The sequence below is a fragment of the Mercenaria mercenaria genome, chromosome 2 (assembly GCF_021730395.1).
Source record: "Mercenaria mercenaria strain notata chromosome 2, MADL_Memer_1, whole genome shotgun sequence".
Classification (NCBI taxonomy): domain Eukaryota; kingdom Metazoa; phylum Mollusca; class Bivalvia; order Venerida; family Veneridae; genus Mercenaria; species Mercenaria mercenaria.
The window spans coordinates 68,335,638-68,407,726 of NC_069362.1; the positions used below are offsets into that span (position 1 = coordinate 68,335,638).

At 35.6% G+C, this 72,089-nt stretch overlaps 2 protein-coding genes across 4 annotated transcripts; both read left to right on the forward strand.

Moving 5' to 3' along the window:
* Positions 1–14,845: 14,845 nt before the first annotated feature.
* Positions 14,846–15,814, forward strand: LOC123562813 (uncharacterized). Its single transcript, XM_045355413.2, has 3 exons — positions 14,846–14,989; positions 15,199–15,304; positions 15,609–15,814. Exons 1-3 carry the CDS (start codon positions 14,964–14,966, stop codon positions 15,798–15,800), a joined length of 324 nt encoding a protein of 107 aa, XP_045211348.2. The 5' UTR covers positions 14,846–14,963; the 3' UTR covers positions 15,801–15,814.
* A 7,679-nt stretch (positions 15,815–23,493) lies between these two features.
* Positions 23,494–59,226, forward strand: LOC123564194 (uncharacterized). 3 transcript variants are annotated; one of them, XM_045357566.2, is made up of 7 exons: positions 23,494–23,558; positions 32,708–32,805; positions 36,016–36,287; positions 40,728–40,866; positions 41,609–41,782; positions 52,426–52,629; positions 58,193–59,226. In XM_045357566.2, exons 2-7 carry the CDS (start codon positions 32,730–32,732, stop codon positions 58,249–58,251), a joined length of 924 nt encoding a protein of 307 aa, XP_045213501.2. In that variant the 5' UTR covers positions 23,494–23,558; positions 32,708–32,729; the 3' UTR covers positions 58,252–59,226. The 3 variants fall into 3 exon arrangements, with proteins under 3 accessions (XP_045213501.2, XP_045213503.2, XP_053392814.1); XM_045357568.2 differs by having other exon boundaries at positions 23,517–23,538; XM_053536839.1 differs by lacking the exon at positions 23,494–23,558 and adding an exon at positions 23,658–25,555.
* The last annotated feature ends 12,863 nt before the right edge of the window (positions 59,227–72,089 follow it).

Below are 72,089 nucleotides of genomic sequence, written 5' to 3' on the forward strand. Positions count from 1 at the left end.
ATATGTCAGAGGCTGCATGATAATGAATATTTTCTTTATTTTAAGAAAGATTTTTGGCAGACGACATTATTTTACTCCTTTGAAATACAGTATGAACGAAACACAGTGGATTTCGTCTTTACATGGCCGCATAATTGCAAACACTTATTTTAACAACGGAACTAATTAGCACTAATTATAACATCTGAGAAATAATACCCAGTATTCAAAATAATTTTGCTTTTGCCAAGATTATCAAAAATTAACAAGTACATGTCACAATTAGCATGATCTCGGTGCCACGACTATACTCGTCAATCGCCGTCCTGGGCAGTCCTGATAACGCGCGTACAGTCGGATATCGACGCTATGGGGGTAGAAAATATAACGCCTATAGTCGCATTTCGGCCCCAGGAGTTAATATCGCTGTGAGTCCGTGTGGCAGTTGAGGAAAGGGATATCCGCCACAGCAAAAATATGCGGCTGTCAATATGGGAACGCTCTTAAGGGGAACCGGTGACGAGTAGTCAGGCTTGGGTAAGGCAGGGTAGGCCTAAAGGCCTTACATCAGTAGATAGGAGGAGGGCCCTACGATGGGGTCCTATGTTTTTGTTGGAACCGATTGATCGTTGTAGAAAGTGAAAGGACAACATATGTAAGGCTATCCCAGGGAAATTCTTGTTTACTAGTGAGCAGGTTCTAAAGTTGTTCTGTGGATGTACTTGGAATTGTTCACTTCTTTCAGCTTAGGCGCCTCCAACTCCACCCTCGGGATGGGAACGGATGACCGTTTTAGAGAGAATTGTCCACCGACAGGCACGGGTAACCATCATTCCTGCAGAATAGTTTAAGAGGACCCGAAGCGATGTGTAAAAGGTTTATGAGGCGGGGCCGGGGTAGCGTAAAGTCCTTACAGCAGTATACTGGGTGGTGCTACGGGATCCCGAGTTTGTGGTTGGTTGACGGTCTGTAAGCTGCCAGCATATCCCGAGAAAACTCTTGAGCACTCGTGAGCGTGTCAAAAGAATGTTATAAGGCTGTTTTAAGAATGAATTTTGTGGTATCATAATTATATAAGCACTTGAGTAAACGGCTATTTTAAAAATCTGGCCTGAACATACATAGAAGCCTAATGAAACTGCGGATAAGATAAAAAGTGGAAAGTCACAGGTCGCTCAACACGACATAAACGAAAATGTTGCAAGTTCAGGTCATGGATAGTAGTGGAAGTGCAAGCTACCGTTCACGCACTCTAGCCCCGGGTTGAGCAGACCTCAACATCTACACATGTTATAAGAGCCAGAATGTAATTTATAGACATCCGCAAATGTATCATACGGCGGTGTACATGGAACATTCAATGATGCACAGTGTGCATTTGCATGAAAAGTGGAGTATGGTCCCGAGATAAAATAATGGATGTGCCCTAAACGAGGAAACAATGGGCAGAACTAAATTAACTGTAATTTAGAGATGAGATCTGTGGTTGTGGAGCTTGCGTATCACAGAAATTGTCAAAAGACAAAATTAAAAAGCATATTAAAATTTTTAAATTTATTTACTGCTGCAAATATATATATATATATATATATATATATATATATATGTCGCAGGTAACACTGTTATTAGAAACGCCATTTCACTGCTGGCATTAACAAGCAAAGAAAACAGAAAATACTGGGATAGGAAACGTAACATAACTGCTAGATGTAACATATTAGACGTTGATAAAACTGCTAAAAAATCACTGCTATTAACGACCTCATGTTACTGCTTGTATTAGAGACAACTGATAGAAATGCTTTTTGTACTGCAGATAATAATATAAATTTATAAAACAGGTTTACAGGCCAAGATCTTTGCAGCGTGTTAAGGGATTTCTGCCTTCTTTAGCACAATTGTCGGCTAATGTCTTTCGCAGGGGTCAAATAAACAAGGGACATGTTGAAAAGTCAGTATGTATAAAAATGAGAAGAGGCAACAGTGTATTTTATTATCATACTTTTATTTAATAAGATTTGATTACTTTAAAATGATATATTTATTTAGATGTCACCTTTTTATTAAACGAAAAATGTTTGTTGTCCAAACAAAAAAAATAAGTAAGAAACTTATTTAAGAATATCTTCTAAATTTTACCATTTTAGGAAGAGAGACATGTTTTAATTTTTTCAAGTAATGCCTGGCTTATGTTAACAATTTTACACACATAAATATAAAAAATAAATTAATTCCATTCTTGTAAGCTTTATTCAGATTGAATTTCGATCATAATCAGATGAACATTTGTTTGAGATGTGCACAAATTCAAATTTGATTTGTAACAAAAATGCGACACTCATACATGTACATGTCAATGTTATAAATTAAAGCATGAAAAAGTCAATTTTTTACAACTTATTGTAGTTTCAAGCTTATGACAAAACCACTGCACCCGTTTTTGTAATTATTGTATATATACTTCTGTAAGTTAATGTAAGATTATTTTCATGTTATAATCTTTTTTCATTGCTACGATATTGTCAATAAATCAAACTGATCGAGTTTTCAATCTACCTGTGCTGTTATAAATTATCATATTATTATTATTATTATTCTACATTCACAGAATGAAAATATTTATTACTTTCAACTTCGTTGCATTCAATGTACATGTTCATGGTCAAGTGGGAACTGCTGTTTTAATTGCTCTCCAACTTATCATTTCATAAACGTGCAATCATTGTTATTGGAATAGATCTGGATAAAACTGGATAAAATTACATCATGTTGAAATTTCAATTTTCAACTTCTTTAATATTTTCGGTGGGTTTATTAGATTTAAATTCTAGTTATAAAAATAGGTTTTCGGGATATAAAATAATTTAATTTCTTTCAGTATTTTCAAGTAGAATTATTAAGTTAAAATTCTTAAAAGGGTCGAGTGTACTTCCGATGGGCAAAGCAATAAGACGCCATTTCGTCACTGAGAAATTGAAAATTAAACTTTGGCTGAAACGTTTGTTATTAAGAACTGTAAGTCATAATGAGTATTACAGGAGATAGGGGACAGGGTGCTGAATCATTTGAAAGGTTTGGTTCGAGATTCACCCCGCTACAGGATGGATTCAGGAGGTGAGATACGACAAAAAGAGGCCACGTCATCATACAGGTACCCCACCCAGAGTTCGACCTCCGCCCAATGACAAATATTATAAACTTTGGCCGTCTTTAGAAGACTTCAAAGACATGTCTAATGACGATAAACTCTCTTCAATATATGAAATTATGTCTACAAATCTCGCCCCTCTGAAACTGAGAGTGGACAATATTGAATCGCACGTATACATGGATATGGCTAGGTTAGACGTAACGGAAAAATAGCTACGCCTATTGGAGTACAAGTCAATAGAGCAAGAAGTCCGTGCTCTTTCTAATAACCTAGTTTTTGCCGGCGTATATGAACAGGTGGGAGAAAAGTGTATTGACACGGTGTACAAATTACTGGCTGAGAAACTTGATATTGACAATGAACTTATTTCAATAAAACAAGCCTTCAGAATTGGTAGGAGAAAATACTTTCGGGGAAAAGAAATCCCAACACAAATAATAGCGTGTTTCAGTGATCAAAATGACATTGACAATATATTATCATCAGCACCAAAACTAAAAAATCATAAACCAAATATAAGTATAAACAGAGACTATCCACCAGAAATTGCCCAAGCCAGAAAAGACCTCTGGCCGTTATTTAAAGAAGAAAGGGCAAAGAATGACCCTAGAAGTGTAAAATTCAAATTTCCGGCAGCAATTGAGGTAAAAGGCGTGGTTAAATATGATCGCTTCCCCGATTGGTACGATGTGCTTAGAGGAAGCAGACATTTAAACGTACAAAACGAAGTTTCTTCAACACTTAAAGCCAATGTTGAAATGCAAAACCAAAACTGGTCCAATCAGGTAAATTCCACCAGCGTGACTGAACCCATGGATCTCACACAATTATCAGAAGAACCTCAAGTAAATTCGTACGACATAGACTCGGAATCAGCCGCTCATGCGCGTGACGACTTACCCATTCGCACGAATCCGAATAATAAGTCGGATACAATAACAGAGAACAATGTTGCTGCAAGTGATAGTGATGACTCTGCTTCAGGCGCAACACATACTTCAAACATCAGTAAAAACAGCAGTGGGATAGAAAACCCAAGAAATGTAATACTTGGGACTGAAAACCCCGGTGAAAACACTTAGGACAGAAGGGGGAAACATCCCCAGATAAATGTCAATTCTAGGAGAACAGGAACCATACATTTCGGAGCACTTAACGTTTGTGGACTAAAATCAAGGTTATTATACCCAGAATTTACAGATCGTCTGCAAAAATTTGACTTTTTTAATCTAAGTGAAACCAAACTGGATATAACAGATGTTATTTGTGTATCTGATTATTTGTTTTTTTTCAAAACCAAGAGAGCAATGTCATATCCGCAAATCAGGCGGAATAGGTGTATTTGTAAACAAACAATACGAACGCTATGTTGAACTGTTAAATAACGACTTCGAATATGTATTATGGCTGAAAATAGATAAGTCGATACTATCAATAGACGATGATCTAATTTTAGCATCAATATATGTTCCGCCCGAGCAGTCACCTTACTATAATGATGATTTATTCGCTTTGTTGGAGAACGAGATTACTTATTTTTGTAGTAAATATAAACATGTACTTTACTGTGGCGATTTGAATGAACATACTTCTGATGCTCAGGATTATTTAGAATTTGATCCATTTTTGACAGAATACTTCAATTTTGACAATGAATTTTTGAATTTATTTAATGCACATCTTAAAATAATTGATCAGAATATCCCCTTAGACAGAAAATCAATGGATAAAAAAAGAAATAAAATTGGTAATAAATTACTGGATATCTGCAAAAATAACAATATTTTTATATGTAATGGCCGAGTCGGAGGAGATAAATATATTGGGAAAACAACGTTTCGAAACACATCTGTAATTGATTACATTATTGCAACTGTTGATCTTCTCCCATATTTTAATCATTTTGAAATTATAGAGCTTGACCATTTATTTTCCGACGGTCACTCCCTTCTTTCGGCAAACCTAACTGTAGGAAATTTTGAAAAAGAAACTTACAAACATAGTGACATTTCCTATAAAAAAAGAAAAACAGATTAAATGGGACGATAAGAAAAAAGAAACTTTCATATTAAATCTAGACATACAAGGGATAAACGAAATTTTGGAAGTGCTTGAACACGATATAGATGAAACTGCACCTAACATTTTAGACTCAGTAGCCGAAAAAATATCTAAACTATTTCATGAGTCTGCCGTTAATACATTTAATACTAATACAACTCTAAATAACCAAACAAAAGATACAGACACTAGTAGTAAATTCAATAAACAAAGGCCATGGTTCGGCCCAGTATGTAAAAATGCACGAGTTAAGTACCACCAGGCAAGAAAACGATATAAAATAAACAAATCAGAAATAAATAGAATTAGGCTTAACGCAGTTAGTAAATCATATAAATCAACTATGAGAAAATACATCGATCTCCAAAAACATAAAAATGAAAATAGATTAAGAAATATGCATTTAAAAAGACCAAAAGATTACTGGAAAATATTGAATAAATTTAAACCCAGATCGAAAAATAGGTACCCGGCGATGAATGACTTGTTCGATTTCTTTAAAAATGTAAACTCAGATCGACAAAACAGTGACTCAGATGAACCCCCTTATTTAATAAATGATGATGATAGTACACTAAACTCAAAAATAAGCGCTGAAGAAATTAAGAAAGCTATTTCGAACACAAACAATGGGAAAACCCCCTCGGCAGATCTAATTCTAAATAAGTACATTAAAACAACCTGTGAAATTATGTTACCAGTTTATGTGGCCTACTTTAATAAAATTATGGACACGGGCTCTATACCGAAATTGTGGCTTGAAGGAATAATAAGGCCTATTTATAAAAATAAGGGTAGTCATAACGCCACTGCTAATTACCGTCCTATCACTAGTTTGAGTTGTCTTGGAAAGGTATTTAGTGCAGTACTTAATAATAGACTTACAAAATATATTAACGAAAATGAAATATTAAATGAAAATCAGGCGGGATTTAGGGCAGAGTATTCGACTACAGACCATATGCTTTCCTTATATTATTTAATTGAACTAATGAAAAACAGAAAACAGAAGCTTTTTATTACATATGTAGATTTTTCTCAGGCATTTGACTCCCTCTGGCGTACAGGTTTATGGAAAAATCTTTTAGAAAATGAAATTAACGGTAATTTTTTTAGAATCATATACAATATGTATAACCATATTAAATCATGTGTAGCTGTAAACAACGAACAATCAGCCTTTTTCAAAAGCGAGCGTGGGGTGCGTCAGAGGGACCATTTATCGCCCTTGCTCTTTAGTTTATATCTAAATGACCTTGAACTTTTCCTGTCAAACAGAGACAACAATGGCGTAGAAGTCCATATAAGATCAGACGAAGTAAATGCCCTATTCAAAATTCTAGTTATACTGTACGCCGATGATACCGTTTTAATAGCAGATAACGAACACTCTCTACAGAAATGTCTAAATGATTTTTACGAATATTGTGAAACATGGAAACTCAACGTAAATACAGAAAAAACAAAAGTAATGGTATTTGGAGCAAGAAAATATAACAAGTCTAATTTTTATCTTGGAAATAATAAGTTAGACATAGCGAAAAGTTACAAATACTTAGGGCTGTACTTTTCAAGTAATGGAAGTTTTTCATTTGTTAGACAACATATTGTCAATCAAGCTAACAAAGCCATGCATTTACTGATGATGAGAATTAATAACCTAGATATCCCGATAGATTTGCAACAAAAACTTTTCGATAACACCATACTACCAATACTTACATACGGATGCGAAATATTTGGTTATGAAAACTTTAACGCCCTTGAGCGAGTACATAATAACTTTCTACGTAAAATAACAAAAACCCAAAATAGTACACCCATGTATATGTTATATGCAGAGTTAGGACAATATCCCATCGAAATAATAGTTAAATCACGAATAATCGCATTTTGGAATAGATTGATTCTCTCTAAAAACACGTAACTGTCCTATCTATGTTACGAAGCAATGTTATTTTCTAACGATTTCAGAAATTTTAGATGGTTAAATAACATTCATGATATCTTGAACAATACTGGATACTCCTACTTATGGATGAATCAAAGAAGTTTGAATTTTAGGAACAGCAGTAAGTTAATAAAGGAAACTCTAATTAATCAATTCTTCCAAAAATGGTCCGCCGATTTAGAAAAATCGTCAAAAGGAAAAATGTATAAACTATTTAAAGATAACATAAACTTTGAAAAATACTTAAAAATTCTACCTCGGCACGAAAGTCTCAAATTATTGAAATTCAGAACAGCAAATCACAAACTTCCAGTAGAAACTGGACGATGGAAAAATAGTTATAAAGAATATGGAAATAGGAAGTGTACGTACTGTCCGACAGACTTAGGAGATGAGTTCCATGCCCTTTTATGTTGCAAAAGATTTAAGAAAACTCGAGAAAAAATGCTTCCCGGTAATATTGTTAAACATCCAAACATATTATCATTTAAGCAAATATTAAACACTGACGATATTCAAACTTTAAAACAGCTGCAACGATTTGTTGCATACATACTGAAAGTTACAAAATAAGTTTGTAAACTATTAAAACGTTAACAAAAACCTAAGACTTACTAACTAATAGATAAATCCATTTCGAATGACCCAAATCAACAATATTATTGTCACATGTTTGTAAGGTCGATATTCCCCGCACTATGCGTGCCTTGTTTTTCAAAGAATGAATATATAGGTCAATTTTACTACGATTGTAAATACCTGCTAAACTCACGCTTTTTACGTGCAGAAGGTTGAACTAATTCCCACGATTACTTTAGCATACATCTAGAAAATTGAAAGCTACTCCTTTATTATTATTATTATTATTGTTGTTGTTGTTGTTCAGCTCTGTTTCCCCGTAGATCGTAAATCTTAAAGTGAAACCTTACAGTGAATTTACTGGTACTTTTTGAACATTATTATTGATTAGTATCACCATATTTATGTTTTAGCCCACCATTTATATGATGTATTCTTGTACTTTTATTTTGATCATGTTGTTATACCATGTAATTGTAATGCCATGCGTATAACCTGATATAGAAAATAAAGAATGTCTGTCTGTCTGTCTGTCTACTTGTCAAACATGTCATTGAATCAAATGCCACAGGTCTTATCTGTTTATTATTCGATTTATTTGCGGAAATAGATTTAAAATATACTAGACTACATCGGAAGTTTACGAGATATTAAGGTAATATTGCACAGGCCTGTCTAGCATTTCTCCTCTTTATAAACGTATATATTGAGATTAAAATCAGTTAGAGTAAGGTTAGGGACGGAGAAATAGCTAGACATAGGCTAAGGTGATCTTATCATAAAAGTACTCTGTCAGTTTTATACACGGTTAAATTGATGTTATAATGAACTTTTGATTACCTATGAAAATAAATTGATATTGAAACTTTAAAGAATTGTTGTTGCGTTACTCTACAACGTAAGGCCTAAATAAATTCTTTGTTTCCGGTAACATGCTCAAAAAAATTAAGGTAGGTAGGTCGGATTTTTTTTTTCTTTTTTTTTTTTTGTAATTTATTTTATTAAGTGAGACTTTTCGGAAATTATTTTTTTACGTCAAAAAATGAATAGAAATAAGGGGATCATGCCTTCAGAGCATCAGTAAGTTGATTTCTGACATCACTGACCATGTTTAAAGCATAAAAAGTAAAGATTTGCAACTTTTTTTTGAAAAGTTGAAAAAAAATTCTCCAAGGCCATAAAACATTTAGGGTAGGTCGGGATTACGGAAACAAACAATTTTTTACGCTTAATTTGTATTGACATAAAGTGCACAAATAGAATTGTTAGTCAGCTAAATCTTGTTATTATTACAGTCTGTTATTACGCTATATTGCTGTAATTCGGTCGAAAATTTGCCTCCGTGATGTAGTGGAAAGAAGTCCGTAATAAATAGATCCTATTTTTCCATTTCTGGCGCATTTGCGCGTACATCGTAGTCCGAATGGGCATTGCTTCACAATTTTACATAAAATAGGACACTTTTCATGCTAATATTCGCATGTTTTCGAGTTGTTACTTGAAAACGATAGTAGGGTGTTTCTTCTGCGGACTGCTTTCTGAAATGCAGCAATATGGGGGTACCTGACTTCAGTTGATTGCTTTTCACTGCGTACTATTCAAGAATTACAGTGGTTTCGTCAAATCACCGGTTCGTCATAATAAAATTATTCGCGTTTCGAAATTACTTTTCTTGGTAGTTTATCCCAGTACTAGTTTGGTCTGAAGTTTATGCTAGTATATTTGGGCGCTCTTAGTCACGTGAATTTCGTGAAATATTTCGGCGTATATAAGTGTGAACTGATATTGTTCTCACCACTCGAGGTTTATGATTGGCAGCAAACAGTCTGTACCCGCCCTCCCTCCCATGATGTATTTCAGTTATAGCTTGCTTCAGTGAAACAAACTGGCCTGAAAATTTCTTGTCTAGAATATTAAGTTTATTTTATTATAAAATAAATGTTGTTTTTGGTTTATATTTCCTATTCTACACAGGTTATGTTAAGTTTTGAATATATATAATGTGTGTTTGTTTTTTCTAAGTAAATCACTCCAATTGTTAGTTGTAAAGCTACAATTTTGGTTGTATCTGTTTGGTTCTGGTGATGTTTTTCTAATAAAATCTTAAACACCAGATAAAATTAGAGATTTTATTAATTATTCACGCCTGTGTTTTACTCAAACTTGAAACATTTATCTTAACAACATGATTAAATTTACTTTTAGTCTCGTTTCAGTTCAGATTTACCCGGATACTAGATCGCTTGGAACCAATTGAAGAACATTAAATCGATTGTTGAAATATGAATTTACTTCGCGAACAATTGTACACTTTTATGCTGCCAATTATATACCTTATTCCTACTTTTATTGTTTCTTTTTTGTCTTGCTGAAGGTAATTGAGATTAGAGAATAATTGATTTACTCACAGCTTTAGCGTGAGTAACTTAATTTATATAGTAAGTGAGAAGTGGTTTCGTCATAAAGACTTTATATAGTTAATAGGTCAATACAATGGAAGATGATCGCACCTATTTAATGGCAGTTAATCTCGATGATTGCGTTAAAGTAATTCGCACATACTTAATCGATAATGTTACTCAAATTGCAAATGAGTTATTACAAATTATTGTGTATTAAAAACGAGTTCTTGATGAATATTTTTATTTTTGAAACATAGTTTAAGAAAAAAAATCTACTACGTTTCTGAAATAGACGGCTTGATCTATACTTCATTTCATGAAAAACAAATGAATGATTAGCGAACAATAAGCTGATCTTGATCTGCACTGGTCGCGAATGCAGGTACACACTTGCGATTAGGATGTTGATAATTAAAGGATGCTATAAGAAAAATGTACAATTTTGGTAATATGAATTATCGGACTTGTATTACATTACAATTTTGGCGAACAGTTAGACTAGATATATTTACACATCTAAAATATGAATGTTATAAATGTACCAATGGAAATAAATTTTGTCTATCATCACATTTACTCTTATAATTTTGTATTTGTAGAGTAAGTATTTGTTTGCCATAATACTTATTTTGTCTAATTTTAATTAGAAGAAGGACGGTTTTACACAACTTCAATTACGGCCTTTAATTAACGCAAACTATACGTTGTTTTTAGCTTATGAACATCGTTAACTTGTATGTTTAATTGACCTTACGCCAGATAGCCTGTAGCCACGCCTACCAGTTTTCAAGGGGAACAATTCATGCTAGGTCCGACAAACAAAGGAATCAAATGGCGACGGCAGGAATATTTTGCCGGACATTCTAGTTGATTTCGGCGTACGCTAGCTCAATTCACACGTATTTCTAAAGTGAAAAGACAATACACAATCGTTAATAAGTGGATGTTCTGTAGCGAAACATAAATTCTACAAAAAAACAACGATACGTTGTTGTTAAAAGCCGGGAACTGCACCCGAGTATGAGGAAAACTAAACAAGGCAGGGGGCCGAGCGGAAAACACGTAAAAAAGACGGAAATCTCTGAAACCATTATAGCTGACTTTGTGGTGTTTTTTTTTTAATTGTCCGTGTCTTTTTCATTATAGAAACGTCAAATTTCAATCTCCCGGAGATCATGTAGGGTATGACTATATTAAGCAAACTGGAACATTTATTTTTATTAATTAAGGTTGAAATCAGACTGTGGATTCTGAATCCTATTTCAAAATAATTAGATAAATTAAATAAGGTAATTTACATGTAAAAATTGTCACTTGTGTCATTTAAGAAACGTCGGATTTCGAAATACCGGAACTCATTTAAGATGCTCATATCATTGTTCAACATTATTCAGATACATAGCATTTAATGTCTAATACTTAGACATGATGTGTTTTAAGTATAAGTAAAGAAAGTTCTCTTATTAGAAGTAAAACGTGTAAATGATAAATAAATAAGATATAGTCCAAGGCGATGATATAGTCCATACTCATATTTCAAGACATATACCGGCGCATCGCAGCTTAAAACAATTGAGCGCTTGGAAAATTATTGATTAGACTCATTAAAAATAATCTTATATTAATCATAGTTTTTTTATCATGTTTATTATTTGTTGTATTATCACCCAGGTATGACTTAACATACACCAGTGGGAAATTGATGTAAACCTTAAAAAATGCATAAATCATGTTTCGGGTACATTAAGGCATAATATTTACACGTTATCATTCAAATAATATAGAACATCAAATACTTGTGTTTTATCAGTACATACCAGTTACTCTGGTAACTGATGGAATATTTTTACTATTGAATAAAGAATACTAGGCACTTTTGTTAAATAAGAAAGTTAATATTCATAGAATTTTACACTGATTTAAATGAAATAATTAAAACGTTATAACACAATGAGTGCTAAGTCGAATTGCTTTGCTTTTAAACACTCTTATAAGATTTTTAAGATCAACTATTCTTGAGGACGTCCACAGAGCCTGATACATCGTTGACAATATTCGAGGTCTGAGAGTGGATTTGGAAAAGGGAAGCGCTCAAGTATTACACTCTCTTCCCTGTGTCTGATGTAAAGGTGTCGTAACGTCACCTTTTTACCATTTTGGACGATTTTTCGGTGGTATTTATATTCTTTGACTGGCGAGTCCGGCACTAAGTTTGACGGACAAAATTGTGGCTAACAACAAGGCTTATCAGTTCTGTTATCTGATTGGTCAGTTGGAACCTGTCAATCAACACTGGCGTAAGGTCAATTATCCCCGCGTAAGTTTGTGAACATCGTTAGCTTGTATTTGGTTATTGTTTGTCATCAGTTTGGTTATGAAAGCGATTAATGTCAACTCTCAAACATGGTGATGAATTTGTGAACCTTAGCAAGGTGTATAGAGCTGGAGGTTCGTCAGGGGAGTCGTCATCAGATAGTACTAACAAAACTGTAAGTGAACTTTTGGGCGAATCAAACAGTGTGTTGTATAATCTTTCAAATAACGTTTTCGATGATACACATTTAGAAAATACAGAGGTTTGTTCACCACCTAGCCACGTCACCCACGTAAACAAAGTTAGTCACAAGATGGCGTCTTCGTCAGCATGTACGTCTTCATCTTTGTCGTCGTCAAGAGGTGAGACTCAGAATATTACACCATCAAACAGTGATATTATGAATGTTTTGAAGTGTTTAGAAGTTAAATTGACTAATGTTGAATCGAGATTGAATAAGTTGGATCTACTTGAGGAAAAGGTGTCCTCATTTGAGAAATACCTTAAACGTTTGCATGTTCAGATCCATGATCAAAACAAAACAACTGATCAAACGTTTTCTAATATGGACGAAAGAGTAAATAGAGTGGAATTTATTTCTGTGGACTACCAGTCGCGTATTGATGAACTTGAAAAGGGAAAACACAAACTTAAAAGGTAAAATTACTTACTTAGAATCACAGAGCATGCGCAACAACCTAGTAATTGCTGGTTTTAAGGAGGAGCCTGGTGAAAATTTAGATCTCAGATTTCGTACATTCAGGACTGATAAACTTAAAATAGCAAAATCTATAGTGGATTCAATGAAACTGGAACGTGTACATCGTATGGGAGCTCCTAGCTCCGAGCCGAACCGTCGACATCGTAACGTAGTTGTTAAGTTTGCGTATTTCTCTGATAGAGAGCTTGTTCGTCGGCAGAAACATTTACTTAAAGATCGGATTATTATTTACACGAACAATTCCCACCGGAAATTGCAGCCCGACGAAGGACGTTAGTACCCCAGCTACAAGATGCAATCAAGGCTAACAAAAAAAAGCTTGGCTTGTTTATGACACACTTTATATAGATGGGAAACCCATCAAGTGCAACTAGGACTGGTCGGAGAATTCGACCAGTGTTCTTGTGTGGAACTGTAATGGTCTTACGGACGGCAAATTAGCGGACTCTGAATTTGTTTCATTAATTTCTAATTATGACATTATTGTGTTAAGTGAATCGTGGACAGGTAAGACTCTAATATCGATATTGAAAATTTCACAGCTCACAACTTTTTTAGAAAATTCAAACATAAAAAAGCTAAGCGTAATAGTGGAGGAATTACAATATATTTAAGAAACACATGTAAAAATGGTATAACTGTAGTAAGAAACCACGTTGACACGACAATCTGGTTGAAACTTGATGCCCAATTTTTTAATTTTGTAAAAGATGTATATTTATGTGGCCTATATTTATGGTCCGATGAGTCACCTGCCGCAAACATAATTGATGCTAACTTGTTTGAGATTGCAAGATTTTAGTCATTTCGAAAAATATGGTTTTGTTGTTTTAGCAGGTGACTGGAACTGCAGGGTATGAAATAGGGCAGATTATGTACTATGTGACAAATCTGTAAATTTTACTGATGATTTGAATTATATTCCCGACGAAACCCTTCCCCGAACCTCACTTGATAACGTGTGCAATAACCGTGGAATTAAAATGTTAGATTTTTGCAAAGCGACAGGTATGCGAATTGCTAACGGGCGTTTTAAAAACACGGATTCATTTACCTTTTACAATCGCAGTTCGAGCAGTGTTATAGATTACATGTTGTTGAAACCGTTAGATTTTCATGTAATCAATGCTTTTGAAATATTGCCTTTTAATACTTTTAGCGACCATGCAGCTTTGTCATTCAGTATAAGCGGCCTTGAACCGAGTCGCCTAGTTGAAAACCTGCAGGATACCGATACCTGTACTTTTTATAAATGGGAAACCGATAAACGGGATTTGTTCAGAAATAATATTATTGGAAGATTAAATGATTTAAATATGACTATTTTGATGAATCCTTGGACACTGATATTTCGGTAAATCGGTTTTCGCAGATAATACTTGAGACGACAGACCCGCTGTTCAAAAAGGTATTCAATCGGAACAAGTCAAATCGAGGGCACACGTCACGTAACTGCACTCCATGGTTCGATGCGGATTGTTTAAGGTTAAAAACTGTTTATGTAAATGCGTTGCGGGCATTCAATACATATAAAAGCGATCATAATAGGACTCAGTTGTGTGATGCAAAAAAGCGATTCAAACATATCGTACGACAAAGGAAACGTTCATATAGTGTAGCAAGGTGGATGAAGTTATTCAGAAGTTGCTTCCCTTTGACCAGTTCTTAGTAGCAACCAGTCAAACATTGCAATAAGTTCCCGCTGTTTATGAATTCTAGTCACATGACCCCGCTTTTTCTTCAGTTGTCCGACATGTTATCAAGTGGACAGGTGGAACTGTTCCATCATTATATAGTTTGTGTTAATGGAGGAGTTTTGGATTCTTTTGAGGTTAGGAAATGTTTTTGTTGCCTTGCAATTTATTTCTTAGACAAGTTGCAAATGAGCTGTGTTTAATTGCATTGTGTTTTTAATACTTAATTCATGTACATGCATTGCTGACATGATTGATGAATTCTAAGATGGCGGCATATTATTAACTTGTTACAGTAATTCTAAGACATCACTGTTTCTATTCTATTGTACACCTTGTTTTGCAGTCTTATAGTAACACATGGTGGCGGTGTCAGTAACCAGCTCACTGAGAAAGTACATTTTTGGTGTGTGTGTGTCTGTGAATTCAGCAAAGAGCCCAATCCACAATTGGTATGTATTTTAACATGTAAACTATGTGATATTGTTATCTTTTTGTTATTTTATAGGTTCTACTTATTTTATGTTAATTAAATAACCATTGAGCAGGCCACTAGACAGGAAATAGCAGCACCTATTTGTGCGACATTGCTTGATGATTATTATATGTATTGAAGTTGTAATGTGTAATGATGAATGTATAATTATCATGATGAATGTATAATTATGATTATGGTATAGTTTAAATGTATGTTGTATACTTGTATGTTAATGATCTCTTTGCAAAAGTATTGAGTGCATTTGTACTTATTTTCAGAGCTTGAGATCTGGGAGATTTGAGAGATCAGGGGGATCAGTGAGATCCAGATTACAGTACATATTCAGTTGGATTATAAATGAGAAACTGTACGAGATTATGTATATGATCAAGCTGATTTTGATAGAACTTTACCGCAAGTGTTACTTTCTAAATATACAAGCACTGAGATCATTTAGTTATGAACATTAAACCGGATAGTCGAACCCACGTCGTCTTATCTTTTTCCTTTAATTTATTTAACAAAAGGGCATAAAGAAGGCCAGGTAACAATAGGTTGAAAAAATCGCGCGAACTTGCTGAGTTAAAAAACAAGAAACCTAGAGACTTTTGGCGACATTTTAAGGCGAAAACTGATAATGCGGGTAACTCTATTTCGGTTGCACAGTTTAAATCGTATTTCTCAGAATTGTTCAGCGATATTAGAACAACTGTTATCGATGACGCCGAATCATTTTGCGAGACCAGTGATTTTAACTTGGATAATCCAACATTTCAAGAGTTAAATGTCCCAATATCGCTGCAAGAAGTTATTGCAGCCGTTAAAAATCTTAAAAGGCACAAATCGCCATGTCCAAGCGATCATTTACTTAATGATTTTTTTATAGAAACTATCGATATACTTGGTAGTCATCTTACATCTTTATTTAACAAAGTTTTCAACTCAGGACATTTTCCAGAGGTTTGGTAATAAGGCTTTATAGTACCCATCCATAAAAGGGGGACAAATCTTCGCCTAATAATTATCGAGGGGTTACCCTGCTTAGTAACTTAGGTAAACGTTTCACAAGTATACTTACAGCTAGGGTCGAGAAATGGTTCGAGGATAATAATTTCATTTCCGACTCTCAGTTTGGGTTTCGAAAGGGTAAGAGCACGGTAGACGCAACTTTTGTACTGCACAACTTAATAGAACATGTTCTTTCACAGAATTTAAGGATGCCTTGTGCATTTATTGACCTACAGAAAGCCTTCGACTCTGTATACCGTAATGCACTCTGGTTAAAACTTTACAACATGGGTTTAGATGGGAAAATACTAAAAATGTTCAAGGCTATGTATGCTGTGGTCAAATCTTGCGTTAAAAATTGTAATACATGTTCAGACATTTTTTAAATATCCATTGGCCTTAGACAAGGCCTAAACAACTCCCCGGCGTTATTTGCTCTTTTCTTAGAAGATTTTGAATTATTTTTGCAAGACACAAACACATCCGGTTTATCAATTTATGATATATGTGTAATAATCTTATTGTTTGCAGACGACATGGTTTTAGTTGGTAATTCAGTGCAGGACTTACAAAATAGTTTAAACAAGTTGTACGATTATTGTCAGCTCTGGGGCCTACAGGTCAATATTGCTAAGACAAAGGTAGTTGTATTCCGCAAAAGGGGCCCCGTAAAACATAATGAGTGTTGGTATTATAATAACCAGCTCTTGGAAGTCGTAAACGACTTCAACTATTTGGGTGTCGTGTTTAATTATACTGGTTCTTTTGTTCTTCATAACCAGTACGTCACTGGAAAGGCGCTGAAAGTGAGAAATGCATTACTAAGCAATGTTAACAAATATGAGCTCAGTCCATTCTTATCTATGCAATTATTCGATGCTTTTGTCGGATCTATCTTAAATTATGCGTGTCCGGTTTGGGGGTTTTCAAAGGCGATGGATCTAGAACGTGTACATCTAAGCTTCTGCAAAACAGTTTTGGGAGTCAGACAAAGCACTAGTAGCGCTGCCGTTTACGGTGAGCTAGCTCGTTACCCATTATTTATTACAAGATACTTTCATATTATCAAATATTGGTTTCAAATTTTATCGTCGGATAACATTATTCTTAAGTATATTTATAACGTGTCATTAAATAAATGCATAAACGGCAATACTACAACGTGGGCCAGCAAGGTAAAGTCTTTACTCAGCCAGTACGGTTTCGCGGACATTTGGAATTACCAATCCAGCGTAGATCCTAAACTTTTCCTACCTTTATTCAAACAAAGACTCATAGATTGTTATGTACAGCAGTGGCGCGCTAGTCTACAATCCAATAGTGTTTTGAACTGTTTATATGTGTATATCAAAGACGATTTTGTCCCGTGTCAATATCTTAGTTTCATAAAGTCAAAATCTTTCCGCCAATCACTGACGAGACTTCGTGTTTCAGCGCACAAGTTACGTATTGAGACTGGAAGACATGGTAGAAATAGAATTGAAAGAACTGATAGACTTTGTCAGCTTTGTGGGTCACGTGACATCGAGGATGAATATCATTTCGTTCTAAAATGTAAAAAAAATGTTTATGTTCAGTTACGCCACCAGTTTATCAAGCCTTATTTTTACAGACGCCCTAGTATGCATAAGTTCATACAATTACTTAATACAGGACATAATGCTAATACTAGGAATCTCGCAAGATATGTTTTCTATGCCAATCAGAAACGTAACCTGATACTATAACGCACGATTTGCACAATTGGGGGAGGGTAATAGGATGATCTTGATTTGAATGTTAGAGTTATACTATAGCATGTGTCCGTGAACTTTGATTCCATTTTGTTTCTTTTAGTGCCCAAGAGAAAAATTTTACCTATTTTACAGCAACTTCCGAAACTTAAAAATTTCTCGTTCATTCTCCGAAGATTTTTACCCAATTTTGCTTTCTATAGATTTTCGTAAACTATTAGCAATTCCTAATTAAGTATGTGACTGTAATATTTTATTTCTGAATTACTAGTGATGTTAGTATAAGTATAATAACGTGTTTACCACCTCTTTATTTTCATATGGTATCATAGCATTTCCAACCACGTTGACCATGTATATTGTATATTGTATGTATGTTGTACAACGAGGTACCTTGTGTACAAGTTGAAATAAAACTTCTGTTCTGTTCTGTTCTGTTCTATAAAACTACATGCCCTGGTTTTCAAAATCAGTCTCAACCATGGCTACTATATACAACTGTATTAGTTGCAATGGCATTGTATCACAGCGTATGCACGCTATTAGCTGCGACGGTTGTGAGAGATGGCATCACAGAAAATGCAAAACTGGTAAAGATATTGATTTTCACAAGTTCTTGAAGTACAGATTCTTTTTAAAAAAACTTCCGTTTACGCGACGCCGTCGCTTCCGTATAATTAAAGTATGTTATTTGCTTTTCTAATATTATATGATTGTTTATTCATAAGTGTTTTCTTTTTTTCCAGGTGCCACTACGGGTATTACGGCCGACCACGTGACGCAGTATGTCCAGGGTACGTGGATAGAAGGAAGTATGTGGCAGCCGAACCACTGGAGTGTGTTCAGGGAGACCATCAGGACAAACAACGACGTTGAAGGTAACCAAACTTTTCAGACTTCTGTAAATTGATGATTCCATGAGATGGACATAAATTAACATAAAGCTGTTTTGTCTTAATAAATTAATAAATTTACTGGCACTTACCTTTAGTTGTGTTGTGGTACTGCCATGTGTTTTGCTTGATCTGTTTGATCATAAATTGTTTGTATGCAAGTTTATGTTGAATGTTATCTTATGTATTAAATAACGATAAATGTAACATTAGTATTTCTGTTTACTTTCAGGGTGGCACAGATGAATCAACACCCGGGCTGATTCGGGGTTCTACCTGCTTGTGCCTTTGCTTCGCAGAGAGGCCGAGACGGTAGATCTCCAAATCAGGCTTATATCAGCCCATCTACTGACGAGGCTACACAGAGCACGATACGCCAGACTCCATGGGGCATTATTTGAGGCTTGTGACCAATACGAAGACGGTGAACTGACGACGACACAGCGTCTACGTAGATGCAGCAACATCGCGGGGCTCGGACCTTCCGCGGTACAAGAAGATGATTATGAATAAATTAAAATCAAAGAAAGTGACATTGGAAATGTGTACATGAAGTGTATTGTATTGTATTGTATTGTATATTGAATGCGTATGTTCTATCGCTTGCTTCTTTTTCTTTTTCAGGGTTGACATGACATGTGTATTATAATGTATAAAATTATATTGTATTGATATTGAATGTGCTATTGTATAATGTATAAAATTATATTGTATTAATATTGAATGTGCTATTGTATAATGTATAAAATTATATTGTATTGATATTGAATGTACTATTGTTTCTTTTTCTTTTCAGGGTTGACATGACATGTATAAAATTGCATTGTGTATTGACTGTGATATTAATTGCTTCTTTTGCTTTTTTCAGAGTTGACATGGCATGTGTATGATAATGTATACAATTGTATTGACTGTGCTTTTCAGGGTTGACATGTGTATTATAATGTATAAAATTGTATTGTGAATTGAATGTGCCATTGATTGCTTCTTTTTTCTTTTTCAGAGTTGACATGTGTATTATAATGTATAAAATTGTATAGTGTATTAAATGTGATATTGATTGCTTCTTATTTTCAGTGTTGAATGTGTAGATCGTATGTAAGTATTATTTGTGTCTTTTGTGATGATGTAAATAAATGTAAAAATATAAAACGCTTTGTTTTTCTTCTGCAAATACATTTTGATGATAGTACAGACTAATTAGAAACATCTTTGAAATGTCGGGAATTTTATGAGCAGAATGTGCCACAATTATCACCTCACTGACATTCAAGTCAAGTCAAGTCAAGTTTATTTGCAAATCGGCAGTTATCTGCCTTTGGCAATATACAATTATGAATATGGCAAACATACAATTCGTACAATATAAAGTAGTTTTAAAGCGTTAACAAAAAAGAAATTCATACGTTACATCATGTAGTTAACATATCAAGCGTTTTGTAACAACTCAGCTCTACGGCTAAAAGCAAATTTCAAGAATTTACATAGATTGTATACTTACTTTTTCTTAGAGTTTGATATAACTCGAACAAATTTGTCAACAGTTGGAAAAGCTGATGGTATCTTATGAAGAATTCTTAAATCTCTATATACTGGACAACATAACAAGATATGAAATTCATTTTCAACAAAATTCTGTGAACATAATTTGCAAAGTCTATCTTGTCTATCCAAACCACTATATCTACCAACTTCAATTTCTAACGAATACGAACACAATCTAAAACGAGATAACTCTTTACGTAACTTATTGTTTCCTACATTATCTAAATATTTCTCGAAACAAAAAAACATCTTTGTATTTTCTGTATAAATCAAGTTTCGACATATTATTAATAGATTCGTGCCATTTCTGTACGAACTGGTCACGCAGACGTTGCTTAAATAGTGCTGTGTAGTTAATATTATTGTCGAAATGCTCCATAACATCTGCATATCCTTGAGTTATTAATAAGGTTATGAATATTAGTAGCCCAGCAATTACCTCTTACATTCTAGAAATGCAAGGAATTTAGCACATTTTAAGTATAATAATCATCGATCATCAGTTAAGCTTTGGGGACCGTTACGCTAACTTCTAAAGATAAGAATTTTAATTCTTTTACTTTAAATATATATCTAAATTTTACTTTTTATAGTATTTGTTTTTTTTTTCTTATCAAATTCATATTTTCAAAATAAATTTAAAACGTTTTAATTTTCAATAGAATTTCTTAAATTTTTATTAATTCAATTTTAACATTTTGAAAAATAAATTGTCTTGCGTCGAATTTAACATTTGTATTTACAAATTGTAAACCAGTAATAAATACATAAGTTTCGTACATAAGAATTAGATTAACAAAAACTAAATCTCTATTTATCTTAAATATTGATCGGCAATTACCCTGTAAACATGAAGTCATTGGGCCAACGACGGAAAACCGTCAAAGGATAATCGTTGTCAACAATGATTAATAAGTATTGTAAATACAGCTGTTGGGCCAACGTTGAACCAACTTTAAATTTCAGTCACAGATATCTCTGCATTGACCCGATATTGATTTTCAGTGAAAGACTTATACAGAGAAAACATCGTTGGCCCAACGTTGGTCCATTAGAAGTAATAATACATGTATATATATATATTTTACGGGTCACTGTTTTATCACAAGCCCCCACAGGTATACACAGGTTGTGTAGGTGTAACATGCGATATTTAATTAATTATTAAACACTTTTCTGCACCAATTCGTAATCAGTTAAATTTGGGCTAATATAACTAAAAACTTATCTGCAGCCGTAATGATATTTTAAACTATTTCAAATCTACTACCTTGAAAAAATTGTGAAAAAAGTATTGAAAAAAACCCTTACTAACTCTATTACAAATATCTAATTTTAAACAATCATAAAATGTTTACAATAAATCTGTTGAATATTCCAGAACATGAACTCTCGGTAACCCGAGTTATGTAAGAAATCCCAGAAAATGTGGTTAATTTTACTCTCTAGGCCAGATTTCTAGCTTTATAGACATGTGAAGTAAAGGAAACTATTATACATGTGATAGGTCTAGATTTAATAAAAACCCGGTCTTCCAGCTATAAACTGTAAGTAGAAGTTTTTTTTTTTTTTTTTAAAAATATTTTTTGATAAAGTTGTGGAATCTTATACAGAATTTCTTTTTATATCCTGTATGCATGTTATATCCATATGACTCGAACATATGTTAATCTAAAGCTGGCGGATGGCACTTGTGTTGAGTATTAAATTTCTATAAATAAAATAACTCATTTTCTTGTTAATTCTAACATATTTTTCTCGGTTAAATACAGACAAAAATTAATTTCATACATTTTACGCAAGTTTATGTCCAGAGGTTTATGTGCATTTCTTTAGTTATTGTTATCAATTTGACGTAGATGGTTTAATCAACATTATGATTTTGTTTTTTACAGGATGCTGTTCAAGGGAGTAATAATGGAGTGCCTAGCATAAAAATATAAAAAGCTGCAACTTCAGTGAGAAAAGAAAACAAACAAACAGAACTTGGATATATAATGAGTTAATACACAGACAGTAATTCACTTTAGTAGGATTTAATTAGTGACTGAAATAAGAAAAATATTTAGATTTATAAAAGACTGGAATCAATATTTTACATGTTGTAGTGATGAAATATTCCGTTATATTTCTTCAGGAAAATTGAAAACAAACTTTAAATAAATGTTAGATTTCTTTTTGTTAAATGTTAACAAAATCACAACTATTTGAAAATAAAACATGTATTAAACAATACTAGTTTTAGTCCTTTTTCAATTTCGTAATCGTTGGGATAGCGTTGGCATCTATCTTTGGCCAACAAAGAAACAGAGTTGGCCCAAATTTGGACCAACCGTGATAGACGAAAAAATGCTGTTGGCCCAATAGAGGGCCAACGATGAGTGTAGGATATCAGTTGTTGGCCCAATGGAGGGCCAACGATGAGTGTAGGATACCAGTCGTTGGGCCAACAGTGTACCAACCGTTGGGCCAACGTTGCGCCAATTAGCGAAATGGCATTGGGCCAACGTCGGAAATCTTCGTTGGGCCAACGAAGAGTCTGCCGTTGGCCCAACGTTGGGCCAACGCATGTCTGCTATCTGGGTATATCATTTATTTTTCTTTTCATTTTCATTCCATTTTTGTAGAAATAATTAGCTTTGAAATTGTCTTTTCAAAATTAACAACTAATTAACTTGTTTGCCACACAAAGTACATCAACAATAAAACGACCAACAAACAATTATTACACTATAACAATAAGTATGACGAAACCACTTCTCAACACCCACTTTTCTTTTCGTTTCCTTGTTCAAAGCAAACATATGGATATTTTGTGGAAAATAGGTCTGCGACGGAGTGAAAATCTAGAAACTGTAACACAATTGTTCTGAAATAGCTGAATTTTGTATGAAACAAAGAACAATTTCTTTTATAGCCTACTAATATTTGCATAGTTACTTCCCTTTATAGTCGGCACTGATACTTTGTATAATAGACATCTCACAGTTACTCCCCTTTATGCAAGTTTGCCACTTGTAACCTAAAAGGTATCGATTATTAATTTATTGTAAGTAATCATTGATACTTGTTACTATATTGACTGCATTTTTACGGGACACATTATTGTTCATTAATGTACTGTCCCAATTATTCTTTTATCTCGTTTCCAGTGATGATTATATGTGACAGAAGCAGGAAAATGTGTAGATAGCAACAACCACTGATTTTAAAGATGCTGTGCCTTATTCCTATCGATTTCGTGGTTACAGAAACATCGCTCGTGCGAGCAATCCGCGTCTCCGAAGTCCATGCAAGTTTTCCGGAAACGCGCATACAGTAACTACGAACGCAAAATATGCGAGAAAAACGGGTAATTTAACGTATACTCAACATCACTAATCTCGCGTCATCACTAATTTCGCGGTATTTGAGTTGCGCCACCTACGTGGTGTTTACCGGGGAAGTTTGTGACCTATTTTACTCATGCTGGCGAAAAATGTTCCTACCTGCTGTTACATTGCTAAATATCTGTCAATATTTATTAAAATTGTATTTTTCACGTATCTATTGCAAAAATCCATGAATTAAGCAAATATTGGCAATGTTTATAAGTTCGTCTACCAGCTGATCGGCATTTGTCCTCATTAATTAATTGATAAGCAAATTAAGTCCCGCCTATAGGTTAGAGGACACAAAATTTTACGTAACATCCCCAATTACACAAAAATGAATGAAATATCGGTATCAGGCGAAACATCAAAACGTCTTAACTCGATGGATTTGAAGGGGGAGGAAGGGATGGGGGCCCCTGACCATCTCCTCAAAATACACCCATGATACTGAGCAGTGAATTTTAACATGTTAGATAACTATCAAATAGAAAATATTAAGTAATAGTACGATTCTTAGGCTCCGCTACATTATGACCACGCCCGTGACCTTGTGATTTAATTGCAAGATATCTGGTGTGTCTGCTGCCCAGAGGAGAATATTTTCGATAGTGCCAATGTAAACAGATAATATAAAACGTTTAAATTGGCGTTTAATGACTTTTGAGTGTTCCAGTTAGTCTGACTTGGATAGCTTTTCAATGTTTGAATCATATTTAGTGTTTTTTAACCTATGATAGTTTGATTGACACAATTGTTGACCTATACCGCGACATTAGTGATGTGACGTCACACGATAACAATGGCTGACTGTTGTTGTTCGAAGTACACATGGATGTTTCTTGAATGATATCTTATTCATTTTCACACAGTTATTGATACATATGACATGAAATATTGTGGTAAAGACAAGAAATACACTGTTGTGTTGTTTCTTGTTTAATGTTACGTTGAATGTCAAGTACCGCGACATTACAGATGAACGGTATATTTATTATTTAATACATGTATGTATAGTTACTGATAACTTTCCATTTTCATTGAAATACAGTGAAAAATACGCCCAATAATAAGTAATATCTTCAATATTTGCCAATATGTTTGACAGAAATCCTACACAGCATCCATCTTATGACATCACGTAAGGTATTTGCCCGCTATCATCTATAACTCACGAAAAAAGTTGAGCGACACTTAAAATATGGAAACCATTTAAAACTCTATTAGCTCAAATGTGGTCATTTGGTTGCATCTGACTCTGTGCACTGACGTGCATGTTGTGAGGAGACACAGCACTTTTCAGTGCCTTTATTGTGTAGAATAAATGAGTATATATACAATAAAGTACTACAGTGTAAATGTGTTGGTTTCATACTTTTTGAAACTGTTAAAGCTTGTTTAGAATCTATAAACGTTTAAAGCAACTTTAAAAATAGTTTTCCTTCTGCTTAAGGAAATGACAATACCTATTTGAATAAATCATTTATCTGAAAGAAACAAACCTGGAATTTACCAAATTTGCACCATTAATAGTAGGGACCACAAACTTTTTATTGCGCAGTATATTTTTGGTTGGAGAAATCAGTGATGCTATTTATAGACGAGCCAATCGCAGCCACGAAATCGATAGGAAAGCATCTGTGTGATTCTGATAATGGAGGTCACGGTGTAAAAGGTCAGTAACCTTGATAAAAACTATGTTTTTGTTTGTTTTCGATGTTCAACGGTCTGAGTTAATTGTTTTGCTTCACTATTACAAAAAAGTAATTTTGACTGATGAGATGTGCAATGCGCATGCGCGAATTAAACAGTTAAGAGCCACGAATTCGTAGGAATAGGGCATACAAGCTACCTAAAACGTTAGATTTTCTGGTAGATGTAATCAAAGCATTGACAGAAATGTATACTTTCTATATGTTATGTGTCAAAAAATTAACAGTTGAACAGCATACAAACATCAACAGATGTCAATAAATTAGTTTTGATTTTTCATTATCCAAAAAGTTGACCTCATTTTATTTTTCCATAATATAAATGTTTTCAGACCATAAGTCACTATAGACTGGTACTACAAACACCACTGACCTATTCAGTACCTAGATGTTGAACTTCCAGTTGGTTGTTCCCTCACAATAGGGACTCTTTAACCAGCCGCCTCAAAACAAAAAGGAAGTGTATAGGGTACGGATCCGTACCTCTAGAATCTGATTCTAGAGGTATGGATCCGTACCGCTAGACAAGTCTGTTAGGGGTTTTCTAGGGTTACAGACCTACTTTTTCTAGAGATTTAGGGTTATTTATATCTAAAATTTGTTGAAAATGAAATGAAAAATAAGTGTAAACCAGTCTTCACTTAAAACTTGGATCTTACTGGTTTACAGACACCAGCGTTCACCCAATTGTTTACCTTCTCTTTCAAAACCTAAATAACTGAGGAACGCCAAATGAATATACTGTTCCGTGCCGATTAGTTTGTTGTCAAATACACAGTTAATAACAGCTAGATTAATGAATAAATCTATCCCTTAAATGAATTCGACTTGAAATTCAGCAAAAATAAATAAATAAATAAATAAATTAGGCATAATAATATGCACCAATTTATTTTGTTATTTAACAAGGTATAATGATAATCGGCACAGAACTGATAGTTTAATAACCAATTAAGCGACATTAAGTAAAAGAAACTGTTTGTGAAAACGTCCCATGTATCTCATAACGGCTACCAAATGTGTGAAAAAATAAAAACACTAAGGATTAATTATCAATTAAAAATAGTTTTTTTTTCCCCAACATATTTAACATTATTTTGTTTAATCTTTATATCTTTTTTTCTGACAGTTTGAATTCTCATGATTTATTTGGTATATTTCTCGGTTATTTACGTTCCGAAAGAAAATGTAACAAACGGATGAACGTTGTTATCTGTAAACCATTTAGATCCAAGTTTAAGGTAATATGTGCCACTCGATTTTCAACGGACTGTTATGAAATTTTGCCAAATTAAAGTTGACTATATTTCCGATTGACTGGTAGTGTTTTCAGTTTTGCGTGTTTTGTGTTCACAAATAGTTTGCACTATGCTGAAAAAATGATGTATATGGTCATGTTTGAAAATATACAGCTGCAAAATAGATAATAACAGAAAACTGGAAAACTACCAGTAAATCGGAAATATCGTCAACTTTAATTTGGCAAAATTTCATAACAGTCCGTTGAAAATCCTTAGGTGGCACATATTACCCAAAATTTGAAATGTAAATGACCCTTAATCTCTTGAAAAATGGAGGACCATACCCTAGAAAAACCCCTAACAGGCTTGTCTAGAGGCACGAATCTGTACCTCTAGAATCAGATTTTAGAGGTACGGATCCGTACCACTAGACACTTCCAAACAAAAATACCCAAGATAGGCAAGAAAAACTGAATTAAGCTTGTTTCACTGCGTTAAGTAAGCTCATATGATACATATATTATTGTTTGTTATGTTTGTTGATTTAAATAACATTGTCTATTTCAATTTTTAGGTTATTTGATATACATCTGTATTTAAAACTATCAATTTCATAATATAAGAAATACATTAAACTCTATGAAAACTGTAATTCGTCATATCAATGAACCTAGCGAAGGTAAAAGGTAAAGGTTACAAGGTAAAATACGTATATGTACACGCAATTATAACAATATTTAGCACACTCTTTATGTTAAACGATCATTTTCCTACAGATCAGCGTACATGGCGTTTTTAATCTAAAAATCTGGGAATAAATTTTTTCTTCGGTCTTTTTTTCAAGGATTTCCCGAACATTATATGCAAAACAAGTCATATATACGTAATGTTCTATCTTAAGACTAATGATTCGGGTACCTGTTCACTCTGGGAAATGCCGTAGTTTTCCAGAATAACCGCGTTTCTATTGGCTGTATAGTGAGGTCAGATTTCTGGAAAAAGTAAGAAATGGTGGTTGCTACTCGAACCTGCAACTTCTGCTTGCAAGTCAGTCTAGATGCTCTGCCAACTGAGCTTGTCGGACAATCGATATCAGACCTATTAGTCCAACTAATTTGACGTGATCCTAGGAAATATTGAGATAAATTTTTCAATGTCCCCATTCGCGTCAAACACTCAAAAGACCAAAATAGTTGAAGCAATTTCCAATGTTGGCAATGAAATTTTCATCGCTGCCCGATGTTTTACATGCTATAGGTTTAAATGCTGATTATATAAAGAATTGGCCATAAATTCTAATAAAACTTACATGCATCAAATGGGGATTGAATTCCTCATTGATTTATGTAAAAATTATCAAATATTACTACTGAGATTCATCCTTTATTATTTTGGTCCTTCAAAGTTTTGATGTTTAGATTTCCAGTCACAAGTATAAAACAATCTGAACGTCGAATTATTTTGACTAACAGACCTATATATTATATACATTTTATACACACTGCTACATATTTTTATCATTGGAACAGCATATTTGGTAGCCTTACTGAACTTACTCATTTGGCATATCGGGATGACTTATTAGCTCATCTGATTTTTTGAAAAAAAATGATGAGTTATTGTCATCACTTGAGCGGTTGTCGGCGTCGGCGTCGGCGTCGGTGTCGGCGTCTGCGTCGGCGTCGGCGTTGCTTGGTTAAGTTTTATGTTTAGGTCAGCTTTTCTCCTAAACTATCAAAGCTATTGCTTTGAAACTTGGAATACTTGTTCACCATCATAAGCTGACCCTGTATAGCAAGAAACATAACTCCATCTTGCATTTTGCAAGATTTATGGCCCCTTTTGTACTTAGAAAATATCAGATTTCTTGGTTAAGTTTTATGTTTAGGTCAACTTTTCTCCTAAACTATCAAAGCTATTGCTTTGAAACTTGGAATACTTGTTCACCATCATAAGCAGACCCTGTACATCAAGAAACATAACTCCATCTTGCTTTTTGCAAGAATTATTGCCCCTTTTGGACTTAGAAAATCAGTTTTCTTGGTTAAATTTTATGTTTAGGTCAACTTTTATCCTAAACTATCAAAGCTATTGCTTTAAAACTTGCAACAGATTTTCCCATCATAAGTGGGCCCTGTACAGCAAGAAACATAACTCCATCCTGCTTTTGCAAGAATGATGGCCCTTTTGGACTTAGAAAATATCAGATTTCTTGGTTAAGTTTATGTTAGGTCAACTTTTTCTCTTAAACCATCAAAGCTATTGCTTTAAACTTGCAACTGTTGTTCACCATCATAAGCTGACCTGTAAGCAAGCAACATAACTCCATCCTGCTTTTTGCAATAATTATTGCCCCTTTTGGACTTAGAAAAATCATTTTCTTGGTTGAAGATTATGTTTAAGTCAACTTTTCTCATAAACTATCAAAGTTATTGCTTTAAAACTTGCAACAGTTTTTCACCATCATAAGTGGACACTGTACATCAAGAAACATAACTCTATCCTGCTTTTTGCAAGAATGATGGCCCTTTTTAGACTTAGAAAATCATGGGTAGGACAATATTTCTATTATACAAAAAAAATCAGATGAGCGTCAGCACCCGCAAGGCGGTGCTCTTGTTTTATGATCTGATATCCCTCTAAGCCTTACCCGTATCTGCATTTTACTGTTTGGAAAACGAAGACATTAAAGAATCCAAAAAAGTCATAATATTTTTCTGGTGAAAGTTTGTGGATACAAGACACAACCATTTCATATTTGAATAAAATAAGCAAACAGCAACAACTTTATTTCTGGATTTTCTGTTGGCAAGTGCACAGGTTTGCCAGAACTGGAGTGTGATGTCGTATGTGATGGGGGTTCCACATACTTACACTATCCACAAACTTAGGCTAGATAACAATAATATACTGGTCAGACTTACTTGCTTTAATAAATTAAACATTAATACAGTTCATGTAGAAACTTTGAATGGGTTGAATTTAATTCATTATTTTAAATAAGAGACATAGATCTTTGAAAATATGATGTGACTGGTGCGAGTAGATATATACTCTGACACCGGTTTTAATAAACAGTAGACTGCCGATAACACTAAATTGCAGAAACAAAACACAAAAAACATATTTATAAAATGTAAGCGAGGCAAGTTTATGCTTTAATGTCAACATAAATTCATTATCAGAGATGTAATCAATACAAATACTTAATTGTACATATACCAGAAAACATTCACAACGGATTTCATTTCCAAACAGAAATATGCAGATTTAGTTTGAATGTGACAGAGACAGTGACAGACAAAAGTTATCATGCTTTTCTGAAACGTCCTATCATTGGACTTAAAGGTCCAGTACTAAGGAAAGTGAACATTTTAATTTCATTTAAAAAGCAGAGAAACTATTTCATTTTATTGGAAAATGAAAGTTGGTATGTAGAAATTCGAAATAAATCGCAGTATATGTACAGTAATTTTTCTATGAATTATGAAGAAAGTTAAAAAGACCTGGGGGGTCATTCTGTCAATTCATTGAAATTTCAACATAATACACATACATTTCTTTGAGTTCCAAAGACCTTCTGTAAATTTTGACCTGCCAATCTTCATTATTTAGTGTCTTGCAGAAGTCTATGCACTGGCTATGAAAAAAATTGCCAACTCACTTTCCCTTAGTAATGGACCTTTAAAGAGTCATAAGGCGTGGTAGTGTTTTTTGTTGTTTTTTAGCTCACATGTCACAAAGTGACAGTGTGAGCTTTTGTGATCGTGCAGCGTCCGTCGTCCGTCCGTGCGTCCGTGCGTAAACTTTTGCTTGTGACCTCTCTAGAGGTCACATTTTTCATGGGATCTTTATGAAAGTTGGTCAGAATGTTCATCTTGATGATATCTAGGTCAAGTTCGAAACTGGGTCACGTGCGGTCAAAAACTAGGTCAGTAGGTCTAAAAATAGAAAAACCTTGTGACCTCTCTAGAGGCCATATTTTTCACATGATCTTCATGAAAATTGGTCAGAATGTTCATCTTGATGATATCTAGGTCAAGTTCGAAACTGGGTCACGTGCCTTCAAAAACTAGGTCAGTAGGTCAAATAATAGAAAAACCTTGTGACCTCTCTAGAGGCCATAATTTTCATGGGATCTGTATGAAAGTTGGTCTGAATGTTCATCTTAATGATATCTAGATCAAGTTCGAAACTGGGTCAGCTGCGGGCAAAAACTAGGTCATTAGGTCTAAAAATAGAAAAACCTTGTGACCTCTGTAGAGGTCATACTTTTGAATGGATCTTCATGAAAATTGGTCAGAATGTTCACCTTGATGATATCTAGGTCAGGTTTGAAACTGGGTCACGTGCCATCAATAACTAGGTCAGTAGGTCAAATAATAAAAAAACCTTGTGACCTCTCTAGAAGCCATATTTTTGATGGGATCTTTATGAAAGTTGGTCAGAATGTTCATCTTGATGATATCTAGGTCAGATTCGAAACTGGGTCACGTGCGGTCAAAAACTAGGTCAGTAGGTCTAAAAATAGAAAAACCTTGTGACCTCTCTAGAGGCCATATTTTTCACATGATCTTCATGAAAATTGGTCAGAATGTTCATCTTGATGATATCTAGGTCAAGTTCGAAACTGGGTCACGTGCCTTCAAAAACTAGGTCAGTAGGTCAAATAATAGAAAAACGTTGTGACCTCTCTAGAGGCCATACTTTTGAATGGATCTTCATGAAAATTGGTCAGAATGTTCATCTTGATGATGTCTAGGTCAGGTTCTAAACTGGGTCACGTGCCATCAATAACTAGGTCAGTAGGTCAAATAATGAAAAAACATTGTGACCTCTCTAGAGGCCATATTTTTCATGGGATCTGTATGAAAGTTGGTCTGAATGTTCATCTTGATGATATCTAGATCAATTTCGAAACTGGGTCAGCTGCGGTCAAAAACTAGGTCATAAGGTCTAAAAATAGAAAAAGCTTGTGACCTCTCTAGAGGCCATACTTTTGAGTGGATCTTCATGAAAATTGGTCAGAATGTTCATCTTGATGATATCTAGGTCAAGTTTGAAACTGGGTCACGTGCCATCAATAACTAGGTCAGTAGGTCAAATAATGAAAAAACATTGTGACCTCTCTAGAGGCCATATTTTTCATGGGATCTGTATGAAAGTTGGTCTGAATGTTCATCTTGATGATATCTAGGTCAGATTCAAAACTGGGTCACATGAGCTCAAAAACTAGGTCACTATGTCAAATAATAGAAAAAAAACGACGTCATACTCAGTTCAAAACTGGGTCATGTTGGGACAGGTGAGCGATTCAGGACCATCATGGTCCTCTTGTTTAAGTTTTGGGGGAATGGTGGCAGGGTACAGTTTACATTATCATATACATCTAGAAAGGGTTTTATTGATTGGGATATGTAAAAAAAAAATTATATTTTTATTTCGAGGGGCTTTTTTTTAGAAATAGGGGGGAAAAAATAATTTTTTGGGCCGGGGAATGGAGCCAAATTTCAGCCCCAATAATGGACCAAAAATCACTGCATGGTAGACTGAAAACTGTCCTACATGCTTTAAAGATATATGTTTTTGTGTATTTCACATGTGATGTATTCCATGAATCTTTTATAGCCACAAAATCACCTGTCATCGTAAGTGTGTAAAATGCTAGCGAATATTTCTAGGGTTACAGTTACTATAGGTGATAGATATGTATTGTCATTTTGAGAAATATGCCCAGTTTCTGCAGCAGAAATACAGTGCCATACTAGAAGCATAAGAAGTATAATTCTTTGGTAGTGTGAAATCCAGAATGATTATGTAATAATGTATTTAATATTTTAGATGATAATATTACCGTATGTCTCTGTTTTACAGATTTAGATGCCACTCATTTAGGATGGGATATCTACATGACCGCATTGTGATAATCAGCAGTTTTGTATTGATTTCTTACACATTTTTGGCAAAAGCAGGTATGTAATTTAACCCTTTTTTATACGCCCGTTTGAAAAACGGGACGTATTATGGGAAGCCCCTGGTGGGTGGGCGGGCAGGCGGCGTCCACAGACTTTGTCCGGACCATATCTTCTACATGCATGGAGGGATTTTGATGAAACTTGGCACAGTTGTTCACCATCATGAGACGGGGTGTCATGCACAAAATCCAGGTCCCTAGGTCTAAGGTCAAGGTCACACTTGGAGGTCAAAGGTCAAATTCAGGAGTGACTTTGTCCGGAGCATATCTTCTTCATGCATGGAGGGATTTTGATGAAAGTTGGCACAATTGTTCATCATCATCATGAGACAGAGTGTCATGCACAAGAACCAGGTCCCTAGGTCTAAGGTCAAGGTCACACTTAGAGGTCAAAGGATACAAGAAAGAAAACTTTGTCCGGAGCATATCTTCTTCATGCATGGAGGGATTTTGATATAACTTGGCACAAATGTTCACCACCACGAGGCGGAGTGTCATGCGCAAGAACCAGGTCCCTAGGTCTAAGGTCAAGGTCACACTTAGAGGTCAAAGGATACAAGAATGAAAACTTTGTCCGGACCATATCTTCTTCATGCATAGAGGGATTTTGATATAACTTGGCACAAATGTTCACCACCACGAGGCGGAGTGTCATGCGCAAGAACCAGGTCCCTAGGTCTAAGGTCAAGGTCACACTTAGAGGTCAAAGGATTCAAGAATGAAAACCTTGTCCGGAGCATTTCTTCTTCATGCATGGAGGGATTTTGATATAACTTGGCACAAATGTTCACCACCACGAGACAGAGTGTCATGCGCAAGAACCAGGTCCCTAGGTCTAAGGTCAAGGTCACACTTAGAGGTCAAAGGATTCAAGAATGAAAACCTTGTCCGGAGCATTTCTTCTTCATGCATAGAGGGATTTTGATATAACTTGGCACAAATGTTCACCACCACGAGACGGAGTGTCATGCGCAAGAACCAGGTCCCTAGGTCTAAAGTCAAGGTCACACTTAGAGGCCAAAGGTCAGATACAAGAATGACTTTGTCCGGAGCATTTCTTCTTCATGCATGGAGGGATTTTGATGTTACTTGGCACAATTATACACCATCATGAGACGAAGTGTCATACACAGTTCCCTTGTTTTGAATTACTTCCTTTTGTTGTTACTGTAAATAGCTTATATTGTAACTTTTTCATTACTAGTCGTAGGGAAAAATCGAGACCACTTTTCTGCAGTACAACATGCATGCTAATAACATCCAATTTTGAGGTGTATTTTGACCAATCTCTACCTGGTAAAGATTTTTATTTTTGTGTGGACATACAATTTTTTTTTTTTTTTTAAGATTAACTTCCCTTAGTTGTTACTATAAATAACTGATATTGTAACTTTTTTATAATTGACCGTAGGGAAAAAACAAGACCACTTTTCTTTGGTACAACATAGATGTTATTTCCAATTTTAGGTGTATTTTAAGGTATCTCTACCTGGTAAGGATTTTTTTTGTGGACTTAGAAAAACAAAAGACCTACAATGATTACTAAATAAACACAAAATTAAAATTCCATTTGCAAATACTGGTGCTAGAGTAAAGAAATTTGCTGTGACGGGCGTATATTGTGACATTCTGGCACTCTTGTTATAAATAACACGCCAGTCTTTCAGATTGGACGTATTATGGAACATCCTAGGCGGGCGGGTTGCTTCCACAAACTTTGTCCGGAGCATTTCTTCTTCACGCATGAAAGGATTTTGATGTAACTTGGCGCATTTGTTCACCATCATGAGAGGGAGTATCATGCGCAAGAACCAGGTCCCTAGATCTAAGGTCAAGGTCACGTTTAGAGGTCAGAGGCCAAATTTAAGAATGACTGTTCAGAGCATTTCTTCTTCATGTATGGAGGGGTTTTGATGTAACTTGGCACACTTGTTGACCATCATTAGACAGAGTGTCTTGCACAAGAGCCTGGTCCCAAGGTATAAGGTCACCCTCACACTTAGAGGTCAAAAGTCAGATACAGGAATGACAACTTTGTCTGGACCATTTCTTTTTCTTGCATGGAGGGATTTTGATTTAACCTTGCATAAATATCCACCACCATGAGACAGAGTGTAATGTGCAAAAACCAGATCCCTAGGCCTAAGGTCAAGGTCACATTTAGGCAACTTTTGCTGAAAACTCACTTACTCTTTGACCTAGGACCTTAACATTTGATGTGTGTGTAACTGGCATAGAGACCTACCAGCTGCTTGGGTTTGGATCACTTGGGTGAATGTCAAGGTCATAATTATTAAAAAAAACGATTTTTCAACTTTTCCTCAAAACTCGCCTATGCTTTGACCTTTGTTCTCAAGACTTGTTGTGTGGGTACCTGGACTTGAGACCTACTTCGACTAAAATCTTTAGCAATACATCCACTGACAAATATGTATTTCAGGCAGAATCCATCATTTTTAAGATAGCCCTTGTTTTCCTATTTTTTGAGCTACTGTCATGATATAAATTTGAATTATATGTGCAGTTCTGTAACAAAAAACTTTTCTTCTAAAAAGCTCTTGATAGCGTATTTTCTGACTATGGCACACTTGTTAAATATTTCATGCTTGTTGAAGTCTGAAAGTGTGTAGCAGCTGTATGCATAAGATATGGTGAAAGATGTATATCTTTTTGTATCACACATGAAGATAAAATATTTTCATGTTACATGCGTGTTATATTTAGTGATTCAGCGATAGAAAACATTTCGCTTACAAAAGGTTATAGTTGTCTATATCATTCTCTTTGAGAGACTTGTGCAATTTTACAATCACATTATAGTTGCTATACCCAGGACAGAAATCTGACTATTTTTAAGTGTATATTGTTACAGCAATATTCAACATGGCATTGCTGACATAGATAAAAACTAAGATCACACCAAACCTGTCTGCCATATCATTCACTTGTAATAATTAGTATTTAAGCATGCCACTTAGTCTTGATCATTCAAACTAAATAAACTAATTGAAAACAAATTAGTTCAGCAACGTCCCTCATATTTGTTTTTGTCAAGTTTGACAAATGCATATACTAAGGCATTTAAGTAAAGCAAGAGGTGTAATGAAACAGAAGGCTATGATGAGGGGAAATCAGAATGTGTACATAATGAAATCAAAATTTGCTTTTTCTGCTTATTTTTCTTTACATTCTGACATCCATATTCCAGACATGAAGATAACTGTTGACAAGGACAACTGTGGTGGTAGTATGAATATAGACACTATACAGAAGCTGTATTTGAATTACTACGGTGCCGAGTTTGTGGATACTGAGTCTAAATACTACTCACATGAACGGGTTTGCCTGTTCAATATATCCTCGTCTCTTACTGACTCCGAGATTTGTATATATAACAAGCATCATACATCATGGGATATAGCGTGTGGCAGTAGTTTGAGTATATATATTGGCAACTATCATAGTGTTCATTTCCCAAGTGTAAGTACAACTATAACAGACTTAGTTGTATAGACTAAATTTAAATGGGGTATATATGCACATACATGGCTTAAATATCACATCAGTTCAGTGTTAAACTTCTAACAGAATCATTTTAAGTGTTCTAAGTTTGTTGTCGTTAATTTGCATTCAACAAATTTTGCAGTTGGTCACATCTAAGATTGAAATTTTCATTTCAGAATATGACATGATTTTTTCCATTTGTTTATTGAATTAGTGTTTTGTGTTGCACATATCTCAAAAAGTGTATATCCTAGAATCATTAAACATTCTAGGAGTGTTTATCAGGCATGTGAAGTTGTGCACTTAGTGTTCTGTTTAGGATTTATCCCCACTCAGCAAAAGCGAAAGAAAAAATGTATCCATACCCTACCACAAAAACTGGTTGTTGATACAGATGTATCCTATTTCAAATAAGAAAGTATCACATTCTTATGTACCATTAACAGTCTGAAAATAAACGAAATAGACACTTAAAATCTGTCATTTCGTTATTAACCAGAGTATTTTCAAGGTAATTAAGGTTGATAAAGTTTAATTCAGCATTGCCTTATTAACTCTCCAATTGTTTTTGTTACATCTGTTGAATACCAAAATGGTTCTGATCCAATCAGCTTTATATTTTACATTTTTATATCTCCCCCACCTGTTTTTGTCTTCGCCATCTGTCTGTCCATCTGTCCGCATTAAGCTTGTCCGGCTTTCACATGCTAAAATGCTGACCAGATTTCATCGAAACTTCACAGGAATAATTAGTACCAAGCCTAGTTGTGTGTATGGCCGACACATTGGTTTGCTGCACAAAATGGCTGCTAGAGGTAATGGTATACATAGGGGGAAGACATGTTTTTGTGACAAAAACACCTAGTTTTGTTATATCCGTAGGAGTGAGCTTGTCGGTCGGTCTGTTGGTTGATCGGTTTTCATGGTTTCCGGACAATACCTCATGAAAGCCGTGACAGATTTAAATTAAAAAAATTTGTACACAGGTGTAACATTATAAAATACAGGGTAAATATAATTTTGAGGTCAGTAAGTCAAAGGTCAAGGTCACAATGACCAGGAACAGTTAAACAGTTTCCGGATGAAAACTTGAGAATTATGGGGCCTAGGAACATAGATTTTGGTACACAGGTGTAACATCATAAAATACAGGTCAAGGTCGACTTTGAGGTCAGTAAGTCAAAGGACAAGGTCACAATGACCCAGAACAGTTAAACAGTTTCCGGATGATGACTTGAGAATTATTGGGCCTTAGGAACATAAATATTGGTACACAGGTGTAACATCATAAAATACAGGTCAAGTTTGACTTTGAGGTCAGTAGGTCAAGGTCACATTGACCCGGGACAGTTAAACGGTTTCCGTACGATAACTTGAGAACGCTTGGGCCTAGGATCATGAAAGTTAATGAGGAGGTTGATCATGACCAGGTGATGACTCCTATTAATTTCAAGGTTCGACTCTGACATTGGCTTACTTTTGTGACAAGGCCATATTGTAGGGATATAATTTGTCACTCATGTGCCAGCTCTAGTTTTGATTGTTTTAGCTCTGTTTTTGAGGGTGACTTATTTCTCAACGGTGTAATACTGATGATATTACCAATTATACAGTGGACCTTTTAGCTTGCTTTAGCACAAATGCTGATCACTCTGTGTCGATCCTTGTCATGTGACAAGCCTCAATATTTGTCTATTGTCAAAATTTGAATGCTATTTGCTAATACTTAACATAACTTGGTCAAACTGCTACTTTTATAAAATTCTTTCACAGGTTGTTGGTGCAGATAGGAATATCTGGCTTGAGGGTAAATGTCTAGACGGTAATGAGGCTCCGTGTAAACAGTTACCAGAGAGCCGGATATTTCCATCTGCACCTACAGCCAGTGATAGAATATTTTTCTTGCATGCCATATTCAAGAAACAATAGTAAGGATAAAATCAAATGAATGACTTTCTTTTTAGCACTTTTTCCTAATACATTACCATATTTAAAATGAGCACAGGAAACCAACGTCTGTAAACAGGAAAGACCTCATGACGTTTCATAGACAAATAACAATGTTTAGTTCCGGTTATGTTAAGATATCATTTGCAATGTAATGTTATGTATTTTTCATAAAATGAGCCATGCCATGAGAAAATCAACATAGTGACTTTGTGGCCAGCATCCGGATCCAGACCAGCATATGCATCCGCGCAGTCTGGTCAGGATCCATGCTGTTCACTTTCAGAGCCTATTGCAATTAGAGAAACCATGAGCGAACAGCATGGATCCTGACCAGACTTACTGGGTGCGCAGGCTGGTCTGGATCCATGCTGGTTGCAAATCCACTATGTTGGTTTTCTCATGGCATGGCTCAAATAAGGTTTTTATGCCCCCACTTGGGGGGGCATATAGATTTGCCCTTGTCTGTCCATCCGTCCTTCCTTCCGTCCATCCGTCCGTCCTTCCGAGAATGTTGTGTCGCGCCTAGCTCCAAAAGTATTTAACCTAGAGTCACAAAACTTTACAGGAATGTTGGTCTGCATGTGTAGTTGTGCACCTGGGGTTCCGCGTCCGGATTAATTCAGTCATTTAGGAGTTATGGCCCCTGACTTTGTAAAAATTGGTCATTTTCAGTGTTGTGTTGCACGTCACTAAGCTCCAAAAGTATTTGACGTAGTCACAAAACTTTACAGGAATGTTGATCAGCATGTGCAGTTGTGCACCTGGGGTTCCGCGTCCGGATTAATTCAGTCATTTAGGAGTTATGGCCCCTGACTCAGTAAAAAATTGGTCATTTTAATGTTGTGTCGCACGTAGCTCCAAAAGTATTTGACCAAGAGTCACCAAAGTTTACAGGAATGTTGGTCAGCATGTGCAGTTGTGCACCTGGGATTTCGCATCTGGATTCATTCAGTCATGTAGGAGTTATGGCCCCTGACTTAGTAAAAAATTGGTCATTTTGATGTTGTGTCACACCTAGCTCCAAAAGTATTTGACCTAGAGTCACCAAAGTTTACAGGAATGTTGGTCAGCATGTGCAGTTGTGCACCTGGGGTTTCGCGTCTGGATTCATTCAGTCATGTAGGAGTTATGGCCCCTGACTTAGTTAAAAATTTGTAATTTTAATGTTGTGTAGCACGTAGCTCCAAAAGTATTTGACCTAGAGTCACCAATTTTTTAGTTTACAGGAATGTTGGTCAGCATGTGCAGATGTGCACCTGGGGTTTCACGTCCAGATTCATTCAGTATTGTAGGAGTTATGGCCCCTGACCTAGGAAAAAATTTGTGTCCGTTGTCATGTAGTGGGGGCATCTGTGTCCCATGGACACATTTCTAGTTTGAATTGAGAAATATACTATGACAAACAAAGAGGAACTATTAAAGTTTTTGAAATCTGTCTTGTTTTATCTTATAAGATATAAATTACTGCATAAATCTTCTGTATAGATGTACTTCATTTAAAGCAAGCACGAGAGTCATCTTACACCTCGGATTGTAAGATGGAGTTTTCCAGAACTAGTGAAATCACTGGAAAACCCAGTCTGGTATGCAAGAATTATATTTGTTTTTTAATATCTCAGACCAGTGTTTACTGGGTCATCTGGGGTCAAAAACTAGGTCATTATGTCAATAAATAGGAAAACCATGTTCACAGACTAGAGGCCACATTTTTTAATTAATCTTCAAAAAACTTTGTGAGAATGTCTCAGTGAATCTGGACCAAGTTTGAAACTGGGTTAGCGGAGGCCTTAAACTAGGTCACCAGGTCAATTTAATAATAGGAAAACCTTGTTAACATGTTAGAAGCCACAATTTATTTTTTTATTTTTGATCTTCATAAAATCTTTGCCAGAAGGTTTTTTTCTCTATGAAATTTAGATCTGGACATAGAAAAACCTTGGCCACATTTTTCACTTGATCTTCACATCGCAGAATGTTTTAATGTAAAAACAAAGTTTGAAACTTGATAATCTAGGTCAGTAGCTAGGTGACTAGTATTTTTAGATCACCCAAAGGTACCTGTAGTTGACCTATATGGCTACATGTAAAATTTTGAAGATCCTCTCCTCTGATACTTGCCTGATTTCACAATAATTTGATAGAATGATCCTTGGGTGAATTATAATCTGCCATATTCCCTCTTGTGAATTTGACATTGTCTTAAAACAAGATTGCCAGAGTTCAGGCTAAATTTCTCTATATAGCTTTTCTTTTAAATTACTATACTTAAAATTTCAAAAACCTCTCCAGAAACTACATGCCTGATTTTGAAAAAGGTTTCACAGAAATGGTCCTGGGATGTTCCTCAATCATATTTGTTCAGTTCAACTATGAAACTCATTTGAGGTTACATCTAGGGTCACTATGGCCCTCTTGTTATTATTTTTGATGGCAAAAAATTGAAGATGTGTTTTGAAACTTTTTCAGATGTACCATTGTACAGACTTTGAACCACTCTGTACAAGCAAGGAGAGGGTGTTTTTACAATTCTATTACGACAGAGCTCTCCATATAATGGAAAAAGACATTGTTGTGGAGTTTGTTATATATTTAAAAAACAATGCAGGTATAATGAAATATTAGATAATTATGTCTCCCGTAAATGCAGGGGATACATACTTTTTTTGGTCCAGTCTGTCTGTTCATCACAAGGTTGTGTCTTACTTCGGTATCATTTTATCCCCTTGAGCATGATTTACTACCCTTGCAAAAGGAGGAGGGATATAGTTTTGGTATTGTCCATCCGTCCGTATGTCCGCCTGTGCATTTATCCCTCTGAAATCATATGACTTGGTCTGAAGTATTTACTGGTAGTATAAAAATGTTAATATGTTCTTTTTAGAAACTGTTTACCGCACTTCAAAATAATTTCACAGGAATGTTCCTTGGTAGACCTTCTATTAATGGATGGGGGTGCTATATGGAAAACTTTAAAAGCCTTAATCTGCTCAAAAACAATTAGCCAGTTGGACAATTGTTAGACATTATGCCTAAAAGGAAAACTTTGAATATTGTGTCTGCTGAAATTGGAAACCACTGGTCGAATTTCAGCATTACTCCACTGAAATGACCCTTCCATGATCTTCTGCCATTAAAATGCTTTCAAATCATGTAGATTGGAAAAACACATGGCTGCAATGGGGGAAGGGTTAGGTGTCTCTATATGTTTATATTTGTATGTAAGCTGATATCTCGGTCCTTACTAATGGGAAAGGATTGAAACTTCGCACACTTTTCCTTTGTCATGACCTGATATGTATTATACAGGTTTCATAACCCTGTTTTGCATAAATCTGTCAATGTTTCAGTAACAACTATAAGACCTAGGACAAGCACTAGTTTACCATCATTATCAGGTGACAGCGAGGATGGGTCTGGTCTGTCAACGGTCTGGATCATAGTGATTGCTGGAGGGGCAGCAGTCCTCTTGTTTTGCTGCTGTAGCTGTGTGTATTATATTTGTCGTGACGATGAAAGTGACGGTAAAATTTACATATGATATAGAAATGTAATAGTTTAGACTTTTACAAATAATTAAGGCAGAAAATGGATGGTTTAGGCTACTACTGTAGTATCAAATTATAATCTTACTCAACTCCACTGTATGGGTGTATTAGGGGTGGGCTTGATTATAATCCATTTCCAACTGTCAGCCCTTCCTGCCACCATCTGTACGTCTTAAAAAAATTAAGACTTTGACTCTACTAAAAGGAATTCTTTTTAGCTCACCTGCTTTTGTGATTGCCCTTTGTCCGACGTCAGTCCATGCGTCCGTCCGTCCAACAACAATTTCTTGTCTGCATGATAGTGATTTCATTTATGACTTTATCTTAACCAAACTTGCACACAACTTGTATCACCATAAGATCTCGGTTCCTCTCTTGAACTGGCCAGATCCCATTATGGGTTCCAGAGTTATGGCCCCTGAAAGGGCCAAAATTAGCTATTTTGAGCTTGTCTGCACAATAGCAGCTTTATTTATGATTTGATATTTACCAAACTTGCACACAACTTGTATCACCATAAGATCTTGGTTCCTTACTGGAACTGGCCAGATTCCATTATGGGTTCCAGAGTTATGGCCCCTGAAAGGCCCAAAATTAGCTATTTTGAGCTTGTCTGCACAATAGCAGCTTTATTTATGATTTGATTTTTACCAAACTTGCAGACAACTTGTATCACCATAAGATCTTGGTTCCTTTCTGGAACTGGACAGATTCCATAATGGGTTCCAGAGTTATGGCCCCTGAAATGCCCAAAGTTAGCTATTTTGAGCTTGTCTGCACAATAGCAGCTTTATTTACGATTTGATTTTTACCAAACTTGCAGACAACTTGTATCACCATAAGATCTTGGTTCCTTTCTGGAACTGGACAGATTCCATTATGGGTTCCAGAGTTATGGCCCCTGAAATGCCCAAAGTTAGCTATTTTGACCTTGTCTGCACAATAGCAGCTTTATTTACGATTTGATTTTTACCAAACTTGCAGACAACTTGTATCACCATAAGATCTTGGTTCCTTTCTGGAACTGGCAAGATTCCATTATGGGTTCCAGAGTTATGGCCCCTGAAGGGGTCAAAATTAGCTATTTTGACCTTGTCTGCACAATAGCAGCTTAATTTATGATTTGATTTTTACCAAACTTGCAGACAACTTGTATCACCATAAGATCTTGGTTCCTTCCTGGAACTGGCAAGATTTCATTATGGGTTCCAGAGTTATGGCCCCTGAAGGGGTCAAAATTAGCTATTTTGACCTTGTCTGCACAATAGCAGCTTCATTTATGATTTGATTTTAACCAAACTTGCAGACAACTTGTATCACCATAAGATCTTGGTTCCTTTCTTAAACCGGCCAGATCCCTTAATGGATTCCAGAGTTATGGCCCCTGATAGCGCCGGAATTAGCTATTTTGACCTTGTCTGCACAATAGCAGCTTCATTTATGATTTGAATTTAATAAAACTTGCACAAAACTTGTGACACCAAAAGACCTTGGTTCCTTTCTTGAACCAGCCAGATCCCATCATGGGTTCCAGAGTTATGGCCCCTGAAAAGGCCAAAATTGGCTATTTTGACCTTGTCTGCACAATAGCAGCTTCATTTATGATTTGATTTTAACCAAACTTGCACACAACTTGTATCACCATAAGATCTTGATTCTTTTTTATACGCCAGCAGGGATGTATTTTGTTAACGCCTCGGTGTCCGTCTGTCTGTCTGTGTGTTGGTTAACAATTTCCCTTCCGCTCTGCTACCTTTTAAACCCCTTGATGGATTTCAGAGAAACCTGACACAAATGTTCACTCATTGAAAGGATGTGCAGAGCGCATGTTTCGGATGGCTAAATTCAATGTCAAGGTCACATTTAGGGATCAAAGGTCATATGACTGTTTTATGTGAATATTGCTCTGCATTTGCGTTGCATTGCAGTGCTCTTGTTTTTATTTGGCAGATCCTTCTTTTTTGTTTGCTTACAATATTTTTAGCTCACCTGAGCACGAAGTGCTCAAGATGAGCTTTTATGATCGCCCTGTGTCTGTCGTCCGTCGTCGTCCATCCAAGTGTCCGTCGTCAACAATTTGACTGTTAACTCTCTAGAGGTCACAATTTTGACCTAATCTTAATGAAACTTGGTCAGAATGTTACCCTCAATAAAATCTTGGACGAATTTGATATTGGGTCATCTGGGGTCAAAAACTAGGTCACCAGGTCAAATCAAAGGAAAAGCTTGTTAACACTCTAGAGGTCACAATTTTGACCCAATCTTAATGAAACTTGGTCAGAATGTTACCCTCAATAAAATCTTGGACAAGTTCGATATTGGGTCATCTGGGGTCAAAAACTAGGTCACTAGGTCAAATCAAAGGAAAAGCTGGTTAACACTGTAGAGGCCACATTTATGACCGAAACTTAATGAAACTTGGTCAGAATGTTAATCTTGATGATCTATAGGTCAAGTTTAAATCTTGGTCAGGCGGGGTCAAAAACTAGGTCATTAGGTCAAATCAAAGGAAAAGCTTGTTAACACTCTAGAGGCCACATTTATGACTGTATCTTCATGAAACTTAATCAGAATGTTAATCTTGATAATCTTTAGGTCAGATTTTAATCTGGGTCATCCGGGGTTAAAAAACTAGGTCACCGGGTCAAATCAAAGGAAAAGCTAGTTTACACTTTAGAGGCTACATTTATGACCATATCTTAATGGAACTTGGTCAGAATGTTGATCTTGATGATCTTTAGGTCAGTAGGTCAGGTGAGCGATACAGGGCCTTCATGGCCCTCTTGTTTTTATTACTTCCCTTTTATGTTAGTATAAATAGCTTATTTAGTAACTTTTTTATTATTGGCCGTAGGGAAAAACTGAGACCACTTTCATGTGGTACAACATGGATGGCACCTCCAATTTTTAGCTCACCTGAGCAATGCTCAGGTGAGTTTTTGTGATCGCTCGATGTCCGGCGTCTGTCTGTCGTCTGTCGTCTGTCAACATTTAGCTTGTGTATGCAATAGAGGCTGTATTTTTCAACTGATCTTAATGAAATTTGGTCAGAATGATTATCTTGATGAAATCTAGGTCGAGTTCGAAAATGGGTCATCTGGGGTCAAAAACTAGGTCATTAGGTCAAATCAAAGAAAAACCTTGTGTATGCGATAGAGGCTGTATTTTTCAATTAATCTTCATGAATTTAGGTCAGAATGATAATCTTGATGAAGTCTAGGTCAAGTTCGAAAATGGGTCATCTGGGGTCAAAAACTAGGTCACTAGGTCGAATCAAAGAAAAACCTTGTGTATGCAATAGAGGCTGTATTTTTCAATTAATCTTCATGAATTTTGGTCAGAATGATTACCTTGATGAAATCTAGGCCAAGTTCAAATATAGGTCATCTGGGGTCAAAAACTAGGTCACTAGGTCAAATCAAAGAAAAACCTTGTGTATGCGATAGAGGCTGTATTTTTTCAATTAATCTTCATGAATTTTGGTCAGAATGATTACCTTGATGAAATCTAGGCCAAGTTCAAATATAGGTCATCTGGGGTCAAAAACTAGGTCACTAGGTCAAATCAAAGAAAAACCTTGTGTATGCGATAGAGGCTGTATTTTTCAATTAATCTTCATGAATTTTAGTCAGAATGATAACCTTGATGAAATCTAGGCCGAGTTCGAAAATGGGTCATCTGGGGTCAAAACTAGGTCACTAGGTCAAATCAAAGGAAAAGCTTGTATATGCAATAGAGGCTGTATTTTTCAATTGATCTTCCTGAAATTAAGTCAAAATGATTACCTTAATAAAATCTAGGCCAAATTTGAAAATGGGTCATCTTGGGTCAAAAAGTAGGTCACTAGGTCAAATAAAAGAAAACCTTGTGTATGCGATAGAGGCTGTATTTTTCAATTGATCTTCATGAAATAGAGGCTGTATTTTTCAATTGATCTTGATGAAATTTGGTCAGAATGATAGCCTTGATGAAATCTTGGTCAAGTTCGCATATGGGTCACCTGGGGTCAAAAACAAGGTCAGTAGGTGAAATCAAAGAAAATATTTACTTACACTCAATATTTTTGCTCCAATTTTAATAATAATTGGTCAGAATATTTTTTCCATGAAATCACTAGGTCAAACATGTTTACTCTGTTTAATATGTTGTGTTATGGTGTGTTTCTCAGGTGAGCGACCTAGGGCCATCTTGGCCCTCTTGTTAGGTGTATTTTGACATATCTGTACCTTGTAAGAATTTTTAGCTCACCTGTCACAAAGTGACAAGGTGAGCTTTTGTGATCGCGCGGTGTCCGTCGTCCGTTGTCCGTCCGTCCGTGCGTGCGTCCGTAAACTTTTGCTTGTGACCACTCTAGAGGTCACATTTTTCATGGGATCTTTATGAAATTTGGTCAGAATGTTCATTTTGATGATATCTAGGTCAAGTTCGAAACTGGGTCACGTGCCGTCAAAAACTAGGTCAGTAGGTCTAAAAATAGAAAAACCTTGTGACCTCTCTAGAGGCCATATTATTCATATCACAAGATCTTCATGAAAATTGGTCAGAATGTTCACCTTGATGATATCTAGGTCAAGTTCGAAACTGGGTCACATGCCATCAAAAACTAGGTCAGTAGGTCTAAAAATAGAAAAACCTTGTGACCTCTCTAGAGGCCGTATATTTCAAAAGATCTTCAATAAAATTGGTCAGAACATTCACCTTGATGATATCTAGGTCAAGTTCGAAATTGGGTCACGTGCCTCCAAAAACTAGGTCAGTAGGTCAAATAATAGAAAAACTTTGTGACCTCTCTAAAGGCCATATTATTCATGGGATCTGTATGAAAGTTGGTCTGAATGTTCATCTTGATGATATCTAGGTCAAGTTCGAAACTGGGTCGCATGTGGTCAAAAACTAGGTCAGTAGGTCTAAAAATAGAAAAACCTTATGACCTCTCTAGAGGCCATATATTTCATGAGATCTTCATGAAAATTGGTCAGAATGTTCATCTTGATGATATCTAGGTCAAGTTCGAAAGTGGGTCACATACTATCAAAAACTAGGTCAGTAGGTCAAATAATAGAAAAACCTTGTGACCTCTCTAGAGGACATATTTTTCATGGGATATGTATGAAAGTTGGTCTGAATGTTCATCTTGATGATATCTAGGTCAAGTTTGAAAGTGGGTCACGTGCCATCAAAAACTAGGTCAGTAGGTCAAATAATAGAAAAACCTTGTGACCTCTCTAAAGGCCATATTTTTTATGGGATCTGTATGAAAATTGGTCTGAATGTTCATCTTGATGATATCTAGTTCAAGTTCGAAACAGTGTCATGTGCGGTCAAAAACTAGGTCAGTAGGTCTAAAAATAGAAAAACCTTGTGACCTTTCTAGAGGCCATACTTGTGAATGGATCTCCATAAAAATGGGTCAGAATGTTCACCTTGATATCTAGATAAAATTTGAAACTGGGTCATGTGCCATAAAAAACTAGGTCAGTAGGTCAAATAATAAAAAAAACTTGTGACCTCTCTAGAGGCCACACTTTTCATGGGATCTATATGAAAGTTGGTCTGAATGTTCATCTTGATAATATATAGGTCAAGTTTGAAACTCGGTCAACTGCGGTCAAAAACTAGGTCAGTAGGTCTAAAATTATTAAAATCTTTTGACCTCTCTAGAGGCCATATTTTTCAATGGATCTTCATGAAAATTGATCTGAATGTTCACCTTGATGATATCTAGGTCAGTTTCGAAACTGGGTCATGTGCGGTCAAAAACTAGGCCAGTAGATATAAAAATAGAAAACCTTGTGACCTCTCTAGAGGCCATATTTTTCATGAGATCTTCATTAAAATTAGTGAGAATGTTCACCTTGATGATATCTAGGTAAAGTTCAAAACAGGGTCACGTACCTTCGAAAACTATGTCAATAGGTCAAATAATAGAAAAACCTTGTGACCTCCCTAGAGACCATATTTTTCAATGGATCTTCATGAAAATTGGTCAGAATTTTTATCTTGATAATATCTAGGTCAAGTTCAAAACTGGGTCACATGAGCTCAAAAACTAGGTCACTATGTCAAATAATAGAAAAAACGACTTCATACTCAAAACTGGGTCATGTGGGAAGAGGTGAGCGATTCAGGACCATCATGGTCCTCTTGTTTTCTTTTTGTTTTTGGCGAAAGCAATGGTACTCAGGTGAGCGATATAGGGCAATCATGGCCCACTTGTTTAGTTGAAACATGCTAGATGATGTTGTCCAGACTTTATTTTAAATTGCATGCATCTGCCAATCTTCATAGAATAAAATAGGGAAATGTTTTTGAGGGCCAGTTTTTTCATGCCCACTATGATTTCATATTATGATGTTACCTTCGGAATGCATTTTTAATCCCCCGCCATGGCGGAGGGATTATAGGAATGGTCTGCTTCCGTCCGTCCTTCCGTCCGTCTGTCCGTCCTTCCGTCCGTAACAAAATCGTGTCCGGTCCATATCTCCTAAACCTCTTGAAGGATTTTCATGAAACTTGGGTCAAATGATCACCTCATCAAGACGATGTGCAGAACCCATGAGTCAGCCTTGTCGGTTCAAGGTCAAGGTCACAACTCAAGGTCAAAGGTTTGAGCCTGCCATTTTGTGTCCGCTCTATATCTCCTAAACCCCGTGAAGGAATTTTATAAAACTTGGGTCAAATGATCACCTGATCAAGACGATGTGCAGAACCCATGAGTCAGCCATGCCAGCTCAAGGTCAAGGTCACAACTCCAGGTCAAAGGTTTGAGCCTTCCATTTTGTGTCCGCTCTATATCTCTTAAACCCCTTGAAGGAATTTTATAAAACTTGGGTCAAATGATCACCTCATCAAGACGAAGTGCAGAACCCATGAGTCAGTCATGCCGGCTCAAGGTCAAGGTCACAACTTAGGGTCAAAGGATTGAGCCTTCCATTTTGTGTCCGCTCTATATCTCCTAAACCCCTTGAAGGATTTTCATCAAACTCGGGTCAAACGATCACCTCATCAAGGCAATGTGCAGAACTTATGAGTCAGCCATGTTGGCTCAAGGTCAAGGTCACAACTGAAGGTCAAATGTTTGAGCCTTCCATTTCGTGTCCGCTCTATATCTCCTAAACCCCTTGAAGGAATTTTATAAAACTTGGGTCAAATGATTACCTCATCAGAATGATGTGCAGAAATTATGAGTCAACCATGCCAGCTCAAGGTCAAGGTCACAACTAAGGGTCGAAGGTTTGAGCCTTCCATTTGGTGTCCACTCTGTATCTCCTTAACCCCTTGAAGGATTTTCATCAAACTTGGGTCAAATGATCACCTCATCAAGAACTCATGAGTCAGCCATGTCAACTCAAGGTCAAGGTCACAACTGAAGGTCAAAAGTTTCAGCTCTGTATCTCCTAAACCCGTTGAAGGATTTTCATGAAACTTTGGTCAAATGATCACCTCATCAAGACGTTGTGCAGAATTCATGAGTCAGCCATGTCAGTTCAAGGTCAAGGTCACAGCTAAAATCAAAGGTTTACCCTTTCACTATCCATAGCAGTGGCGGGGGATTTAGCTGTCTTTCAGACTGCCTTGTTTCTTGATGAATTTCAAGTCACTGTTAAAATGGGTTAAAAAAAAGAGATTGAACACCTGGTTATGTTGTATTAATGAATACACAAGAGATAGATTGATGACAAAGTGAAGATTGACATATCCAAATCCTACATTTGATGTATGGTATTTTCTTATGTGGCTGTTTCAATTTTGAAAATCATGCACGTTTTTGTACCCCCCGACAACAAAGTTGTAAGGGGGGTATACTGGTTTCAGGTTGTCTGTCTGTCTGTCTGTCTGTCTGTCTGTCCGTCTGTCTGTAGACGCAATCTTGTGCGCACCATCTCTCCTTATCCCCTTGACAGAATTTAATGAAACTTCACACAAATGATCAGTACCAACAGTAGTTGTGCATGGGGCATGTTAGGTTCTTTTAGAAAAAAAATTTGCAGAGTTATGGGACTTTGTTTTTTTGTTACTATACTATATACATAGACACAATCTTGTGCACACCATCTCTCCTCATCCCCTTGACACAATTTAATGAAACTTCACACAAGTGATCAGTACCAACAGTAGTTGTGCATGGGGCATGTTAGGTTCTTTTAGAAAAAAAATTTGCAGAGTTATGGGACTTTGTTTTTTTGTTACTATACTATATACATAGACACAATCTTGTGCGCACCATCTCTCCTCATCCCCTTGACACAATTTAATGAAACTTCACACAAGTGATCAGTAACAACAGTAGTTGTGCATGGGGCATGTTAGGTTCTTTCAGCGACAAAAATTGCAGAGTTATGAGACTTTGTTTCTTGTTAACATACTATGTGCATACAGTCTGCATATGCAGTCTTGTGCGTGCCTAATCTACCAAACCCTTACACACAATTTAATGAAACTTCACACAAGTGATCAGTACCAACCCTAGTTGTGCATGGTGCATGTTACATTCTTTTAGATAAATATTCTGCATAGTTATGGGACTTTGTTTTTTGTTACTATACTGTATACATACAGTCTATATACATACAGTCCACATAATTATGCAATCTTGTGTGCGTCAAATTGCAGTGTACTGTGTCAGTGCTTGCGGGGGGTACATTCATCACCTTTAGTGATAGCTCTAGTTTTAATTGTCATAGTTTTACTTTTTGTTTGAAGTAGTTCTTTTTTGGTCTTCATGTTTTATTTTCTGATCTGAACCAATAGGTGCAATATCCATCATAGGTCCTCTACAACTGCTCTGAAATATTAGTCAGAATGTTTGTAACTTCCTAGCATTGACCTCAGAAGTGTGTTCAAAAGAATTAACCTTTGTCAGTAATGCATTTAGGGATGTCAGATCTGAAAGAAGGAAAATATTTAAAACAAATTGCAATTCTTGCAATGCTTAATGGATTCCACCAAAAGTAATCACTCACTGTATATTAGGAAGTGTATGGCAGCAATATTACAGAATAGTTTTAAAATAGGCAAAATTGATTTAAAAAAACAAGAGTTACTGTCTTTGATTACTAAAATTACTATATTTTCATTTAGTGTACATTTAATCATTAAATATTTAACTTGTAGAGGCATTGAGGTGAGCATTGAAGGATCATCTTGGCCTTCTTGTTGTACTCAGTTTTACTTTTTTAGCTCACCTGAGCACAAAGTGCTCATGGTGAGCTATTGTGATCATGCTGTGTCCGTCGTGCGCCCGTTCATCCGTCAAGTCGTCCGTCAATGTTTAGACGACACCTGCTCCAGAACCACTTAATGGATTTTGATGTAACTTAGTGTGGATGTTCCTTGGATGGTCCTCTACCAAAGTTGTTCAAACAGTTCCACTTGGTTGCACATAGGGGCCGCCAGAGCTAAAAATAGAAAAATGGGGGGTGGGGGTGGCATGGTCACTTTTCCCTATATGTATATTGTGAAAACTTTAAAAATCTTCTTGTGTGAAACTGCTGGCCCGATTTCAAAATAATATTACACAAATGGTCCTTGTGTGACCCTCTACCAAGATAATTCAGATTATTCCGATTGGTCAAAAAATGTCAGGCATGGTCACTTTTCCCTAAATTTGAATAGTAGAAAATTAGAAATTCTTCTTGTATAAAACTGTAAGCCAAATTTTAAAATAATATCACACAAATGGTCCTTGTGTGACCTTCTACAAATATTGTTCAAATTTTTTTGATTGTTAAAAAACATGGCCGCCAGAGGGCATGGTCACTTTTCATCAACAGTTTCTTTAAACAACCACTGAATGGATTTTGATGAAACTTTACACAAATGATCTCTGGGTAGCCTCTTTCAAAGTTGTTCAAATAGTTCCGGTTCATTGAACATATGGGTCTTTTTGGTTAGAAATAGGTTTTCAGCTATCAGACTTTAAAAATCTTTTTCTCTAGAGCTTTGATATTTGGCATGTGATATAAGGGTGTGACTCTCTACCATAATTGTTCAAATTATTGCCCTAAGGTCAAAAATGGCCATGCCCCTTTGTGTGACATGTACTTACTATGGGCTTATATATAAGAAACTTTGAAAATCTTCTTCTCTGAATCAATAATAGCTAGAGCCTTGATATTTGGCATATGATATCAGAGTTTTACTGTCTACCATAATTGTTCAAATTATTGCCCTAAGTTAAAAAATATGTGTGACATGTATATAATATAGGCTAACATAGAAGAAACCTAACTTTGTACTTGTACTATTACGTTACACAAACACACTTGAAGCCTTGTACACAGGTGAGCGCTTTAGGGTCAATGACCCTCTTGTTTTAAATTTTAACATTAAGACAATAATTTGCAGTCCACAGAAGGAGATTCAATGTTACTTCATTGATGGCAAAGACATTAAATGACAAAAAATGTAAATTTTTTATTACAAAACTATATCTCATTTGTTACTTAATTTTTACAAGACAATGACTTTGACTTCACTGAATGAATTTTAATGTAACTTAATAAGAGATAAGAAGGATTTTTTAATAAACTTGATATTTTAATAGATTGGAAGGTGGAGCCTGAAGAAAACAAGAAGTTGAATATATTATAGTATTGTGTTTCCTTTATGTACCTTAGAACAGTCACAGAGTCAGAATAACTCCCCTGATGATGTCAATACTGACAGCAATGCTGAAAACATGAGAATGTTAGTGACACCAGTTATCCATATACCACATGAAAACCGACACCAATCCACAGCAGATCCACCAGATTATTACACTGTTTGTTCCGATGGTCCATCACAGTATAAACCTAATATACTGCCTTTTAACACTTCAGGTGAGTTTTACAGTACATGAATTGATTGACCTTCAACCTGTAAAATCTAATAAATGTGTATATAGATAAGGACAGGCCTTTCTTTATTTAAGGATGTACGAGCGAATTTTTTCTAAAGTTAAGAAATTTTTCATACCATGTGAGCTTGAAGAACATTAGTTTCTCAGACAAACAAGAGCAGAAAAAGCATAGGTCACTGAACTCGTTTTAATTTTATAGGGTATTTTCTTCACCCAATGTTTACGCATTTCTAAAATTTTGTTAAATTGAAAAAATATTGGTACTTTATAAAACATATAATATCCTACTTAATCTTATAGGGATTTCAGGTCTTACAGGTTAACATGAATATATGGTGATGTCAGTATTATATAAGCATAAATGTCACTAACAAATCTCTTTAATTTTTACATGTTGACATAATTACCCCACCCACTTTATTTTCAATGGAAAAAACGTATTTAGATCTACAAAAAAAATTCTGACGTTAAGATTTTCAAAATATTTTGCAGCATTAATGACACACAAAAATGCTTCAAAATGGAAAGAAAAAAGTTGGGGTCACCGTGCATCTAAGAGATTTATTAAGAAAAAAACTGTTAAAAAGTGGTGAATTTTGATATTTTTGTTCTTTTTGTTTAAATTTATATTTTCTAGATAATATAAAGTGCTAACTTGAAAACTTTTATTTTATTTATAGCTTAACATTATATGTATCAGTCAGAAAAATATCAAAACCAAACCTGATCTACTTTAATAGATATTTGAAATTACCTACCCCTACCCCATTGTAAATCTTAGGTCAATTTTCGGCAAATGCCAGCCAAAAATAAGGGTGAAAAAAATTTTTCACAAAAATCATAATATATTTGGTTAAATGGTACATTATTAGCCATATTTTAATTATTTAGCATTAATTTTTGGCAAAACTTTTGTAAGAAAGCAATATTCGAAGAAACATTTTTCAAAATGGCGGATATCCTGAAAAAAATGCTCGTACATCCTTAAATATTGATATTTAGGACACATGAAGTTTATATAAGGGAGTCAGTGGCGCAGTGGTTAGCAAGTTGGACTACAACGCCAGCGGTCTGGGTTGGATTCCTGGTCGCGGCTGATATCCCGACTAGTGTTCAGTGCTGGGTGATTTACTTAAATTGGTACTGTTTCCAGCAGTATTGGCCTAGACTGGATGCTGGGGAGGTAAATATGACGCCTGCTATGGGCTCGGCTGGAAATAAGTTGTTCCATCCATTCCAGGTGGGGACTTTTGTCGACTACTCACGTTAACAAGAAACTACACTTATTTTTTTTTTTTACACAAAAAAATTTTAGTTGTCAAAATATGCTGTATTAGAGGATTAAAGTTATTAAGGTAGTTCTGCACGTTTGGATCGAAATTTTTTCTACAATGTAGAAATTGATTAAACTCTGATTTTTCAAAACATCAGAATATACCTAGAAAAATCAGCAAATAAAAGGGATAGGGTCTTGTGCTCGATTTTTTGCTAGACTGATTTGAAAAATTTGGACCTCGTGCAATTTTTCATAATGGGAGTCTATGGGAAAATCATAACGTTCAAAACATTTTCGCAAATAGAAATTTTTCTACAGTGTAGATTTTGATGAAACTTCTCACAGTTGTAAATAGACATATGGCCTATAATGTGGTGAAATAAAATGTATAGGTCCTTGTGCTTATTTTTGAGATATTTGACCATGATTAATGTGAACCAAATATTTCACGCTAATTTTAAGACATTATTTTGAATTATTTAATTGACATATGTTTTATTATCATATTTTGACTTTAGAAATATAGTAACAGTACCATTTTAATAAATTTACTTACAGGTTGTCATTAATTCATAAAATGATTTTCATTTCCGTACGTCGAATCCAGGCTTTATTCTATGTTTTCCGGATAAATGACGTTACGCCATCACTTCCGGTTTATCAAAAGTGCAGAACTACCTTAAGCTAAGCTGTATATTAATCTTCACAGTGTAAATAATTGTAATGAAATTGCAATGTGTCATAAAAATCGTTTACATCTGAATGATCAGTGAATATTTAAGCCTTCCTTTTTCATCACTAGAGAATGTTGGGTCTCTCAGTGGTCAAACTTCATGGGATGGTTGCTTGGTCAGTAAATGCCCCCTATATGATTTAGTCACCATGACCTTGACACTGAAAACAGCTTTATTGCTCAGTAAAGAATGCTGCAGTCAGCAAACTTCATAGGATGATTGTCTGTGGTCAGAAAATAGCTCCTTTAGTTGTTGGGGGTCAGTAGGTCAAAGGTCAAGGTCACAGTGACCTCGAAACTGAAAACAGTTTCTACTCAAAAACTAAAGAAGGCTTTGTTTTCAGTTGTTAAACTTCATAGGATGATTGCTTATGGTCATTAGATGAGTTAAAGGTCACCATTACCTGAAGACAGAAAACAGTTTTAACTCATTAACTAAAGAACACTTTGGTCTACAGTCATCAAACTTCATCAGATCATTACCTAAGATTTGTAGTTTTCCCAAATTGTTTTTGGCCTGACTAGGTCAAAGGTTAAGGTCATAGTGACCTTGAAACTGAAAACTGTTTCCACTCAGTAACTTCAAAATCATTTGGCCTATTGCCTTTAAATTTCATTGGATGAATGCTTATGGTCATTGGATGACCAATAATGTTTTGGTGATCAGTAGGTCATAATTCAAGGTCACAGTGACCCTACAACTGAAAAAAACAGTTTTGGCTCAATTTCTATAGAACTTTTTGGCCTACAAGTCCACTAACATCATAGGATTGCCTGTTTCGTAGATTGCCCTATTATTTTGGGCATCAGTATGTGAGCAGTCAAGGCTTTAATGGTCAAGGACCTCCATAGATTTTTAGCTCACCTGAGCACGAAGTTCTCAAAGGTGAGCTTTTGTGATCGCCCTGTGTCCGTCTCCATCATCAGTTGTCCATTGTCTGTCTGGCGTCGTCAACAATTTGACTGTTAACACTCTAGAGGTCACAATTTTGACCAAATCTTAATGAAACTTGGTCAGAATGTTACTGTCAATAAAATCTTGGACGAGTTCAATATTGGGTCATCTGGGGTCAAAAACTAGGTGACCAGGTCAAATCAAAGGAAAAGCTTGTTAACACTCTAGAGGCCACATTTATGACTTTATCTTCATGAAATTTGGTCAGAATGTTAATCTTGATGATCTCAAGGTCCAGTTCGAATCTGGGTCATGTAGGGTCAAAAACTAGGCCACCAGGTCAAATCAAAGGAAAAGCTAATTAACACTTTACAGGCGACATTTATGACCATATCTTAATGAAACTTGGTCAGAATGTTAATTTTGATGATATATAGGTCCAAGTTCAAATCTGGGTCTGATAGGGTCAGAAACTAGGTCACTAGGTCAAATCAAAGGAAAAGCTTGTTAACAGGGCTTCGGAAATTTGCCGGTTTGTCGGTTTTGGACCGATTTTTGACTTTTCAGACCGATTCATGAAGTGAAAAAAAGAAAAAAATCGGTCCCGTAAAAATGGAGAAAAGTATAAATTTCGGTCTGATATCTCAATACACCATCTACTGCCAAGCAGGAAATTGTTGGTCGCACCCTAAGATAATCAATAAACGTGTCAAACGGTCTGATTGTCACTTTGATAATCGGTCCGTAATTAGCACGTGACGCAATCAGTGCTCGCGCGGCACATCCTTTAATGTTTGCAGACAGCCGACTGCAATGTATTAAACATTTTTGACTGGTTTCCAAATATGTCTGACTGGATCCAAATCATTTCAACGGGGATCCACTTTTGTATTTAGAATCTGATGGATGGTTTATTTCAAAAGGCTATGTTTGATCACGGTAAAAAACAAATGGTCACTGCATTTAATCAAAGAGCTATAATTGTACATTATAGGTCTTTGATTTAATGAGACATCACATGCAACACGGATCAAAATATTTTTTATAATTACTTGATTTGAAAAAATTACAAGATCCATTTATTGGGGCTCCAGTTGAAACAGGTGCAGACAATCGTCTTTGCAACCTGACTGTGCAAAAAAAGAAAAAGAAAAAAAATGGACTGGCAAACACGGATGACAAAGAAAACCGGAGTGGCGCTGTTTATCAAATCGGTCTTTTAAAAAACGTTTCAAAATGAAATTTTGTTTACATCAGAAGAGAACATATAACTTTATAAAATGTAGTTGCTTATTGAAGTACAACATAAGTGAAATGAAATATCCGTGGCCAACACGCATGACCTTTTGGTATTATACATGCTGGAAATTCGATTTCAGCGTTCATATAACGTACACATTCGGTCCGTGGCAGAGTATTCTTAAAATACTGAGGCTGTTTAGCAGAGAATATGTGTCGTGTAATTCACTTTGACGCATTGTATTTTATAGAATTCCGTCAAAGAATGAGGAAACATCACAAAGTACCTGCACATAATACTCGCAGAGAGGAGCGCTGCAGTATAAATAGATAGATAAAGTATCTGCCGTGTATACGGTACCGGTCACGTGCGTTGGCTTTTAGACTAGTTACGCACACGGTGTCAATGCCTCGGTAATTTTATCCTTACAAGTATTTTCTCGATAAAACATCGAAATTTAATCAAAGTAACGATCACACATAACACTGAATAACTGTCTTCATTGTATGGAAACACGTGGTGACCGGTAACTCAGTTTTAATGCATGACATGCTTATTTCTTTACTCTATCACGTTTTACAAAATATGTAATATTGGGAATGCGGTGGTTGGGGTAGCGCCGATGTCAGGATTTTCGTTTCGGACCGATTGAGTTATCAAAATTTCCGGAGCCCTGCTTGTTAACACTGTAGAGATTCATGAAACTTGGTCAGAATTTTAATCTTGATGATCTCAAGGTCCAGTTTGAATCTGGGTCATGTAGGGTCAAAAACTAGGTCACCAAGTCAAATCAAAGAAAAAGCTGGTTAACACTCTAGAGACCACATTTATGACTGTATCTTCATGAAACTTAGTCAGATTGTTAATCTTGATGATCTTTAGGTCAAGTTCGAATCTGGGTCTTATGGGGTCAAAAACTAGATCACCGGGTCAATTCAAAGAAAAAGCTGGTTAACACTCTAGAGGCCACATTTATGACCATATCTTAATGAAATTTTTTCAGAATGTTACCCTCAATAAAATCTTTGACGAATTCGATATTGGGTCATCTGGGGTCAAAAACTAGGTCACCAGGTCAATTCAAAGGAAGAGCTTGTTAACACTGTAGAGGCCACATTTATGTTCATGAAACTTGGTCAGAATTTTAATCTTGATGATCTCAAGGTCCAGTTTGAATCTGGGTCATGTAGGGTCAAAAACTAGGTCACCAGGTCAAATCAAAGAAAAAGCTGGTTAACACTCTAGAGGCCACATTTATGACCATATCTTAATGAAATTTTGTCAGAATGTTAATCTTGATGATTCCTAGGTCAGGAGAGCGATACAGGGCCTTCATGGCCCTCTTGTTTGTTTTTAAACAAACATGTACATTATTATTTTGGTGTGTTTTTTTTTTAAGATCCTGCTGATGAGAAGGTGATTCCAAGTGCCCCTCCACCACCATATCCAGGAATATGAAGACCTAGGTGATATCTAAAGTCCTGCTGAAAGTCATAGCATTAATGTGCAATTAGAGAGAACTTTCCTGGAAACAAGGAAATAAAGTTGTTATGCAATAGCTTGCAGAAAGTCAGCAACAAGAATCAGGCTAATCTATATTGTAACTCATACAAAACTGGAAAAGGTTTCTACTTTAGTTAAGAGTTAACTTTAAAAAGTAAATGCAGCTATATGCATTTAATCTTTAGATTTTTTGCCACTGAATATTTTTACTTTACCTATGTTTTGTATTTACCTTAAAAAAAACTTGCCATACAATTTATTAGTTTGTAACTGATGTATCACTGAAAAAGACTTACAGTTTACCCTGTCAGAAGTGCTTTAAAACTACAGTGTATTGTGTATGACACATGTTTATAGATAACAAGGTGAAGATTAAGAGAACAATGTGAAGATTTAGATAACATACGAAGGTTTAGGTAACATATGAAAATTTAGATAACATTGTGAAGATTTAGATAACAGTGATTGTGAAGATTTAAAGAACAATGTGAATATTTGTATAACAATTAGAAGATTAAGAGAACAAGCAATGTGAAGATTTAGAGAACAATGTGAAGATTTAGATAACAAACTTTGAGAAGATTTAGAGAACAAACTTTGTGAAGATTTAGATGACAATATGATTATTTAGAAAACAATGTGAAGATTAAGAGAACATTGTGAAGATTAAGATAACAATTTGAAGATTTAGATAACTTTGACAAGATTTAGAGAACAAACTGTGTGAAGATTGAGATAACAATGTGAAGATTTAGATAACAGTGTGAAGATTTAGAGAACAATATTTAAACTGAACACATCCTTATTTTGATGCTCCATAAAAGAAAACATTGTATGATCACTATTGCAACAAAAAGTTAAGAAAATATAAGAAAAAGTCAACTCTGCTATAAATACAAGAGATTTCCTCATAGAGTCAATACACATCATTTTATTTTATTATGTCTCCCCCCCTCTGGGGGAGACATGTTGTTTTTGCCCTGTCCGTCCGTCCTTACGTCACACTTCATTTCTGAGCAATAACTGGAGAACCATTTGACCTAGAACCTTCAAACTTCATAGGATTGTAGGGCTGGTGGAGACGAGTAGACGACCCCTATTATTTTTGGGGTCACTCCGTCAAAGGTCAAGGTCACAGGGGCCTGAACATTGAAAACCATTTCCTATCAATAACTAGAGAACCACTTGACCCAGAATGTTGAAACTTCATAGGGTGATTGATCATGAAGAGTAGATGACCCCTATTGATTTTGGGGTCACTCCGTCAAAGGTCAAGGTCACAGGGGCCTGAACATTGAAAACCATTTCCGATCAATAACTAGAGAACCACTTGACCCAGAATGTTGAAACTTCATAAGGTGATTGATCATGAAGAGTAGATGACCCCTATTGATTTTGGGGTCACTCTGTCAAAGGTCAAGGTCACAGGGCCTGAACATTGAAAACCATTTCCGATCAATAACTGGAGAACCATTGACCTAGAATCCTTCAAACTTCATAGGATGTGGTCTGGAGTAGACGACCCCTATTATTTTTTGGGTCACTCCGTCAAAGGTCAAGGTCACAGGGGCCTGAAAATTGAAAACCATTTCCTATCAATAACTAGAGAACCACTTGACCCAGAATGTTGAAACTTCATAGGGTGATTGATCATGAAGAGTAGATGACCCCTATTGATTTTGGGGTCACTCCATCAAAGGTCAAGGTCACAGGGGCCTGAACATTGAAAACCATTTCCAATCAATAACTAGAGAACCACTTGACCCAGAATGTTGAAACTTCATAGGATGATTGTACATGCAAAGTAGATGATCCCTGTCGATTTTGGGGTCTCTCCGTTAAAGGTCAAGGTCACAGAGGTGCCTGAACATTGAAAACCATTTCCGGTCAGTAACTTGAGAACCACTTGACCCAGAATGTTGAAACTTAATAGGATGATTGGTCATGCAGAGTAGATGACTCCTAACGATTTTAGGTTCACTCTGTTAAAGGTCAAGGTCACAGGGGCCTGAACAAGGAAAACCATTTCCAATCAATAACTTGAGAACCTCTCGACCCAGAATGTTGAAACTTCATAGGGTGATTGTTCATGCAGAGTAAATGACCCCTATTGTTTTTGGGGTCACTCCGTTAAAGTTCAAGGTCACAGAGGCCAGAACATTGATAACCATTTCCGATCAATAACTTGAGAACAACTTGACCCAGAATGTTGAAACTTCATAGAATGATTGAACATGCAGAGTAGATGACCCCTATTGATTTTGGGATCAGTCTATTAAAGGTCAAGGTCACAGGGGCCTATTCATGTAAAATCATTTTTTCTGGAAATAACTTGAGAACCACTTGACCTACAATGTTGAAACTTAATAGGATGATTGGACATGCAGAGTAGATGACCCCTATTTGTTTTGAGGTCACTTGATCAAAGGTCAAGGTCACAGGAGCCTGAACAGTGACTTGAGAACCATTAGGCCAAGAGTGTTGAAATTTAGCGGGATGACTGGACATGCCAAGTAGATGATCCCTATTGCAGCCAACCATCAGTGTCTCTTTGACTTTCGCTCATGACCCCTATTGACTTCTTGCCTATAGGACTTTGCATTGGGGGAGACATGCGCTTTTTTACAAAAGCATTTTCTAGTTTTATTTTATTGTCTATTTACAAAAGCCTCTGTCATAGTAGGAGTGTCCTGTGATAACTTTAAATGTACAGATTAATTTTGCAGAAACTTTAATTATAGGTACAGGGCAATACAGAAAATATGCATATTTTCTTTTGTTAAAGCTTGTGTCCAAAAGGAAGCAGGCAAATATACATGATTCATTTGTGGTAACACTATCAAGATCATTTGTAGTAATTAAGCTGAAGGTAATTACATTGAAGTTGCTATAACATAGCTAACATACTTATCACTTTATCTACCTCACAGGTATTATTTATTTTAGGGAATATGGTTTTTAGCTTGACTGGTTGAAGAATAGATAGAGCTATAACACTCAACCATTCGTTGGTGTCCCAGTTTGGTAAAGCTTTGTATGTATGCTGACATTTCAATAACCATTTACGAGAATAGGTTGAAATTTCACACCTTGTTCACTGTAATGATCTGATATGCAGTGCACAGATTACATAACTCTTGTTTGTTTTTATCCACATGAACTTTGTTTGGGGTGAGCTATTAGTATAGGTGGATGGTCCGGTGTCCATCATTTTTACTTAAACATCTTCTCCTCTGAAACTACTGGTTAGGTTTACACCAAACTTGGTCAGTAGCATCTATCAGATTTGCTCAAATGGTTCAAAAGGCCCCTTTTAGGGGCCACCAGAGCTAAAAATAGAAAAAAACAACATTTAAACAGCTTCTCCTCATGAACCGCTAGATGAATCTTCATCAAACTTGGTCAGTAGCATTTAAAGTTTGGTCAAGTGGGGGCACTCGAACACTTTTAGGGGCCGCTATAGCTAAAAAAAAAGAAATACTGTTAAATGACTTCTTCTCATGAAGTGCATGATGGATCTTCATCAAACTTGGGCTGTAGCATCATTATAAGATCCTCTCCCAATTTTGTTCAAATGGGAACCCATTTGGGCCTCTTGTTTTACAAAGTTATGCATCTTTTTGGACTTGGCAATTTTTGTTAAGTTTCTGTATGTTACCTCATAGCTCACTAACCACTTGTGAAAATGGATTAAAACTTAACACATTTATTCACTGTGATAACCTGACATGCGAAATGCAGGGTCCATAATTCTTTTACTTTTTGATAAAGTTATGCTCCTTTTTTCACTTTTGGTATTCTTGTGACTTTTTAGCCGTAACAAATCAAAGAGCATAGCATTTTATCACAAAAAATCCCTACTGCCTGTGGTGGGATTCGAACCCAGGTCGCTTGGGTGCTAGTTCAATGCTCTAACCACTGAGTCAAAGAGTCAACTCCCTGGCGCAGTTTTCAGAAATTGGCTTTAAACGTACAGGCTATGCGTAAGCGACAGTATAAGTATTCATTAGTTTAACTACTGTAAACCTAGAATTGTTTTCGCGCTTTTTAAATTAGCGCCTTTCACGGGTAGTATATTTCCGTGAAATTAAATAGCCACGAAAAACTCTGTTCTAACAAAAACGCGAAAGATTCTAGCTTCAGCTTAAATAGATCGCTATAAAATAGTTCTGTGCTTACACATACCTGGACATTAATAATTCATATTCTAGTACCGCAATTGTGTAACATGAGTGCATAAATCCACATTTTTTCAATTGATTTACAATTACTTATGAAGCAACAGCATTTTCAATATTGATCCGTAAGGCAAACAGGTGATCAAAACAAAAACAATATGCATCTTTCAAACGACATATACATGCAGTTTGCAGTCGGCAGCCAATACGATATATTATTTGTAAGTAAAATATTGTGGCTATTTCTGCTAAGTGTGGATTAATCGCCTACTTAATTGGCAAACAAATTACAGTGTAATAACAGCAATTTACTGACTGTAAATTATTGGAGGTGTGAATAACCGTTGATATGGATGAAAAGGTTTAGGGTGCATTTATAATTGAAGGGTACAATAAAACTGAATGTTTTCGAGAATACTATAAATGCAACTATGCAGTGATACTTACCTAATTATACTAAATATGGTCACTTATGACTTCATATTCGCGGGATTCGCGATGGATATGATTCCGCGAAGATTGGTATCCGCGAAAATGTTCATGTTTTGAAAAACGCGAAATATAGTATCCGCGAACATTTCTAGGTTTACAGTATCCTAGTGACACGGCTTTTGAATAGTCAAGCATTGCTATTCTGAGACACTGTCAAAGCAGATCCTAACTGTTCCACTTGGCATTCATCTTGTGTTCCTACAATGTAGCATAGTCAGGTTTTTTAAGTATAACTTATGAAAAATAGCAAGTTCAGTACACTGGCAAAAACAATTTTACAGGAGACAATACATGTAAACTCATTTGTCCCCAAACTTGACATTCATAATTTGCCAGAAACAAGTCAGTAAGGTTACAGAATTGAAGAACCTATAATGAAAATTTATGTAGAAAACTTGTGTCTGTGTCTTTTCATTTTGTACTCAAAACATTCAGGGAGCATACGCCAGTGCCAGTGAAGGCTCTTGTTTTAATACCCTGGAAAGTACAATATTATTCAAATCCAGGTCTGTACTTAATCCATGCATGTTGTTTTTACTTTATTTACAGTTATACATTTTATAGTCATTGTTTTTTACTGTTTTACATTTTAACTGTACTGTGAGTAATATATAATAAACATTGTCTTTCAAAGTAATTATCGTTATGTCTTATGAATCTACCCTTGCAAAAATAAGAAGCAGAGTACAGGGTCTTTAAAAACTTTATACAATGTGTCCAAATCATCGGGCATTCTGCAATGGCCAACTTAGATAACTCTTGAATGAATTTAATGTAAATTACTGCCCATCTTTAATACATTTAAAACTGCACTATAGAGGGTGGTAGTAAAAAACAACAGCTTCAGTGAAACTTTCTACTAATAACTTTGTTCATCAGTATTCAAACCTTTGCCAAATATTGGAGAAAACAATTATCAGAAATAGGATTTAAGAGGAAATTAATGTGGCAGCCACATTTTAAACAAAGGCATAATGAACCTTTAACCCTTATTATGCTAGACAAGACTGATTCTGCCTTTGCGACCAGTGTAGATCATCATCAGCCTGCACATCCATGCAGTCTGATCATGATCTGCAGTGGTCGCTATTCAGTCAGTATCTTTTTGGTAAGCACCCCTTTTAACAGTTAATGGTACTGTCCAAAATGGAAGATGGACAAGTTCATTATAGAAATTTAGCAGGGTAAGGGTTAATGTAATGATACTAAATAGAATGACATTGCAAATGCTGTCAAGACAATTAAGGCATTGCCGGTATTCGAATTTAATTTTTGCTATGACGACACAGAGAAACATGATTTATACAATAAAATCTGTAAGAAAATCCTTCGGAAGCATAGAATGCAACCAAGACTAGATTTGACTGAGTCTGTTCATGAGAATGGATGCCTTCACCTCGGACGAACTTCCTATTCTTTCTGAGGGTTCCACAAGCCTCATTCCCGTATACCATTAGTGACCTCTATAAAAAGTGAATTGCGACTAATCTTGACGATACCATTGCTCATTATCTGTCTGACGGTCAAAAATCCTCCCTTGGTTCTGAATGTCTACAAATTGATCTCCACTCCATAATAGCCTGGCAAAGAGACTTGTCAATAGAATTCAATCTAGAAAAGCGTGAGGTGTTGAGGATCACACTAAAGAAAAACAATACCATTTACTATTATACACTTCATAACTCAGCTCTCAAAGCAACAGAAACTGCAAAACACCTGGGCGTCAATTTAAGTGCAGATCGCAGTTGGTCAAAACACACTGATAACATAGCATCAAAAGAAAATAATTCACTTAGGTTCAGCAAATGAAATGTCAAAACAAGCAGTAGGAAAATAAAAGAAACAACATAGTATTACATCACCTATGGCCACTCACTGAAGGAGTACGACAGCAGCTTTGTACATATGCAACAGCTTTGGCTCTTGAAATCACTAACAGAACTATGCATATTTTTCGTGCTTAGAATACACGTATTTAACATGGTGTAAAACTTTTGTTTTGCTTTGCATTGATTTGGCAAATTTGTATGTAGGGTTGGTACATGTATGACATATGCCAGCGCCCAATACTGGACTGCTTAGTTTGATCCTTCTTGATAAAACGTAGTATTATTCGCTGGCTTCGTGGTCCGGCCTATATATATATATATATATGTATATATATAGTAGAGAGAATTAATTAATACGAACTAAATCACCACCACAATATACCAGTCCAATTACGGCACAGCGCCTAGCAGTACAAACGAACACGCACATGCCACAGCAAGTCCACTAACCCAATAAGATTAGTTTCGATACTGCTTTATATACGAGCCCGATTCGACTACACATTCGTACTGGTTCAACATTTGCATATATATACTCAAATCTCTGTTTTCATGTCTCACAAATCAGTAGTGACTTTTTAGTCTTTATAACTGATTGGGACCAGAGAAGCTATATTTTCTCTCTCTGAAAGTTAACTGGATCTCGAGGATACATTGAATATATATAGATAATTTGCGTTAAGGGATATAATTATATTCAGAACAGTTGACTTTCCCATACGTGAAATCCGCTAGGATACAAGTTCGCATCATAAATTATTATATTCTTGTCCTGGAAAATATGTTTGATCACTGGAACTGATCAAAATATCTGTCTGAATACTGCAAATAATTGTTTCCTTGCTTCTCTTTCAATTCTAAAGGAAATGCAGCAAATAAATCAGCATATTCTACATCACCTTACTTAAAATCGTATTTCTTTATATTAAGGGAAAAGGCATGGCATGTTCCCGGTTCTTAAATTGCGACAACGGTGTTTAATTGGTAATATTATATTATAAGCTATTCCTTTTCTATATTTCCCAATTATCTGCACATTAAATAATAGGAGTTGTCCTAAATATAAACAGTATAAGGTTTATATAACAATCAAATTTCAGTCTGTATGAAATAAGTTTCCAGCATGGCTTCGTATAAATTAAGAGAGAAAAGTGAATTCTGAATGTTCACACCAGGTAAACCTACATTTCCAAAGAACTCAAAAACAAATACATGTACGTCTGATTCGCTAGAAATAATTCTGAAAAAAAAATTAATTTAATGTTGGAATTAGCCAGTCATACACTTCTAACATTTGTATATATAGCAAGAATTTAGAGTTCATATCTCAATTAATGTGTAATACTGATAAGGAAGATAGTCTGTCATTGTTCCGTAGATGTATCAATGTCCCAGGACTTTTCAGAAGGATAAGCAACAAGCATCTGTTTTATTCGTATGCATTTAAATTTTGGTAGATTTAGTTGTTAATATATTTGGCGCTAGTTTATTCATTTTACACATCGTTAAATAGCCAAAGGCTATATATTTGCCTTTTTTTTCAGCATCTCTTCCGCATTGCCCGTATACCATAGACTATTAGGGCTGCGTTCAGAGAAATGGAATCCTATTATACTGTTACCCAATAAAATGATGAATACATAGAGGATATTACATGAGTGTCTTTTCATACTGAATTTACTAAACGAGTTGAAAAAAATAATAGGTGGGCCGGTGGTCTAGTGGTAACACGCTTGACTGTCAATCCAGAGGTCCGGGATACGAGTCCCGGTCCAGGTACTGGAAATTTCTGAGATGCTCTTGAGTGTCTCCCACCTAACTAGAGGCCTGTACTGGTTCTTCCCAGGAAAGACGGCTTCGCGTGTATCGGTGCTGTACGCCGGGCACGTTAAAGAACCAGACTGTCTATTCGAAAAGAGCTAGGCTAAGTTAGCCGGACACGTCTGTATCTGAAAAGTTCTCTCTGTCTGTTCTGGGGGCTTTGTCTCGCTCTGTCCCTCTGGTCAGATCGCTCTGTGTCTATACTAGTAAAGGATGATTTCGCGCCCTGTGTGGCTGCAGCTGCTATATTTAAAGCGCCTTTGAACGTGTTTATCATGAAAAGGGCGCTATATAAATCTGGTATAATATATAAAATGCGAGGCTCTGCCGAGCATTTTATCAATTTTATTCAACGAGTTTAATAAATTCAATGTGTAAAGTCACAAATGTAATATTCTTTTTATCACATGTCTTTTCTTGTTGAAACATAAAAAAATCTTCTTTCTTTCACTACTATAAACAAGTCAATTTGACAAACGTCTCCAATATTGTAAACGACGTCGACGTCAAAGTTTTATTACACTATAGGTTAGATATCACCAATTGTTTTCCCATAGACTTACTTGTAACATTATGGCGTGTACGGCCTTCTATACATCGAAACATATATATCTAATTGCAAGTTTTTCAAGAACTATCTTAGTTCTACTAAAATATCGGACGAAAAACATATGAAAAGTGATACTTTATTTAAGTAATTTTCGTGTGAATGAGATGACCCCCTGTTTACATCATTGACATGGCGGGAGAAATTCGTTTGATAACACTGTTTTTCAATACACATAAAATGTAGCAAATTTTGTCAAAAGGTATAATAAAATACTGTAAATGCAGTGAAAAAATATCAATTTTAAAAAGATAATCACTTCCTGGGTTTGTTTACATGACTGACCAATCAGAACGCACAGACGTTACCTTATTCCCAGGTATACACTTACCTCATTCCCAGTAAGTTCCCTGTACTTTGAATTGGTGGTCTCTGACCTATAGATGAATGTTTCGTATCACATTTTCCCAATTTTACAGTGATATTGTGAAACATGGTCCAATACCAAATGTCTTACAAAGCTTCATCAAGAAATGTTCAGTTTTAAGAAAGATATGAACAGTTTACTGAGGTCACCCCCTGTCGACTTATATGCCCAGACTGTCCCTGTCGTCGTCAGATTGCAATTTTTCGTGAAAATTTCAGTTGTCTGCTTTTGATTTGACTTGGAAGCTGAAATACGATTCATTCCGTAAAAATAGAAATATGGTCTAATAATATTGATCATTCTCTAACATTACAGAGATAAAAATGATACTTTTTGTCCAAAAGCTCAGATAAAAATGCCAGGGCACACCTGTTAAAAAGAGGCCAAATTTAAAAAAAAATATCAAATTTCACGCTTATTTTTGCACGAAAACGTCTTTCTACATCATTTACAACAGATTTGTGGCCATTTACATTACCTGTGATGACTTCCGACGAAAGTCATGTTTTTAGCTTTATTATAGGTTAGAGACCACCAATTGTTTTCCCATAGACTTACATTGTAACATTTTTGCGTGTACGGCCTTCCATACATCGAAACATGTATATCTAATTGCAAGTTTTTCAAGAACTATCTTAGTTCTACCAGGAAGGTCTAATACGTATCAGTTGTTCCAGGTTCTACCAAAATATCGGAAAATAGCAAATTTTGTCAAAAGGTATAATAAAATACTGTAAATGCAGTAAAAAAAGTATCAATTTTAAAAAAAATCATCACTTCCTGGGTTTGTTTACATGACTGACCAATCAGAACGCACAGACGTTACCTTATTCCCAGGTATACACTTACTTCATTCCCAGTAAGTCCCCTGTACTTTTTTGAATTGGTGGTCTATGACCTATAGTGTATTATCATTTTTATGTAATGGCTTTATTACACTCCAGCGACGTCAAACATGTGATAAATGATAATCAGCTAAAAAAAAAACAAGCACTATATCCTCTTATTTGTCACCTATTTGCGTGTAAAAACTAGGATTTGTTTTCGAATCAGAGCACATGTATCATGCTGAAACTGTACTGATGTCTAAATTCTCGAGCATGACCTACAGAAAGTTAAATTATCTTTGCCTTCCGGGAAAGAAAACATAACGTGAAACGCAATAATGTAAGCTATGATTTGTTTTTGTGTCCTGTGTGTCTGTTTGCAATGGATTGGTAAGCAAAAAAAGAACATTTATGTAAGCGTTCTGGTAGCGATGTTCTTCCATTGAAGAGGATCACCAGTGCATGACAAGCAGCCCAGTGTCAGCAACGTCTAATTGTTACGATCCATTCAAAATGTATAGATTTAGTTAGATGCTGTTCAAAAACATTACTAACTCAATATTCTTTAAATAATACAGCTGATTATTCGCATTGCTGTGTAAATATTTGTAAAAGGAAATTATACGTTATATCGTCAAAAGACATAACAACTAGTAGCTTGAATTATCAAACTTGGTTCATTGATTGGGATGATTTCCATATCATATTATCTGAAAACTGAGTCACAGAATTTAAACTTCGATCAGGATTTTGGTCCTTATAATAAATAGAATTTAATCAGTAAAATAAAAGCTATCGCGCCTACGGCTTCACCAAGATAGAACATAACGATAAATGAGATGAAGTGATATTAGCATGCAAAAAAACACTCCTGGATGTGTTTGAATACTTAAATATGCTTCTAAGCATTATTATTGTTCTTTTTAGAGCTTGCAGCTCAGTGGCTCAGAACCTAACTGGTTACTCTATAGAGATAACCGGATCGCAATACCCAGGAGACATGTTATTGAAGTGTGCACGAACGCTAACTCGGGAGGAATATGAAGGCGCAAGAATTTCCACTGTAGGCAGTTGCTCTGCCCTTTCTCGAGAATGGCTGGTGAACAGAACCACGATACCTAGTTTTACGTATGTGACGGCTACCGTGAAAGATTTATTGTTTCAACCTCCGGCAAGTAGTAATATTAATTTTTCATTAATCTATTCAGTTCCATTTTGTGCATTGGCTAAGTATTGCTAGATTAGCTATCATCAATGACTGATATTGACAAGATCCGTATTCATTGAAATATTACTTCATGACATAGGATGGGTTTCTTTATCAAACAGAATTAATGTTAGTACAAAGCCGTAGAGAATTTCTTAATTATAAGCAGAACAATTTCCAGACACTATGTTTAAACTAGGGCTTATTCATTATGAAACAACTCAGAATGCGCCACAGTGGCACATCGGCTACAAATTTTCGCTAACTCGGTTATACAGTCATCTGCCATACTGTGAAATAAGCTTGATTTATAATTACGTAACTCTTATTCTTCTTTAGTCTTTAGATACATATCTAAAGAAAAGTATGATCCATTGTGGTATCTTCTATCTAGAATATATATAAATATGGTAAAATATAATATATCCTCTTTTTTCATTTCTTGGGAGACATTCCAACAATTTAAAATCAGACTTATTCACAAACCTTTTACGTGATTGTGCCTATATTACGGAAGATACAGTACATAATCCCCTGTAATGTAAACTTTTGCGTTTTAGGGCCAGCAATATGTTATTGGCATGTGGCAATATCACCATTCGAGAGCCAATATATTACTTTTTGACTTGCATAATGTAACAGATGAAGTTAACGTTAACATTTCTGTCATGTACACAATAATAATTATACAACAGATTAAGCGATTTAGCGATAATTGAGCCGTGCCATGGGAAAACCAACATAGTGGGTGTGTGACCAGCATGGATCCAGACCAGCCTGCGCATCCGCGCAGTCTGGTCAGGCTCCATGCTGTTCACCTTTAAAGCCTATTGGAATTGGAGAAACTGTTAGCGAACAGCATGGATCCTGACCAGACTGCGCGGATGCGCAGGCTGGTCTGGATCCATGCTGGTCGCACACCCACTATGTTGGTTTTCCCATGGCGCGGCTCATATGTTAACTGTCATTTGGTTGTGTAATTGTACACGGTGTTTAATAGGAAAATAAATTGTTCATGTTTGAATAGTTTGGAACGTACCTGTTGTTACCCATATTTTAGGGAATACAAGTAAATTTGTATTACCTAAGAAGATAATTGCATTAATGGAGAGGAAGGGCGAAAAATACACTCGCATCTTCTGTTTTATTTAGTTTTTCTCCAAAAGCAGTTATAGAAATTTATATATAAAACATTTAATTAGTATCTTATAGATTTTGAACACAACTTTAATAATTTTGTTTCCTAACTTATTTCAAACCAGAAGCATTTTCGTTTCATTTTTTCGTTAATTTATGATAGAACTTTCAGGAAAAATAGGTGTAGGAAAAAATGATGTTCTTAAAAGATATGTAAAGACGGCCTAAGTTGTCGTTTTTCTATATGTAACAAAGAAGGATTTGAATTACTGACCTTCAACCAAACTTTGCAGCAAATATATTTAATTGAGAAATACAGATCACAAGATTTTGCGCAGTGTATATATACATAAATGAGGGGATTTTTCAGTACTAATATTAAAGCCTTACTTTGTCGTAAATTTTAGAATAAAGAATGTTATTACGTGGAGATATGGACAGATGCAGATAAAAAGGAATAATAGTATCCGAATTGTTGATTTTGTTTAACTGGAGCTTCCAGGTATAAATAATATCAACCATTTGGTGAAAAATTTAGAATATCATTTCAGAAATTGCGTCAGTCTTCATTTCTGGAGAAAGGAGGAACATTAGCTATCTCTTATGAAAATACAAAAACAAAACTGTAGCAAGTAGCTTCTAAGAGAATACCGGAATAGTCAATTCCATATAGAAATATATTTTGCAATCCTGTTAGTAAATGCAAGATTTATTGAAGTAACATGCGAAAAAGTAAGCCTTGTCCTTAGCGAAGAAGTTCATATTGAAGCAATTAGTGTCTCTTCTTTTTTAGATTATGTCGTGGCCGAATGGTAACGGTCGCTGACTTTGAATCACCTGTCCCTCACTGCTGTTTCTCCCTTATGGTGTAGAATTCTTTCATGTGAGAAAGGCATCCAGCTTGCTTCCAAAAGCTCTCTGTGGTTCTACCCAGTACCCGATCATTCCATGCATTACGAGGTACCTGGGGTCTTCCACACACCATAAAAATCTGGAAAGTTACTGCATGGCCTATAATTGTGTCGGGATGACATTAAACCCTATAAAAAAGATTATGCAGTAAAATAGAACATAAAGAAGAAAAGCCGTATATGCTGACTGAAAACGCTTTGTAGTTATTAATTTGATTTTAACTAGGGCTTTGTCTGAAATTTTCACTGGCCAAAACTAAGTGCTTTACAAGAGATATTTATGGGTTTTAATAAAGTCAGGACGTACATAAGACGCAATAATGCTCATGTAAACAGTTAAAAAAAGAAAACAGTTAAAGGCTAGATCAGGCCGATTGTTCTTTAACGATCGAGTGTTGATAGGCGACCGGGTACAGT

Coding starts and splice junctions, on each gene's coding strand:
- LOC123562813 (XM_045355413.2), top strand. CDS start 14,964: ATGGAGGAGTTTTGGATTCTTTTGAG. Junction 14,990..15,198: donor GAGTTTTGGATTCTTTTGAG/GTTAGGAAATGT, acceptor CTTGTTTTGCAG/TCTTATAGTAACACATGGTG. Junction 15,305..15,608: donor AAGAGCCCAATCCACAATTG/GTATGTATTTTA, acceptor ACTTATTTTCAG/AGCTTGAGATCTGGGAGATT.
- LOC123564194 (XM_045357566.2), top strand. CDS start 32,730: ATGGGATATCTACATGACCGCATTGTGATAATCAGCAGTTTTGTATTG. Junction 36,288..40,727: donor ATAGTGTTCATTTCCCAAGT/GTAAGTACAACT, acceptor AAACTTTTTCAG/ATGTACCATTGTACAGACTT. Junction 52,630..58,192: donor ACTGCCTTTTAACACTTCAG/GTGAGTTTTACA, acceptor TTTTTTTTTAAG/ATCCTGCTGATGAGAAGGTG.